The sequence below is a fragment of the Babylonia areolata genome, chromosome 5 (genome assembly GCF_041734735.1).
Source record: "Babylonia areolata isolate BAREFJ2019XMU chromosome 5, ASM4173473v1, whole genome shotgun sequence".
NCBI classification, from domain to species: Eukaryota; Metazoa; Mollusca; class Gastropoda; order Neogastropoda; family Buccinidae; genus Babylonia; species Babylonia areolata.
In genome coordinates, this window is record NC_134880.1 from 13,854,160 (window position 1) to 13,926,248 (window position 72,089).

The window sequence follows — 72,089 nt, forward strand, 5'->3', positions numbered from 1 at the left end:
GTGAAAGCAGTAGTAATGCTGGTTATGGTGATGAAAGCAGTGATGATGATGGTGATGCTGATGAAAGCAGTAGTAATGCTGGTGATGATGACAGTGATGATGATGGTGATGCTGATGAAAGCAGTGATGATGATGGTGATGATGACAGTGAAAACAGTGATAATGGATGGGTACCTGACTTGTTTGGGAATGTTAGAATGGCGGAAGAAGATTTGGGGCCTATCTTTCTGTGCCAGTCCAGACATAGTGGATACAAATTCACAGCCCGAGTGGATATTGAAGGCTGTGGGTCCATTAACCATTAACAGCTGTAAGATAATAATGCTGCAAACTAAAAGGATCTGACAGTGGCATTGTCAACGTGTAAGATGATAATGTTGCAGACCCAAAGGATCTGACTGTGGCATTGTCAATGTCAACATTCCCACCAGCGGAGCAGAGATTGGAGGAGCCTTTGGTGAGCAGCATTTTGCCTTTCAGACCTTTTTTTTTACATTTTTTAGGAGCAGGGTGTCTCCTGACCTTGATTCAGTTTTCACCACCACCTCTTGAAACATTGGTTTGAATGTGCAAGCATTGGAGAGGGTGAGGGAGGGTGTATGGAGCTGACCTTTTTTCTGTATGTTTTTAACTCCCAAAACAGTGCATGTTCTTAGAGAGGCCTCAACTCTTTCTTTCATATTTTTAACTGTGGAAACTTAATGTGTGTATGCATACATAGATGGTTTAATGATAGGTGTTCCACTTAGAAAGTGAAGTAGAAAAAAAGGCTAAGACTATGAATATGAATAGTTTTTAGATACACATATATATCAGGTATTTTCAGTATGAATTTCATAATTGCATGATGGCCAGTCATAAATTTCAGTCATTGTAACAATTCATGCCAGGACAGTTTTTCATCAGTTTTGTCCCCAATGTTAATACCAAGAGATTTTCATCCAGTTTACTGATGTCAACATTTGGTTGTTAGACTGCTGTCGGTTCAAGAAAAGTTTCTTTGTTTTTACTGCAGACTACCTTACACATGAAAAATGATATATGAGCATTCAGTTTATTTAAATCATTGGCTATGGTTAACAGTTTCTCACTGTACAGTTTGCCCCAATGTCTTTGTATGATGGTTTGTTGGTGTGCTGTGACAGGGGGAGAGAGATGTCTTTGTATGATGGTTTGTTGGTGTGCTGTGGCAGGGGGAGAGAGATGTCTTTGTATGATGGTTTGTTGGTGTGCTGTGACAGGGGGAGAGAGATGTCTTTGTATGATGGTTTGTTGGTGTGCTGTGACAGGGGAGAGAGATGTCTTTGTATTATGGTTTGTTGGTGTGCTGTGACATGACGGGGAGAGAGATGTCTTTGTATGATGGTTTGTTGGTGTGCTGTGGCAGGGGAGAGAGATGTCTTTGTATGATGGTTTGTTGGTGTGCTGTGACAGGGGGAGAGAGATGTCTTTGTATGATGGTTTGTTGGTGTGCTGTGACAGGGGAGAGAGATGTCTTTGTATGATGGTTTGTTGGTGTGCTGTGACAGGGAGAGAGAGATGTCTTTGTGTGATGGTTTGTTGGTGTGCTGTGACAGGGGAGAGAGATGTCTTTGTATGATGGTTTGTTGGTGTGCTGTGACAGGGAGAGAGAGATGTCTTTGTGTGATGGTTTGTTGGTGTGCTGTGACAGGGGGAGAGAGATGTCTTTGAATGATGGTTTGTTGGTGTGCTGTGACAGGGGGAGAGAGATGTCTTTGTATGATGGTTTGTTGGTGTGCTGTGACAGGGGGAGAGAGATGTCTTTGAATGATGGTTTGTTGGTGTGCTGTGACAGGGGGAGAGAGATGTCTTTGAATGATGGTTTGTTGGTGTGCTGTGACAGGGGGAGAGAGATGTCTTTGTATGATGGTTTGTTGGTGTGCTGTGACATGACAGGGGAGAGAGATGTCTTTGTATGATGATTTGTTGGTGTGCTGTGACATGACAGGGAGAGAGATGTCTTTGTATGATGGTTTGTTGGTGTGCTGTGACAGGGGGGAGAGAGATGTCTTTGTATGATGGTTTGTTGGTGTGCTGTGACAGGGGGGAGAGAGATGTCTTTGTATGATGGTTTGTTGGTGTGCTGTGACAGGGGGAGAGAGATGTCTTTGTATGATGGTTTGTTGGTGTGCTGTGACAGGGGGAGAGAGATGTCTTTGTATGATGGTTTGTTGGTGTGCTGTGGCAGGGGGAGAGAGATGTCTTTGTATGATGGTTTGTTGGTGTTCTGTGACAGGGGGGAGAGATGTCTTTGTATGATGGTTTGTTGGTGTGCTGTGACATGATGGGGAGAGAGATGTCTTTGTATGATGGTTTGTTGGTGTGCTGTGACATGACGGGGAGAGAGATGTCTTTGTATGATGGTTTGTTGGTGTGCTGTGACATGACGGGGAGAGAGATGTCTTTGTATGATGGTTTGTTGGTGTGCTGTGGCAGGGGAGAGAGATGTCTTTGCTGTGACATGGGGAGAGAGATGTCTTTGTATGATGGTTTGTTGGTGTGCTGTGATGGGGGAGAGAGATGTCTTTGTATGATGGTTTGTTGGTGTGCTGTTACAGGGAGAGAGATGTCTTTGTATGATGGTTTGTTGGTGTGCTGTGACAGGGAGAGAGATGTCTTTGTATGATGGTTTGTTGGTGTGCTGTGACAGGGGGAGAGAGATGTCTTTGAATGATGGTTTGTTGGTGTGCTGTGACAGGGAGAGAGATGTCTTTGTATGATGGTTTGTTGGTGTGCTGTGACAGGGAGAGAGATGTCTTTGTATTATGGTTTGTTGGTGTGCTGTGACAGGGAGAGAGATGTCTTTGTATGATGGTTTGTTGGTGTGCTGTGGCAGGGGGAGAGAGATGTCTTTGTATGATGGTTTGTTGGTGTGCTGTGGCAGGGGGAGAGAGATGTCTTTGAATGATGGTTTGTTGGTGTGCTGTGACAGGGGGAGAGATGTCTTTGTATGATGGTTTATTGGTGTGCTGTGACAGGGAGAGAGATGTCTTTGTATGATGGTTTATTGGTGTGCTGTGATAGGGAGAGAGATGTCTTTGAATGATGGTTTGTTGGTGTGCTGCGACAGGGGGAGAGAGATGTCTTTGTATGATGGTTTGTTGGTGTGCTGCGACAGGGGGAGAGAGATGTCTTTGTATGATGGTTTGTTGGTGTGCTGTGACAGGGGAGAGAGATGTCTTGGTATGATGGTTTGTTGGTGTGCTGCGACAGGGGGAGAGAGATGTCTTTGTATGATGGTTTGTTGGTGTTCTGTGACAGGGGAGAGAGATGTCTTTGTATGATGGTTTGTTGGTGTTCTGTGACAGGGGGAGAGAGATGTCTTTGTATGATGGTTTGTTGGTGTGGTGTGACAGGGGAGAGAGATGTCTTTGTGTGATGGTTTGTTGGTGTGGTGTGACAGGGGAGAGAGATGTCTTTGTGTGATGGTTTGTTGGTGTGTTGTGGCAGGGGAGAGAGATGTCTTTGTATGATGGTTTGTTGGTGTGCTGTGCCAGGGGGAGAGAAGCACACTGGAGGGGGCAGAGAGTCTGGCAGCGATGCATGGAAACAGTACATGCGTCGTTCCACATGGTCAGTTGTCATATTATAATTATTATTTATTTATTTATGTAAGCTTATCTATTATTTATTCCCTCGTTGTTGTTGTTGTTTTTTTTGTTTTTGTTTTCTCAAGGCCTGACTAAGTGCGTTGGGTTACGCTGCTGGTCAGGCATCTGCTTGGCAGATGTGGTGTAGCGTATATGGTTTTGTCCGAACACATTGACGCCTCCTTGAGCTACTGAAAACTGAAACAGAAAAAAAACCAGTTGTCACATCTTCATGTTCTTGTGGTTGATGGCAAATGATAGATTCATAAAGATACACAGTAATATTATCACGTGCACACATTTCTTATAAATGCATATATATGTATGTATATTTATATATATGTGTCATAAATATTACTATGCAAAAAAATACACACAAAAAACAGTCTTATTAAATGGTAGATTAGTTGCATAATCCAATCCCTCTGTCATGCCTTTCTGTTGAGTAGCTAAATCCAGGACTCTGTATTTTACTGCCACTGTAAAGATAGGTAGATGTGGTCTTGACTTGCAGCAATTTGATTGTGGTACGAAAAGTTCTGGTTTGTTTTGTCTTCAAAACATTGCATGCTGGGTAACATAAAAGATGTAAATGCACTCATGCTCCTTGTATGCAAATCACACAGTGACAGTTTTTCAGTGATTCATCCTGTTGGAATAGTTCTGAATGTGCATAAAGTTTTGGTGCTTGTTTCAGTCATCATCACAACACAGGGGTTATATCAAATGTAAATTTACCTAACCTGGGAGGTAGGGGGGGTAACAAGATTGATCGTGAAAGGAGGAACTGGGAAGAGGGTTTAGAAAGAAATGAGGGGATGTGAGTGCCCATGTTTATTTCCTGAATCTGTACAGTTTAAAACTTTGTTTTCATAGTGTTACTTGAAGGCTTTTACAACATTTTCTCTTTGTAAAATTGCAGTACAAGTAGAACAAAAGCAGTTGATAATGTGACATGAACATGAGAAAGGCTGAGGATGTTTGTCTCATTTACTTCTGCAGCACCATCAACTTCAGCAAGGAGCTGCCCCTGGCTCAAGGAATCAAGTTTGAGTAACAGAACAGACAATCAGAAAGGAGACTGACGGACAGACAACTCAACGTTGTGTATTACAGTCATGGATATCAATTATTGAACAGCGTACAGGTGTTGTTGATGATGGTGATGATGATGATGATGATGATCATGTATTCATGATTTACCCAAAGGCTGGATCTGAAAACGTGTATGCAGTTTGTGTGGAATATTTACTGGTGTGGTGCCATGATGCAGGGAATTAAAATTGTCAAGAAGTTTCTTTTGAAACAAAATGTTATGTTTGCTTGGCAGGCTGCTCAGCAAGTTGATGTCAAGAGCTGAGTATTTGCTCAACAGGGCAGTTACAACTCATGCCCTCTTTGAACAATGTTGAATTGAGTAAATTTCTTTAAATTGATGATGTTTAACATGCACGTTGATTCCAATGCATTTCTTCCTAATTGCAAATTTTAAAACATTTTGTTATTTACGTTTTGTGATTATTAGGAACAGGTTTCTTTTAAAGAAGTAGAAAAAGAAAAAGATGTTTGTGATTTTTTGCCAGTGAAGAAATTAGGACGCTAGAAAATTAAAGATAGTGAGTTTGGGGATCGTGTATATTCCTGAGTGATTTTGACTACATTCAACAGGTGAATGAAACAATATTTTTCACAGAATGGGGGCATTATTGCTGAGTGAAATCAAATAAAATGTGTTTATCCAGTCTTACATATGCTAGCATATCGATTGTGTTTACAATTGGTTGTGTTTTGTTGTTGTTTTTTCTGGAGAAGCGGGTTTCAGTTTTAGTGTTATGTTAAAAAGATGTATAAGGTTTGATTGAGGAACATTTTGCATTTTGAAAAGGGTGAGTGGGTTGTTGGGGCTTAAAAAACAAGAAAAAACCAACAAACAAAAACAAACAAACATAGCTGACAGATTTATGTGAAGACTTTATGAGTGAACAAATTATTATCATAGTAATTAGGATGAAACAGGTTGCCTTCCATTTATTTCTACCAGTGTTTCTGAATGTATTTACAGCTTCAAGTTTTCAAGGATACGCAAGATGCTACCAAGTCAATGTTTTCCCATATGGTTGTGAAATAACCAAAATTATTTCCCCAGATGTTTGTGTCACAACCAGAATTACAGTGCACTGAAAGAACTTTTTGCGGCTGGTATATTACATATGTTTGCTGTCAGTTTTGAAGTTTAAAATTGAAATTAATTTTCCTTTCTTTGCTTAAAAACTTCTGAAAGCGTAAACTGGTCTGCTGCATTTGGATAGAAGGAGGTAGCTCAAATATAAATGGGCATAAATGGCTTCAAGGTCATGAGCAATGAAAATTTCCTAAACTTGTAGAGTTTATGAAAATGATTGTAAATCCTATGTTTTGCAAGTTACAGGAGAAAATGATTGTAAATCCATTTTTTTAAGTTAAGAAAAGCCATCAGTCCCTTTACCTCAGTGTTTGTGTCAGTGCAGAATGTCTCTGCATTGCAATCGTCAAGAGTATAAGAAAGTATTTAAACTATGGGCAAGTTGATTTTATGACGCGTCCTGAGAATGTATTGAGAGAATTCACATGAATGTCAAGATATGAACAATTACACATTTGTATTTAAACTGCAAGCACAACTGTATTTTGAAGAAATAAAGCTAATATTTTCTTCTCTATTGTCTATGTACTTTCTGTTTCTAATAGAAAAAGACCAAGCTGTCTTATAATTAAAGACTGCAATCTCTGCAATATGATAACAGGTTGAATCAGCTGTTGACATCTGACTTTTCTTAAACATCAGTGAATAAAAATCATGCACAAAAATGGTGGTTTTACACTCCATGTGATGGCCTAAAACTGTTTACATCAGTCAGGAAGGTGGTATTCTGTGCTTTCTCATAGTAGTCTACAGTCTGCAGCAATTCTTTTTTCCATGCTCTTTTAGAGTTCTAGCCAACTCCAACAAAGCTTAGCATGTACATGAACTGCTAACGCTCCAAGAGTTCTGACCAATCCATCTGACCTTGTCTCACAGTCAAGGTCATAGCAGTCCTGGTTTGGTTTGCTTGTGACAAGTGTATACGTACCTGTATCTTTCTACTTTTTTTTTTTTTTTTTTTTAATCAACCACTTTCAATCCTGTGAACATTGTTGCTTCTAAAGCAGAATGGATGTCATGACACTTAAGTATGTTTTCATTTGTGAACAATTTCCAATGATTCTGACAATCCATTAACTTTATTCATGACATGTTCGTTGAAGTACTTCATAATGATATGACAGTGCACGGATGTTCAGTGCTGGCACTTTAGTTGGCCCAGCGAAAGTTCATGAACCCAGGAAAGTAGGGCATGGATATAAATAAACGTGGCTGACAAACAGGCCGTGCCAGCGGCACTCGCTGTACGCTTGTTCAGCGGTAAATCTGCTTTGTTTCTTTCGCGCATCATCTTCCCGGATGGATTGGAAATAACGACAAAAGAAGTGGGTTTCTACAAAGAATGCAAAATGAGCTTTCCATTGACTCCAAACACAATATATTTTCTTACATAGCAATTGTTGCGGCAACGGTTGAAACATGCATGAAGAAAGAGAAGAGAAGGTCAAGCAGAAACATGATCGCAAAAATCGTAAAATTTAAATCCCTCTCTAAGAAAACATACGCTTATTACAATGAAATCGTAAAAATCACCAAAACATTTAGCATGCCTGCATGCAGATCAGCCCACCCTTTTGAGTTGTAGATTTTTTCTTGTCAGCACAACAAGTGTTTAAATGAACACACTGTAGCATGGTGAGTGCAAGCAGCAGGGGCATGTAGAGCAGGGTGAGTGTAATCGCTGCAGGAAATGTGTGGATGCTATGGAAGCGTGAGAAAAGTGGGGCAGGGGCTGCGGGGCCAAGTGAAACAAAGAAGGCAGTGTCCAGGTTTGGCACGCGGGGCCAGAAATACCGCGCGCGGTGAATGCGCCGGCCAATGCAGAGTGTGGTGGGAAAGTCTGGCATTAAAAAAAGTTTGACCCCAGACGCTAGACGCTGCTCGGAAACTAAAGAGGTGGATTTTGTGCTCGGCTGAGCAGCCGTGAGTGGCTTGCAAGAAAAATGTCAACAAAATCAATGTTACAGAAGAGAGTGAAAGGCAGACTAGACTAAAGGGAGGCAACAAACATTTACATTTGAGTTCAGTCTCATTCTCCCGCAATCTTCTGTAAACAAAACAGACAAGGTATTGCCCCTGAGCCTATATAATTTAACAACAACAAAAAAAGATTCACAAATTGTTCTGCTCAATAAGCAATTAGTATACACACGCACATACATACACAAATGCAGGCATCCGATTTTGTATCTGGGGAATGCGGACTTCTGTTCTTCAATGTTTCTGTGGGTCCACGAACTGAACAGTCAACACACACATCACCTCTGGTCTTGTGCCGCACACACAAATTTCGTGGTTCCTTCAGACGTGTCTTAGTCTTAGACACGTGTTGTCTCAAGGATGCACCAGCCTCGTCAGACCACAGCCAGGTCTGTCCCGCTCCAGTCTCCCCGGACTGGGCAACTACCACGTCTCCTCGGACAGTGGGTTGATCCCATCTCCTCGGACTGGGCTGTCTCTACGTCTGTCCCGGAACACTGGGACGGTGTATTAAGACCCGTAAGATATGCTCTCCATATAATTTCCACATTCCCCTTTCACCTAATTCATCCTTTTCCATTTATGCCCCTACCTATATTAGTTCAAATAATTATTTTGGAATATCCATGTACTCTCCAATTATCAAATACTGATTTCCCATCAAGGCCATGCTGCTTACATGACACAAAAAGAGGAAAACATTCATTCATTATCCATGCAGTGGGACAAACAAGGGGAACGGAATATCTTATAATGATTCCCAGGTTATTATGTAAAACGTGGCCATGTTTCTCAACATTTAGAATTATAAAGATAGCATAATTCTATACTACCTTTGCTCTTCATGCTAGCGATTGTATGTACAGAGAAAATACTGTCCCTCGGTCAATTTGCTGTGTAGCCAAGTTTACACAATATATTGCAAAGCATAGTTCCACCAAAATATGCACAACAAATATGAACTACATTTATGGTACATAAAAAAGAAATTACACAAAAAGACTAACCAAATCTTTAAACTCTTATGAAAAATAACTAATATGTAATTACCTGTAGCCAGAACCACACAGCACCAACAGCGAGACCTTTTTCTTCCAAGCCTCTGCTACAGACTGTGTGCCACTAGCCAGTTAAACAGGGCAGAGAAAAATATACTCGCTGACCAGTACAAAAAACGTGCTAATATACAGAAGCGCTTGAATTCCCCAGCACGAGGAAATCAGATTGTGGCACTCTGTAACAATCAAATACCACAACTACCGGTTCTCACAGATTTCTATGTGTTCTGAATTAACCTACTTTGTCTTTCAAGGACCCACAGACCTAAGAAAAAGCTCCATGTGGCTGTTCATATCGTATGAACAACAGATGCACAAGAGTTTCTCCATTATTTAATTTCTCACCTCTGATAATATATAATGCAAATTTAGGACTCAGTTATCCCTGTAAGATTTACAATGATTTTATAATTTTGGAGATAATTTCTTCCTATTGTGTCAAATTCAGGACTACGCCACCATGTTTTCATAAATGTATTAGGCTAGATTTTTTCTTTTTTTATACTGTGGAACCAAATCCAAATGAACACTTTATCCATTATAGAAGATGTGCGCAAGGCACTGAAGATAGCAAACTGGTTCACTGGTATGATACACACCATGTACGATCAAGGTCTGATACATTGAAAGATTTTTTTTTTTATCCGTTTGTATTGTTGTGGACCAAAGGGCTGACCTATTTGAAGCAGCACACTAATTTCTTTCTTTCTTCTAGCACACCCTGTCTTTGGTTTCCTTTTGTGCCCCGCCCTGTTGGGAGTACCACGCTTCAATGTCCTCAATGTCTGTGGGAAGTTGCCTGCCCCTGGTCTCGGGCAGAAAGTGCACACAGATGACAACCAGCACACACAGGGAGCCACTGATGATGCTTGGAGCCCACATGGCAATCACAGCCTGCACACCAAACACAGTGCGGTCGGGCTCAACAGGCTTCAAATTCAGGTTCCACAAGGAGCTCTTACATTGCTCAGGTGACCTGGCTGTCCTCGAAGCATTACACACATCATCAACAAAATATAAGCAGATTCAAAGTGCACATATGCAAACAAATGAAAATTTACATACTTCTATCAACAAACTTGATAGTAAGATAACATTGGATTGAAGCAAACTAACAATATAAAACATTCATTTGAAACAAACTAAAAGCACTGGATTGAAATGAACTCTGCAGTGTCAAGCTCTGGACTGAAACATGCTTTGCAATATAGAGCTCTGTACTGAAACTGCAATGAAAAGCACTGGACTGAAACAACTTAAACAAACTGCAGTGTAAAGCTCTGGACTGACAAAAACTGCAAATGTAAAGCTCTGAAACAAACTTTGCAATGTAAAGCTCTGAACTGACAAACAGCAAAGTAAAGCTCTGGACTGAAACAAACTTTGCAATGTAAAGCTCTGAACTGACACATACTTTGCAATGTAAAGCTCTGAACTGACACAAACTGCAGTGTAAAGCTCTGAACTGACAGAAACTGCAGTGTAAAGCTATGGACTGACACAAACTTTGCAATGTAAAGCTCTGAACTGACACAAACTGCAGTGTAAAGCTCTGAACTGACACAAACAGCTATGTAAAGCTCTGGACTGACACAAACTTTGCAATGTAAAGCTCTGAACTGAAGCAAACTGCAATGTAAAGCTGTGAACTGAAGCAAACTGCAATGTAAAGCTCTGGACTGACACAAACTGCAATGTAAAGCTCTGAACTGACACAAACAGCAATTTAAAGGTCTGAACTGACACAAACAGCAATGTAAAGCTCTGAACTGACACAAAGTTTGCAACGTAAAGCTCTGAACTGACACAAACTTTGCAATGTAAAACTCTGGACTGACACGAACTTTGCAATGTAAAGCTCTGAACTGAAACAAAATGCAATGTAAAACTCTGGACTGAAACAAACTTTGCAATGTAAAGCTCTGAACTGAAACAAAATGCAATGTAAATCTCTGGACTGAAAAAAACTTTGCAATGTAAAGCTCTGGACTGACACAAACTACAGTGCAAAGCTCTGAACTGAAACAAACTTTGCAATGTAAACCTCTGGACTGACACAAACTACAGTGTAAAGCTCTGAACTGAAACAAACTGCAATGTAAAGCTCTGGACTGACACAAACTGCAATGTAAAGCTCTGAACTGAAACAAACTGCAATGTAAAGCTCTGTGCTGAAACAAACTGCAATGTAAAGCTCTGAACTGAAACAAACTGCAATGTAAAGCTCTGGACTGACACAAACTGCAATGTAAAACTCTGAACTGACACAAACTGCAATGTAAAGCTCTGTGCTGAAACAAATTGCAATGTAAAGCTCTGAACTGAAACAAACTGCAATGTAAAGCTCTGAACTGAAACAAACTGCAATGTAAAGCTCTGGATTGAAGCAAATTTTGCAGTCTAAAAAAAAAGCACTGAATTGAAACAAACTTCACAACATAAAGCACTGGACTGAAAAAAAAACTCCACAATCACAAAATAAAGCACTGGATTGAAGCAAACTTCACAATATAAGGCACTGGATTGAAACAAACTTCACAAGTGCAAAATAAAGCATTGGATTGAACCAAACTTCACAAGTGCAAAATAAAGCACTGGATTGAAACAAACTTCACAAGTGCAAAATAATGCACTGGATTGAAACAAACTTCACAATATAATGCACTGGATTGAAACAAACGTCACAATCGCAAAATAAAGCACTGTATTGAAACAAACGTCACAAGTGCAAAATAAAGCACTGGATTGATTTAAAAAAAATATAAATCAACGGACTGAAACAAACTTCACAAAATAAATGCTGGATTGATACAAACTTTGCAATACAAAACAGTGGACTGAAACATATTTTAAAATCTGACTTAGAACAAAAATGCAACATTAAAATGAAATGAGAACAATAAAAACAAAGATAAACTTTAAACAGGGTTTACTCAATGCAGTTGTTTCTATTGTTGCATATTTTGGAGGGGATGCATTATCGCTATCAGAAACAATCTGCATTGAACAAAGAACAATCCTACACAGGTTTTATAACACATCACAAAGTTCTTATTTTCTTGTCCCGAACAGTTTTTGAGATGACAACACACGCATATGGCTCAAATAATCTTAAGAGTCGAGTGTGCAGTATGTTATTGATGGACGGGTAGTGGACTTTTAACGTAGTTAAAGATCCGCAGTACATGTAGGAGATAATCATGTCTCATGCTTGCATGTGTGCATAAACAAGGTACACAGATTTTTTGCGTGTTTATTCATGAACCCATTCATTCATAACAAAAACATGTCAGTGAACGACTAGTACTTGAAAGGTAATTTCCACATGATGGAGTCTCCCGTCGGACCGACGGATGAGTAGGCAGGCAGGCTTATCTGTCAGTGTGTGTCCTCATATGGGAGAAGAGGCCGATTCTGGATGCACAGCACTTCCCACAGGTGTTGCAAGGGAAAAGGTCTCCGGAAGTTGAGCCCTGCTTCCTTCGCTCACGCTTCTCCTTTATGGCCAGCGTTCTCTTGTTTTCAAACGTCTTTATGCCACTACAGCACAGCGTCAATGTCCACATACACAATACATAAACATACACTGTAAACTACCTTGTAAGAGCCCACCCCCTCTTTGCACAAATTTTATCCTCAAGTTGGGGATGGGAGTTGACTATGTACTTGTACCCTGTACCATTTCTTTACTAAGTTTCCCAATAAAGTACTGTTTGGGCGTTAACTACATGCGCGAGAAGTCTCTCGTTAAACTGGTTATGTTAATCAACAGGCAACAGTTTAAATGTATAATGAATGTGTTTCTGTACTTGTCTTCTCTCCATCTCCATTTGTTCATCATTCTTTCTTTCTGTTGCCCCTCCCCCCTCTCTCTCAAGTACACACGCAAGTGAGCGCACACTCATTTGGCTGTATTCAAGAGAGAGAGAGAGAGAGAACATGGAGTGTGAACAGAACGCTAGCTATTTGAACAAGACAATGCACCTCGGAGTAACGCCATACTCTCACTTGGTCGTTATTACCATTACATGCAAGCAATCAGTTCTTTATATCTGTACTGGTTTGTAAAGCAACATGAACCCAAAGAGCAAACTGATTAACTAGATCATGATATTTCTTTCTCAAAGTGGAGGATGGGCGTTTACATGGTATTTTACCCAATGCACAGGCACGAAAAGGGAGGTGAGCGTGTATAGATTCTGGGTTTTTACAAGGTAGTTTACTGTATATTTTAACTCACTCAGTACGGCCAGTCCTCTCTTCTCCTCTACACAGACCCCTCGGATGTCCAGTGGGTGTCTGAATGACCCAACCTTTAGCTTCCGTCGTCAGAATTGTGGTTTTCTTTGTCAATATTCACCTCTTCAGTACAAGAGCCTACCGCTTGCAATATTTTGATGATGATAATTGGGGTGAAACGCTGTTAACGTCGTCTCTTTCGCCGTTCGTATGGAGAGAGTTAATGCCTGACCACAGTACTGGGTATATGCAAAGGTCTGGCATCAGCGCCTCTTTTTTTTTTTTCTTTTCTTTTTTTTCAAAACGTGGTGTAGCACATAGGGATTATTCCGCACGCTATGACACTTTGAAACAGTCATACAACACATGCACACATCCACATACTCACCAAATTCTTCATAAAAGGTGCAATCATTCCACCAATACGACCAACAGTTGATCCAGTACCCAAAGCCTGGTTTCTAAAAAAACAAAACAAACAAGACAACAACTCTTTTTACACCATCATGTATTCTCCATGAAAATAAAGAAAACTGTGTGCTTGTGAAAGACTGTTACAGTTGTTTACAATGGATAAAAATATTTTTTCCTTTGTCATGTCAGTTTAAAAAAACAACAACAAAAAACGAGAAAAGTTCAACACAAAGATGGCACCTCACCAGCTACTGTGGTGAAGTGGTTAGCGCTGTATTGATGACAGGGAGGCTAGGAGTTTGAGTTCCATCACATGCAGTGCATGAAATTATTTTTGTGGGATTTTGTGGCCTGTGGCTAGCCCTTACTCAGAGGTGTGTGTGCTACGTTCAAATGGAAAGGCTGGGACAATACAATCATGGGTCATCCACTTCAAGGATGCATCTTTCACAAGGTTGCTCAAAGTTCCTGACCAACACAACAGGTGTCTGTATCTCTTGGGCCTGGTTGACGTTGGCGAAAATGAAGTCTGGAGTACAGCCAGAGCCTTACCACTTAAGCCCCTCCAAAGCAGCAACGTCGGCCATCTTCATTAATCATCAACTACTGCCCCAAATTCTGTGCTTTTTCATGCTCTGCTTTCATGGTGACCTCGGTTTTAATTCCCTCCACTTCTCGGTGAGGCCCTGTCAAGGATTTCGGTGTTGGCAGATTCATGGGGGACTGTAACTGGAGGAAAGTGGTGGTGGTCTTCATGTCGAACATGGCCTAACAGGCAGTGAACTGTGTACACTGAATGGCGGTCTTCATGTCGAACATGACCTAACAGGCAGTGAACTGTGTACACTGAATGGCGGTCTTCATGTCGAACATGACCTAACAGGCAGTGAACTGTGTACACTGAATGGCGGTCTTCATGTCGAACATGACATAACAGGCAGTGAACTGTGTACACTGAATGGCGGTCTTCATGTCGAACATGACCTAACAGACAGTGAACTGTGTACACTGAATGGCGGTCTTCATGTCGAACATGACCTAACAGACGGTGAACTGTGTACACTGAATGGCGGTCTTCATGTCGAACATGACCTAACAGACAGTGAACTGTGTACACTGAATGGCGGTCTTCATGTCGAACATGACCTAACACTGTGTACACTGAACCATAACTGGCACCTTGGAACACCCGCAGCAGTAACTCAGCAGAGGTGCAGGATCTTCTCTGATGTGTGGTCCAATGGCGATCTTGCATTTACCTTTGGACTTCTGCCACTTGGACTGTGGCAGACGAACTGAACCTGGGTGTGGCTGCAAGGAGAGCTTGGAATCAGCAGGGAGTGGGAGCAATGCCACTGGAGCAGTGAGAGATGAGAAAAAAAGGAAACAAGAGAGGCAAGGCCTTCCAAGACTCACTTGTGATAAATTAAGTCCCCTAGCATTAGTTACAGAGTAATTTCCCTTCTTTACTATCTGCACCAAAAATGTTTGCAAAATAAATAAAATTTCCATGCTTAGCAAAAGAAGTTCCTGTTTAAACAAAAAATGATAATAATGACTCCTCTTGTTGTTGTGTCAGAATAAGAGGTGAAAGTGCCAAGTTTAGAGAATACAAAAAATATAAATATAACAGTAAATGCAGTTTGCATATAATTAGGCTTATTTTTTATTTTTTCATGTCCATCCCAGAGGTGCAATATTGTTTTAAACAAGATGACTGGAAAGAACTGAATTTTTCCTATTTTTATGCCAAATTTGGTGTCAACTGACAAAGTATTTGCAGAGAAAATGTCAATGTTAAAGTTTACCACGGACACACAGACACACGGACACACACAGACACACACAGACAACCGAACGCCGGGTTAAAACATACTCACTTTGTTTACACAAGTGAGTCAAAAAAGGAGAAAAAAGCACCTTATGTTGGTGGGGAAGTATTCCGGAGTGTAGAAGAAGAGACTGGAAAAGGCCCCTGATCCTCCCAACATGCCCGCCATGGCAAACACAGCCGACATTCGTGCCAGTATTGCATCATCTGAAATCAATCACACACTACCACAGTGTCAGTTTAATCAACCAAAGCATAATACACTGTAAGGCACTTTTAAAGGCAGTTTATCACACAAGCACAAAAATCCAAGACTTCATAAACTCAATTAATACAGCTGCCGTCCACCTGGGATGGCTGGGGTTGGTGAGAGTTATACACAGAAAAAGTAACTTTGAAAGAAACACTCTTAAAACTTTTAATTTCACCACAGTATCAGTATCAGTAGCTCAAGGAGGCGTCACTGTGTTCGGACAAATCCATATAAGCTACACCACATCTGCCAAGCAGATGCCTGACCAGCAGCGTAACCCAACGCGCTTAGTCAGGCCTTGAGAAACCACAACAAACTCAAAAGACCAAACCGCGATGAAGCTTCCATTTTTAAAATATTGTATTCGTCTTTTCTTACTTTACATCCTCATCTACTATTGACAGACTAAATTTTCACCCCTCATACCACCAAAAAAAACCCAACAAAAACAAGGAAAAACAAAGTGTCTGGTGGATACTTTCTATAAAAAAAAAAAAAAAAAAAAAAAAGAAAAAAAAGAAAAAAAAAGAGACAGACAACAACAACAAATCCTCATCAGTTGATGACAACGACTTGAAAATTGTCCACAAGGTTACATGCACTTAGTAGTAATCATTGAAAAGGTGTACTGGTTCAATTAGTGTAAGAAATTAAAAAAAAAAGAAAAAAGATAACAAATCGCAGGGTGTTCTTGACTGCAAAGATACACAAGTAATCTGTCAACACAAGACAATACAAATTCAAAATGCCATAACCCCATTCTGACCTCCACATCAAACCTTCAAACACCATTCACCAAACCAAAAGGAGAAGAAAAAAAATCCAGACAAAATAATACCATGCCAAATCACATCACACCTGCACGTAGGTGTGGTGTACTGAATCTCAGTGTAGGTGTACTAATCTGTGTCCATGCAACCCATCCAAGAAACCAAGAATTATCATTCAGTCATCATTACTGACTGCCTTGACTTCTTCTTCTTCTGCGTTCGTGGGCTGCAACTCCCACATTCACTCGTATATACGCGAGTGGGTTTTTACGTGTATGACCGTTTTTAACCCGCCATGTAGGCAGCCATACTCCGCTTTCGGGGGTGTGAATGCTGGGTATATTCGTGTTTCCATAACCCACCGAACGCTGACATGGATTACAGGATCTTTAACGTGCGTATTTGATCTTCTGCTTGCGTATACACACGAAGGTGGTTCAGGCACTGGCAGATCTGCACATATGTTGACCTGGGAGATCGTAAAAAATCTCCACCCTTTACTCACCACGCGCCGTCACCATGATTCGAACCCGGGACCCTCAGATTGAAAGTCCAACGCTTTAACCATTCGGCTATTGCGCCCGTCTACTGCCTTGACAAATGCTGTGATTGACAGCAAGGGAATCTGTTGTTATACCCCATACCCCATTTCTGTTCTCACTCTATTACGCGTTCTCAAAACACTTGGGTCACGTGACCATTTCCCGCCGGCGAATGAACCAATGAACAATCAATCAATAAACTCAACATTCAGTTGTTCTGTCACCAGATCTACCACCGCTGTTCCATAATTATATTAAAAAGAAGTTTTTCCACAAATCGGAACCTATCATTGTTGGCAATAAGGGAATCTAAACAAACTTTTACCACACAAGGATCTACCAGTTGGCTATTCAGCCATCTTGTACATATATTAAACAATCTAACAAAATATACGTTTCTGAATATCTCTGGCTGTGATCGGAAGCAATCTGAGTGTAATAAAATCATGGGCTACTTCCCTCTAAGCAGTTTGCTTTTGAAAAAAAAAAAAAAAAAAAAATGCTGAAGTGGCTGCGATGTCATCGAAATAATTGGGGAGATGCTGGTAATTTGAGTACGTTAGACATACAAGCACGCCGTCGTTCTAACAAGCCGATGGCGAGTGTCGTGTTATGACTGTCTTCACCAAAAAGTTCGCACAAAAACAATTCACAATGTAAAAACAGTTTGAAAGCTGTGAAAAGTGAAATTATTCAGTTTTGTCAGTTATTTTGCAAGTTATGGGGAATTAAGCTTTAATATTCGAAGTATTCCGTGGTGTTTACTTGCTAAAATACTTTTCATGTATTTGTGTGTTGTAGTTTCAGATAAAACAGAGTTCAAACTTAAGGTGCTCAAATTTGCTTCCACCCCCCTTATTATAATAATAATGTGTATCGAAAAAAATAGCATATTATTTGGTAAGGGCCTACACACACACACACATACACACAATCGCTTTTTAATCTCCATGCTCTACTGTCTGTGCGTGCACACACACACACACACACACACACACACACACACACACACACACACACACACACACACACACTGTCTCCTACCAGGAAACATGAGGCAGATGGCACTGGCGAAACAACCAAAGCCAGCGAGGGCAAACATGCCCTGCACTGTGTGCTTCCTGCCCAGCCTGAAACACACACACACACACACACAAACACATCAACACACACACACATATGCACACACACACACACAAACATACACACACACACACAATCACACACACACACACACACACACACGGAACACAAATGGGTTAATTGTACAGGCCTTGGCCCTTTACAAACGGAGTGCACAAATAGAGGACAGAGAGAGAGAGAGAGAGAGAGTTCACTGTCTCTTCACAGATTCAGGAGCGCACACATTTTGCACACTGCCAGCGTATTCTTATGGAAGCAAGAGAATCAGTCAGAGGCGAACAGACAGACAGACAGACAGACAGACGGACGGACAGTACCCCCGCCCACCTGTCCACGCCGAAGTAGATGAGGAATCCAGGCGGGACCTCCATCAGAGCGGCCAGGAAGTAGTTGAGGTAGGGGTCCCCGGCGTAGGACGTGGACATCAGAAACAGCGTGAACACCACGAAGGCCACAGTGAACCTGCATCAGCAACCGACACCCCACCTGTAGCCGACACCCCACCTGTGGCTGACACCTCACCTGTAGCTAACACCCGACACCCCACCTGTAGCCGACACCCCACCTGTTGCCAACACCCGACACCCCACCTGTAGCCGACACTCGACACCCCACCTGTACCCAACACCTCACCTGTAGCCGACACCCCACCTGTAGCCGACACTCGACACCCCACCTGTACCCAACACCCCACCTGTAGCTGACATCCCACCTGTAGCCGACATCCCACCTGTACCCAACACCCCACCTGTAGCCGACATCCCACCTGTACCCAACACCTCACCTGTAGCTGACATCCCACCTGTACCCAACACCTCACCTGTAGCCGACACCCCACCTGTACCCAACACCTCACCTGTAGCTGACATCCCACCTGTACCCAACACCTCACCTGTAGCTGACATCCCACCTGTACCCAACACCTCACCTGTAGCCGACACCCCACCTGTACCCAACACCTCACCTGTAGCTGACATCCCACCTGTACCCAACACCCCACCTGTAGCCGACATCCCACCTGTACCCAACACCTCACCTGTACCCGACATCCCACCTGTACCCAACACCCCACCTGTAGCCAACACCCCACCTGTAGCCGACATCCCACCTGTAGCCGACACCCCACCTGTACCCAACACCCCACCTGTAGCCGACATCCCACCTGTACCCAACACCTCACCTGTACCCGACATCCCACCTGTACCCAACACCCCACCTGTACCCAACACCCCACCTGTACCCAACACCCCACCTGTACCCGACATCCCACCTGTACCCAACACCCCACCTGTAGCCAACACCCGACACCCCACCTGTAGCCGACACTCGACACCCCACCTGTACCCAACACCCCACCTGTACCCGACACCCCACCTGTACCCAACACCCTACCTGTACCCGACACCCCACCTGTACCCAACACCCCACCTGTACCCGATACCCCACCTGTACCCAACACCCTACCTGTAGCCGACACCCCACCTGTACCCAACACTCTACCTGTAGCCGACACCCCACCTGTACCCAACACCCTACCTGTAACCGACACCCCACCTGCAGCCGACATCCCACCTGTACCCTAACACCCCACCTGTACCCGACACCCAGCACCCCACCTGTAGTCAACACTCCACCTGTACCCGACACCCCACCTGTAACCGACACCCCACCTGTACCCAACACCTCACCTGTAGCCGACACCCCACCTGTACCCGACATCCCACCTGTACCCAACACCCCACCTGTAGCCAACACGCCAACTGTAGCCGACATCCCACCTGTACCCAACACCCCACCTGTACCCAACACCCCACCTGTAGCCAACACCCCACCTGTAGCCAACACCCGACACCCCACCTGTAGCCGACACTCGACACCCCACCTATACCCAACACCCCACCTGTACCCGACACCCCACCTGTACAAAACACCCTACCTGTACCCGAACACCCCACCTGTACCCAACACCCTACCTGTAGCCGACACCCCACCTGTAGCCGACACCCCACCTGTACCCAACACCCCACCTGTAGCCGACACCCCACCTGTAGCCGACACCCCACCTGTACCCGACACCCCACCTGTACCCAACACCCCACCTGTACCCAACACCCCACCTGTACCCGACACCCCACCTGTACCCGACACCCCACCTGTACCCGTCACCCAGCACCCCACCTGTAGCCAACACTCCACCTGTACCCGACATCCCACCTGTACCCAACACCCCACCTGTACCCAAACCCACCTGTACCCGACACCCCACCTGTGGCCGACACCCCACCTGTACCCGACACCCCACCTGTACCCGACACCCCACCTGTACCCAATACCACCTGTAGCTGACACCCCACCTGTAGCCGACACCCCACCTGTACCCGACACCCCACCTGTACCCAACACCCCACCTGTACCCAACACCTCACCTGTACCCAACACCCCACCTGTAGCCGACACCCCACCTGTAGCCGACACCCCACCTGTACCCGACACCCCACCTGTAGCCGACACCCCACCTGTACCCAACACCCCACCTGTAGCCGACACCCCACTTGTAGCCGACACCCCACCTGTACCGACACCCCACCTGTACCTGACACCCCACCTGTAGCTGACACCCCACCTGTAGCCGACATCCCACCTGTAGCCGACACCCCACCTGTACCCGACACCCCACCTGTACCCGACACCCCACCTGTAGCCGACACCCCACCTGTACCCGACACCCCACCTGTACCCGACATCCCACCTGTACCCGACACCCCACCTGTACCCGACACCCCACCTGTACCCGACACCCCACCTGTACCTGACACCCCACCTGTTGCTGTGTCAGTGTGTATCAGGGCCAGTTGGCCTTTGGGAATCATCCCGACGCCAAATGTGTTTAATAACCCTCTCGGCCGAGAGAGTGGGGAACCAAAATCAGAATCAGAATCAGAATCAATTTCAATGTCAGTTAAACCTGAACAAGGTTTATAAGACACGCATGCAAAATTACTTGAAACCACGCACAGAAAAGCAAAACAAAACAGATAAATATTGAACAAGAGATTGAATCACTCCTGCACGCTATGGCGTTTTTGGACAGCAGTTACTGACAAATTTCCCAAGCAGTCCCACAAGTTTGTCTTCCAGTATTAGCTGACTGGGTTTAATAATATTTGGAAAGTATTTTTGAATTTTTTGTATGAATTCTATTCCAATTTCTTTGTGTAATTCGAAGTCATCTAAGGGATGTAACTTGGGCGAGACTCCAAAAAAATCTTAATTCTAGCCCAGATAGTTGGGACAGCAGTTGCCTCCTCTGCTGTTCTGATGGTCACAGTTGAACACGAACGACTATCATACATAAAAAAAAAAGTGTGTACCAGGGGTGAACACTGACGTAGGGCTTTGTGTGTGCATAGATTCAGAGTTTTAGCCTAGTCTGTAGACGCTAAAAAAATGTGAAGAAAGGAACAAATTGCAACAGAAATTATTTTGAGTGGAATAAGTCAGAACACGCTTCCTCTCTAACATATCAAAAAAGTAGAACGATAGGAATGTCCCTCGGGTACTTAAACTCATTTTGTGACGTCATCACATACCCGGTTTCAACCTTGTTTTTTCCGAATCACCCGAATATAGTCATGTAGCATCTCGTTAGAAAGCTCTCGACATGCAGTAAACGAATTTTACAATGGAATCACAACCAGAAGCATAATCCGGTGAAAATTTATTTTTAAAAAGAAAGAAAAGAAAATACTGCCTGTGACATATTTTACCTGTCAGTCCAACGGAATGCACATCAACTTGCAAGCATGCACTTTTGATCAGAGGCTTACCTTGAGTATCTCCTGACATTTCATTGCTGAAGAGGACAACTGCCCCATCACTGGTTTTTTTTTTTTTTTTTTTTTTTTTTCCAAAGTCGAGGTCATTGTCCCAAACGTTTCTTTGCACGAAAATCATGTCATTAGACAAATCTAGGTGATGAGTTGATCGTCACAAAAACTACCAATTCACTATGAACAATGCCACCATCACCGAAAATGCAACCTCCAGGCAGTTTCAGACTATAAAGATCTCAGTGTCTAAGTGTCAGCCACAGACTATAAAGATCTCAGTGTCTAAGTGTCAGCCACAGACTATAAAGATCTCAGTGTCTAAGTGTCAGCCATAGACTATAAAGATCTCAGTGTCTAAGTGTCAACCACAGACTATAAAGATCTCAGTGTCTAAGTGTCAGCCATAGACTATAAAGATCTCAGTGTCTAAGTGTCAGCCACAGACTATAAAGATCTCAGTGTCTAAGTGTCAGCCACAGACTATAAAGATCTCAGTGTCTAAGTGTCAGCCACAGACTATAAAGATCTCAGTGTCTAAGTGTCAGCCATAGACTATAAAGATCTCAGTGTCTAAGTGTCAGCCACAGACTATAAAGATCTCAGTGTCTAGTGTCAGTGCCTGAGTGTCTTAACGTTTCATTACCCAGGACCTTCTGCTCATATGCTATTCAGGAAAGCGTCTGCTTCTTTTCTACCTGAGCGGATCAGTTTGGCCATGCTTCGGACTAGATCCTCCCAAAGAAAACACAAAATGTTTCCGTGGATCAGAGATGTTTAACTTGATTGACTGGAGGAAGCAACGCCATCATCTTTCAAGGCCAAAGTTACGAACAAGAAACCACCCTACCCGCAACAGTGACTTCGAACATACGTGAAGTCATAGCCTCTTTACAAAAAGAAGAAGATAAATCACAACTGTGGACACATCATTTGATTTTTGTCACATCGCACTGGAAATGTAATAAGAGAATATTAAGAAATACAGATCCAAAACATATAAAGAATGGAAAGGTGCCGTTATCCGATGAGAAAGAGAAACACCCGTATTTGCTGGGGAGGATTCAGAGAAGCACTGTCTCCACCCGCCCTTGGAGCAATCCTGCACCACCGTTGGAGGCCTGCACTGTGTTCACGATGGGTGAAGGCACGCACAGGACACTTCATTAAGAATTCAAGGGACATAACTGCTCCCGAACAGAGGCAAAAGAGACCACAGGATGAAACTCGCGACAGCCTAAAAAAGAAGTATCCCCATGGGTATACCAGCCAGTATTTCAGTGACTGCAGAGCCCACCGGCAAAAGACACCACCCTCCAGCTGCTGAGCACACCCCACAGACCAAACCGCCCCTGCCCGCGTACCATGTAGGCTCACGTGTCTTGAGAAGACTCGCTTTTTTGCTGTGTAGTTTTGCCCCCATTAATCCAGAACACTGTCTTGTGTCAATGCAATGAAATATTCATATTGAGCCCAAGTTAAACACGTCAATGGCCATTAAGCATCAGTTTGAGCTTCCACGAGGTGTCAGTGCGTGAGCATCAGCTGTGAAGAAAAAAAACAAAAACAACAACAACAACAAACAAACAAGAGTAGATATCTGACCCAATTAAACGACCTACTGAAATGCCTGATTCACAATCCCAACGGGCTGGTCAGGCCTTCAGTGTCTACCCTAGGTTTGTGTAAAACATTAACATAAAGTGAAACAAATTAATGAAACACACACACACACACACACACACATGCACGCACACACGCGCGCGCGCACACACACACACACACAAAGTAAATAGATTAAACTACACAAAAGCGGAAGATAAGAAGAAGGCAAAGATAATACGGAAAGAAGTGAAGGTGGGAGGGGTGGGGGGGTAGGACAAAGACAGTGCTGTCACCAGGCAAAGAAGGGAGGTGGAGGTGGGGGGGGGTGTAGGACAAAGACAAAGAGACAAAGACAGTGCTGTCACCAGGCAAAGAAGGGAGGTGGAGGTGGGGGGGGAGGGGTAGGACAAAACCTGTGCTGTCACCAGGCAAAGAAGGGAGGTGGAGGTGGGGGGGGGAGGGGTAGGACAAAACCTGTGCTGTCACCAGGCAAAGAAGGGAGGTGGAGGTGGGGGGGGGTGTAGGACAAAGACAAAGACAGTGCTGTCACCAGGCAAAGAAGGGAGGTGGAGGTGGGGTGTGTGTGTAGGACAAAGACAAAGAGACAAAGACAGTGCTGTCACCAGGCAAAGAAGGGAGGTGGAGGTGGGGGGGGAGGGGTAGGACAAAACCTGTGCTGTCACCAGGCAAAGAAGGGAGGTGGAGGTGGGGGTGGTGGTGTAGGACAAAGACAAAGAGACAAAGACAGTGCTGTCACCAGGCAAAGAAGGGAGGTGGAGGTGGGGGGGGTGTAGGACAAAGACAAAGAGACAAAGACAGTGCTGTCACCAGGCAAAGAAGGGAGGTGGAGGTGGGGGGGGGGGTAGGACAAAGACAAAGAGACAAAGACAGTGCTGTCACCAGGCAAAGAAGGAGAGCAGGGCGTTGAAGCGTAGGGTCCTGTGTCGCCACATGTCCAGCGGGGTCAGGTGGCGCGTGCCTTCCAGGCGGAGGGTCTTATCCACACTGCTCTCCTCCTCTCCGTCTGCCCCTCTCTGCCCCTCACCCTCACCCCCTGCGCTCTTGTCCCCGGCTTCAGCGCCGTCCTGTCTGCAGCCTGCAGGGGTTACCTCCTCCTGCCCGCCACTCTCCTGGCTGGCGAACTCGGTTAACTCTTTTCCCCCGCTGTGGCCGTCGGCTGAGGCCGCTCCAACAGTCGTGTTCTCCTCGGGGCTGTCGCTGCCCCCTCCAGGCCCTCCTGCAGCTAGTTCCTCCCGTGCAGCACTGCCGTCTGTGGACCCTGTGGTGACTCCTGTCTCTTCCCGCCCGCTCCTCTGGTCGATGACAAGGCTGACCTCACTGCGCTTCACTGCAACGCGAGGCCCAGGGCACGCAACAATGTGACACAATGAAGGCAGCACTGTCAAGACAGCCAGCCATGTACTCACATGGAATTCACACTGCCCAGACACACATACATACTCATGCATATTGTCCCCCCCCACCCCCACCCCCCAATCACTCCCCTACACCCCTCCACCACAATGTGTATATTACGTTCATATATAGACACGGCTGAAGTGCTGGCCTAGTGACTGGTGACAGTGCCCACCTATGGGCAGAAAGATGAAAGGGTCGAGTTAGTATTGTATTGTATTATTCTTTTTTGTGACAACAGATTTCTCTGTGTGAAAATCGGGCTGCTCTCCCCAGGGAAAGCACGTCGCTACACTGAAAGCGCCACCCATTTTGGGGGGGTATTTTTTCCTGCCTGCAGGTGTTTTTTTTTAATTTGTTTTCCTATCGAAGTGGAATACTACAGAATTTTGCCATAGACAACTCTTTTGTTGCCGTGGGTTCTTTTACGTGCGCTTAGTGCATGTTGTACGTGGGACCTCGGTTTATCGTCTCATCCGAATGACTAGCGTCCAGACCACCATTCAAGGTCTGGTGGAGGGGGAGAAAAATACTAGCGACTGTGCCGGGATTCGAACCAGTGCGCTCAGATTCTCTCGCTTCCTAAGCGGACGCATTACCTCTAGGCCATCACTCCACGTAGTTCTGCACAGACTGATACCTTTTCTCTAATCTCCTCCTCTACATACTGAGTAATGATCTGGATGTAAGTCCTTTGGATGACGACAGATGACCAACCGAGGTCCAACGTGCAACGTGCTTCAAACACAACTCATAGCACTGAAAAAGGATTCGAATGGCAAAATTCTGAAGAAAAAGCCCACCTCGATAGATATACATAATCACACACGTGGATAAAAAACAACAACAAAACAAACCCACGAAAATGTGGTGAAACCGCAAGTTGACATATACCGGTTGACAGCAGCTTGAATTCGTCACACAGAAATGTGTAGATATGCAGATACACACAAAGTACTGATATGTTTCTTTTTAAAGAACAAGCCAAAGAGGTTATGCAATACAGTTAATAATATCAGCATGTACATCGACATTAACCTTACTTCGTAAACCTTCGGACAGGTAAAAGTTGGTATTATCAACTGGAGAAAGACTCATTAAAAATGGTGGGTTGTAAAATAAGACTTTTTTTTTTTAATAAGTGTCGGCATTTCTGACAAAAGGGGTTGTGATTGGTGGAAATGACAGCGGAGGCAAATGCATGACGTAAGAATATGAGTATGATTCAGCAGAAAAACAAAAACGGGCTGAGGTGTGAGTGCAGATCAAGTTGTGGACATCTGGTGCCAGCTGCATTGCTTGGTTCTAACTTTTTGACAGTTACACCTGACAAAATGCCTACGCTGACCGAACTACGCCATTGGTCAGTTCCATACTACACACAGTTAGCAGCGGGTTACGACCATACCAGGTTCTTCCGTCCTGGTGAGGGTCACAGGAGGTCTGGAGAAGAACGAAGGGTATGGAGTGGGGGTGAGAACAAGGCAGTAACAGCAGTAATGACAACATCAACAACAATAACCGAAAGGTCTAGAGTGGGGTGGAAAATGCAGAAGCAGTTTTTGTAACAGTTAAAACAGTAACATAAAGTTCCGAGGAGTCGGTGAAAAAAAACAAAAACGCAACCCAGTAGAAGTAACAATAATAACATGATATCCCTAACTCAATAGGACCCTTTCAAAGGTCTGCAAGACAGCAATCAAAATGTGAATACCCCCCCCCCCACTCCCCTCTCCCCCAACCCATACATTCACCCTCCGGTTTGGCTTACCGGTTTGATCTACTTTCCTGCAGGCCAGGCAAGTAGTTTTAAAGATAGTAAAGATTTCCTCTTCTTCTGCGTTCGTGGGCTGCAACTCCCACGTTCACTCATATGTACACGAGAGGGTTTTTACGTGAACGACCGTTTTTACCCCGCCATGTAGGCAGCCATACTCCGCTTTCGGGGGTGTGCATGTTGGCTATGTTCTTGTTTCCATAACCCACCGAACGCTGACATGGATTACATGATCTTTAACGTGCGTATTTGATCTTCTGCTTGCGCATACAAACGAAGGGGGTTCACTGAGGCACTAGCAGGTCTTTGGCCTCACAATCAGCACAAAGAAGACTGATGCACCAGCCAGCTCCAGGAAAGCCTTACGTTGAACCAAACATCTTCATCAACGGGCAACGACTGAACGCGGTGGACAAGTTCACATACCTGGGCAGTACACTCTCTCGCACAGTTGTCATCGACGACGAGGTGAATGCCAGACTCGCCAAAGCCAGCGCTGCCTTCGGCAGACTCCATAAGAACGTTTGGAACAGGAGAGGCATCACCCTGGAGACGAAGCTCAAAGTATACAAGGCCATAGTTCTCACCACACTGCTCTATGGATGTGAATCATGGACGGTCTACAAACGCCACGCCAAAAAGCTGAACCACTTCCACACCACCAGCCTCAGAAAACTTCTCGGCATAAAGTGGCAAGAGAAGACCCCTGACACAGAGGTGCTCACTCGTGCAAACTTGCCCAGCATCTACACCATCTTGATGCAGCTGCGCTGGGCAGGCCATGTAGTTCGCATGCCAGACCACCGGCTCCCCAAGAAACTGCTGTACGGCGAACTCCAACATGGCAAGCGCTCCCATGGAGGCCAAAAGAAGCGCGTCAAAGACACTCTGAAAGCTTCTCTGAAGGCCTTCAACATCAGCCACGACACATGGGAGCTGAATGCAATGGACAGACCAAAGTGGCGTTCAGCTGTCCACAAAGGCGCCAAATCCTGTGAGGCCAACAGAATCGCTGCAGCAGAGCAACGCAGACAGGCCAGGAAAAGCAGTGCCAGCAAGTCCCCGACAGCCGCCACCATCCCTTGTCCACACTGCGTCAGAACCTTCCGGGCGCGGACTGGCCTGACCAGTCATCTGCGCACCCACAGAGCCCAACCCACCCACCCCCAGGCTGACTAGATGGTCCTCGTCGATCCTGACGGACGAACAGCAGATCTGCACATATGTTGACCTGGGAAATCGTAGAAATCTCCACCCTTTACCCACCAGGCGCCGTCACCGAGATTCGAACCCGGGATCCTCAGATTGAAAGTCCAACGCTTTAACCACTCGGCTATTGCGCCCGTCGTAAAGAATTCAAAATCACGTTCATTTCATACTGCGTTGCAAACCTTTCTCCTCACAACAGGAATTCTCTGAATTAAATCTGGACTCCTCATACCCACCCCCTGCCCTCGTCACATTCTCTACATAACTCAGCAAAAGCGTGCTGATACAGCTGATCCTATTGCCTTGAACCCCTACCCCCTCGCCCCCGCCCCCCTTTCCACACACACATTCAGCCACAGCCGGACCCCCCCCCAACCACCGAGGCCAGTACTTGGATGAAGATCACCAAGGGAGCCGAGGACAGCTGCCGGGTCGTCCAGACTCTGCTGCTGACAGTGGTGAAGCGTGGCCAGCACCTGGCCCAGGAGTTTGTTGTTGGCACGTGCAGCTCGCTTCAGCACGCGCAGCACCTTCTTCTTGCGTCCGTTGGCTGCCAACCAGCGGACAGATTCCTCCATGAAACTGAAACATTAATAAAACACAAATAGTAAAGAGTGGTAACTCTCTCCATTCACAAGGTACACAACTTCAGGTCAGTGCTGCTTACGCTACCGATTCAACTAGCACACAGGTAAATAAAAGGTACATTGGAACAAACCCAGACACTTCCTCAAAAAGGAAGCGCCGGGCCTGTCCTTATACCGATCATTTGACATGTGCACACAGCAGCAAAGACAGAAGAAATGTGCAAACACAAATTAGCTTTTTATTCAAGACTGGCATAGCCTCTTTAATCCTGAACAAGCCGTACAGAACACATGGACAATACAGAACAAACACATGGTTGCCTCGGTGGTTTTTCAACTGGAAATGAACAAACTAGTTAATAAAACTTTAAACACGACCTTCCCGAAAGCCCTGCCGATCGCACAGCACTGGGAAACACGCGACACAAATTCACCGAAATTAACCAACACCAAAGAGCAAAAAGTCACGCTTCGTATTTAATACAAGAACCAAAGGTGAACGCTATGTCCTCTGTGCTGCTCCCCATATCTGGAACAACCTTCCACATCATATCCGTTCATCTGACTCCGTCTGCTCTTCACTAAAAACTCGTCTTTTCAAGACCTGTCTGCAAGCGCTCTCGGTTTTCTAATTACCACAACACCGCCCCATGCAGGCCTACAACTCACTTTGCATGTATAAGAAATGGGGGTGGGGGGGAGGATGGGGGGGCGTATGGTGATGAGAGAGCGGAGAGAGAAAGACAGAGTGGTTCATGTAATGTGTAACTTTTTCTCTCAAAACAGAGCGCCTTGTGTTCTTGAGAGGGATATGGCGCTATACAAATGTAGGCATACATTATTATTAATATTATTATCATTATTATATCATCATCATCATCACCAATAGCAGCAGTAGCATCAATATTATTATTATTATCATTTTTAACTCTGTGAAGCCTGAATTTTTAGGAAAAAAACTATAAGAACAAGAAACAGAAAACCGGGCATGATGACAGTCATACTGCAGGTCATCATCACGAAACGGGTCTCTGCTGCACGGTGCGGCTAATCCACCACGATTATCACCAGAGGTTTAATTAACTAAAACCCAACTGACAGGAATTAGGTCTACATGTATACAGTTATGCACAGTTTTGCACAAAAACAACAACAAAAAAACAAACAAAAAACAACAACCACCCCTCCCCCCCCCAAAAAAAAAAAAAAACCCCACCACATACACGCACAGCCAAGCTGTTTACCAATAAGCAACTCGCATTTCGTGGGTGTGAGAAAATCAGTATCAGTATGAGTAGCTCAAGGAGGCGTCACTGCGTTCGGACAAATCCATATACGCTACAGTAGAGAAGAATACTGAAAGTGCCCAATGAACATGCTTGACGAGGGAGGGAGGGAGGGAGGGAGAGAAAGAGAGACAGAGAGAGAGAGAGAGAGACAGACAGACAGACAGACAGAGACAGAGACATAAAGAGACACAAAGAGAGACAGACACAGACTGAGAGAGAGCGAGAGAGAGAGAGAGGGGGGGGGGGAATGACAGAGACAGAGAAACAGAGAGAGAGAAACAGAGAGAGAGAGAGAGAGAGAGAGAGAGAGAGTAGGACCAAACGAAGCACTCACACCACTTGAAGAAGAACCATGAGAAGCGAGAGGCTGGACAGGGAGAACTGGAGCACGCGCCACGTGTGGTGACGTAACAGATATGCAAATAAGGCCATGCCGCATCCGCCGGCGGACCACCAGAGGGCGATGATGAGGGCGCTGAGAGAGCGGTGCTGCCGGGGGAAGAGTTCAATTCCCAGAGTGGAAATACCCGCCACCACCGCCTGGGGCACACAGTCAGGGACACAGAGTGAGCGGCACACACAGTGAGGGACACAGAGTGAGCGGCACACACAGTGAGGGACACAGAGTGAGGGACACTCAGTGAGGGACATAGAGTGAGGGGTACACAGTGAGGGACACACAGTGAGGGACACACAGTGAGGGGCACACACAGTGAGGGGCACACAGTGAGGGACACACAGTGAGGGGCACACAGTGAGGGACACACAGTGAGGGGCACACAGTGAGGGGCACACACAGTGAGGGACACACACAGTGAGGGACACACACAGTGAGGGGCACACAGTGAGGGACACACAGTGAGGGACACACAGTGAGGGACACACACAGTGAGGGACACAGTGAGGGGCACACAGTGAGGGACACACACAGTGAGGGATACACACAGTGAGGGGCACACAGTGAGGGACACACACAGTGAGGGACACACAGTGAGGGACACACAGTGAGGGGCACACACAGTGAGGGGCACACAGTGAGGGGCACACACAGTGAGGGACACACAGTGAGGGACACACACAGTGAGGGACACACAGTGAGGGGCACACACAGTGAGGGACACACAGTGAGGGGCACACACAGTGAGGGACACACAGTGAGGGACACACAGTGAGGGGCACACACAGTGAGGGACACACAGTGAGGGGCACACACAGTGAGGGACACACAGTGAGGGGCACACACAGTGAGGGACACACAGTGAGGGACACACAGTGAGGGGCACACACAGTGAGGGACACACAGTGAGGGACACACACAGTGAGGGACACACAGTGAGGGACACACACAGTGAGGGGCACACACAGTGAGGGACACACAGTGAGGGACACAGTGAGGTGCACACAGTGAGGGACACACAGTGAGGGGCACACAGTGAGGGATACACACAGTGAGGGATACACACAGTGAGGGGCACACACAGTGAGGGACACACAGTGAGGGACACACAGTGAGGGATACACACAGTGAGGGATACACACAGTGAGGGGCACACACAGTGAGGGACACACAGTGAGGGACACACACAGTGAGGGGCACACAGTGAGGGACACACAGTGAGGGACACACACAGTGAGGGACACACAGTGAGGGACACACACAGTGAGGGACACACAGTGAGGGACACACAGTGAGGGACACACAGTGAGGGACACACACAGTGAGGGACACACACAGTGAGGGGCACACAGTGAGGGACACACACAGTGAGGGACACACAGTGAGGGGCACACACAGTGAGGGGCACACAGTGAGGGGCACACACATGAGGGGCACAGAGTGAGGGACACACGTTTTAAACGTAGATAAAAAAATCTTTGGTGTCCAAGTTAACACACCACTGTAAGAAAAGGAGACCGTGAAGAGTAAGGTAGAAAGGAACGAAAAAGGAAAGCGACCAAATTAAGGTGAGTGTGTGTGTGTGCGTGGGGAGGGGGCGGGGGGAGGGGAGGAAGAGGGAGGGAGAGAATCAAATGTGTTGAAAAAACAGGGAAAAGGATGTTACTCTATGGAGCAACCGACAGTAATGAATCAACAGTCCACCTCCCCTGTGCCTATTTCTTGCTCTGGGACAAAACTAGGGGGGGGGGGGGGGGGGGGGGGGGGGGAAATAATGACTTCCGACTCATTTCGTGGTAGAAAGTCACGTGCCCAATATGTAAATACATGCACCCACCTGCTGACATGCGCCGACCAGAAACTTGAAGACCACAAGAACAGGATAGGATGGGGAAGCTCCAATGGCCATGCCCCCGAGCAGCAGGCCCAGTTGTGAGACAAGCAGTACAGGTTTCCGCCCAAACCTGTCCGATTCATTGGGCAGAACGCAAGTCACGACCACATCTTCAATGTTGCAAGACTTTTAAGTTATAAACTGCTTAAGCTGTAGACTGTCAGTGTGGACAGGAAAAAAACCCATCTGGGTTGGGTTGCACGAGGTGATCTTTGCAGCGCTAAGTTTGCTTAGAGTTAAGAATGTTCCTGAGTATATAGAATTTACCGTCGAGTTAGGGACATTCTTAACGACCGCTTAGAGTTAAGAATGTTCCTAGGTTTACAGAATTTACCGTAGAGTTAGGGACATTCTTAACGACCGCTTAGAGTTAAGAATGTTCCTAAGTATATAGAATTTACCGTGGAGTTAGGAACATTCTTAACGACCGCTTAGAGTTAAGAATGTTCCAGGTATATAGAATTTACCGTAGAGTTAGGGGCATTCTTAACGACCGCTTAGAGTTAAGAATGTTCCTAAGTATATAGAATTTACCGTAGATTTAGGGACATTCTTATCGACCGCTTAGAGGTAAGAATGTTCCTAAGTATATAAAATTTACCGAAGAGTTAGAGACATTTTTAACGACCGCTTAGAGTTAAGAATGTTCCTAAGTATATGGAATTTACCGTGGAGTTAGGGACATTCTTAACGATCGCTTAGAGTTAAGAATGTTCCTAAGTCTATGGAATTTACCATAGAGTTAGGAACATTCTTAACGACCACTTAGAGTTAAGAATGTTCCTAAGTATATAGAATTTACTGTAGAGTTCGGGACATTCTTAACGACCGCTTAGAGTTAAGAATGTTCCTAAGTATATGGAATTTACCGTGGTGTTAGGGACATTTTTAACAACAAGCAAACGAAGCGCTGCGAAGTTAGCTCATGTAACCCACTCCAGGGGCAGGGATTCAAGAACGCTGCTGACTATGAGATCAGCATAATTTTAGGTTTCCATTTTGTGATAAGAAACAATCTAGTGTGCTTACCACCTAACTAGAACTGATACTGTGGTGCTTGCTACTTTATTATCGATCCTTTAAGATATTATAAAATTAATAATAATGTCGGCCAGTTACATTTCGTGTGAACAGGTACTGAACTGCACATAGAAAGGAAATGTGGTCTCTTGGTCTATGGCTTTTTATAAGCAGGAGATGGTGGTATGGTTGTAATACTTCTTAAACTGTGTCTTCCAAGTAAAATGCTAGAAGAACTATTTCCAATTATCTATGTCCTTGGAATATTATCTTTAATTCCAGAGTTGTGCACTCTGACAGAAATAACCCAGTCTGTCACAACTGTACAGTGACTGACTTGTTACAAACATCCCCACCCGTATTGCTGGTGGTAGGTCTACCCTACTGATATTTCATTTTTTTCTGTCATAGAATACAGTTTGATGCAGGTAGATATTTGCTTTCATATGTTTGTGAGCTGCTTTCTGCAGGTGTGTTGCGATACTTTTGTTTCAGAAGGAGCATCTTTGAATCACATTGTCGGCTTCTGAACTGAAAAACGGCCATATTTCCCTCCACCACTTCGCTGTGCAGTTGTGATGACTGAAAATCGTAATTTTCGTTACAGTTTTAAAAGCAAATTACGAAGTTCTTGATATCAATGAAAGCATTTTTCTCTCTTTCATTTTTTTTTTCATTGACATGTTACATTAATATCCAAAGACTTTCTTTCTTTGTGTATGTGACATATCAAGATCGAGAAATTCCTTATTTCCTGTCAGTTTCAGTTTCAAGGGAGTGTCAAAGCGTGCGAACTGATCCATGTACGCTAGACCACAACTGCTGTGAAAATAAAGAAGAAGAAAAAGAAAGAGAACAAAAAGAAGAAAAAAAGAAGAAAACATAACATAATAAACAGACGGCTGTATCCACATTTCCTCTGTGTGACTGGCGGAGTGAACGCTCTCGCCGTGTTTCACATGAACACTACTCATTCCGTCTGGAGGGGAAAACTGGAGGAAGGAGGCAGAATGGTCCGTGAGGGTGTGGGTTCCAATCCCGCTCTCGCCATTTCTCCCGAGTTTGACTGGAAAATCAAACAGCGCCAAGTCATTCGGATGAGACGATAAACTGAGGTTCTGTGTGCAGCATGCACCTGGCGCACTAAAAAAAACACAAAAACCCATGGTAACCAGAGTGTTGTCCTCTGGCCAAATTCTGGAGGAGAAATCCACTCTGATAGGTACACACACACACACACACACACACACACACATATATATATATATATATATATATACATATATGCATGCACTCGAGGCCTGAGTAAGCGCGTTGGGTTAAGCTGCTGGTCAGGCATCTGCCTAGCAGATGTGGTGTAGCGTATATGGATTTGTCCGAGCGCAGTGACGCCTCCTTGAGAAACAAACTGAAACTGAGGGGGACCCCGCCACACTGACCTGTCTGATATGATGGAGGATCCAAAGTCTTTAAACCCCTGACCCCGCCACACTGACCTGTCTGATATGATGGAGGATCCAAAGGCTCCAAACCCCTGACCCCGCCACACTGACCTGTCTGATATGATGGAGGATCCAAAGGCTCCAAACCCCTGACCCACCACGAGGATGGTCTGAGAGAGGCTGACCAGCACGTAACGGTCACACACCAAACCGAACTGCAACGAATAATGCAGAGCCACTGCCATTCACACGACGTAATTAAAACAGTACACCCATTGGTCAAGTCACTCGTCGTCGGTCTCCTGATTTTTGTTACATTTTTTATCTTAACATTTACTGATGCAATATCAAGGCATCTGTAAAACTTCGAAAGGGATGCTGCACTGAAAACTCCACAAGCAGCTGCACTGTATGAACTGACCAAGCTTTCTGACGGCAAATGTTTTCTGGTCAACCATGCTGCACGTTTTCCACGTGCTTATTGCGGTTCCTGTCGAAACAAACACAAGGAACTCCAGCAAAATGTGCAGCACGGTGGGCCACCAGCGAATGACACGCTTTACTTTGCCCGGAAGAGCAAACTCCAGCATACTGATCTACGTCTTGATGGCGCACACGCACGCGCGCGCTGATAGGGCTGCAAGAAAAGGTGCAAAATACGAATAGGGAACCATAGAACTTTATGTTCCTCTGTCTGTATTGGAGGGTTACCGATTCCTAGAACCAGCATCGTGGAGCAAAGGCAGCGAAGTATACCAACAAAATAGTAAAATCTCAAATGATACTGTAATAAATATTCATAAACTGGAAACTATCAATATATCAATTACATACAGTCATTCAGTCAGATTCATGCATTATTGAACAGGATAAAGCTGAACGCTTTTGTGACTAAATTCAGTAAAGATGTAAAATGCATATTTATTATGTGAAGAACTTATCTCTAGCAGACACGTAATATTTGAATGTTAGAGGTTGAAACACACACACACACACACACACACACACACACACACACACACATGCTTAGGCACACGTAGTGCTTTTGGGGGCAAAAAACTGAAACAAACGAACGCACAACTTAACAAACAAACATGTTCAACAAAACACCACAGTTAAACTCCATGATCCCCACCAAACTGACTATGAATATTTTACAAAGGCACATTAGCGCCGTCCGAATGCAACAACACTAACGTTTTAGTCATGGGATGTGACTGGAGCAGGGGGTGAGGGTCACAGGTGGGGGGTGGGGGGTCACAGGGGGGGGGAGAGAGGGAGGAAGTGGAAACAGCACGAGATAACAGACCTGTTCTTGACGTAAATGTCTCACAATGTCACCCACATCATTGGGGTTGCAGAAGAAATTGAAGGGGGGGGGGAGGGGGGGGGGGGGGGGGGGGGGGTGAAGAAAGAAAAAAAACCCAAACAAACAAACCCGACATAAAAGACGATTAAGGAAGAAAAACAAACAAACAAACAAACAGTTCATGTCCAGTATGTCTTGATAAATAATCAAAGCACTGGAGTTTGTTCTCGACGACTCGGAATCCTAATCCCCATTCCCCTCCCGGCCGGAACCAGCCCGGCTAGTGTGTTCAAAGCTTTCCATTTAATTCTTGGAAAAAAAACAACAAAAAAAACCCAACAACAACAGCAACAACATTCAGATGTTTAAGGGTTTCTGCACGTGCGTTGATGTTGATTCTTGAGCAAGTTCTTTCTTCGGAGACTGTCCATGGTTTCACAGTGATCTCTAGTTCTTCTGGAGCACACACACACACACACACACACACACACACACAGACAAGACACACGCAGACAGACAGACAGACACACACACACACATACATACAGAGACAAGACACAGACACACACACAGACACACAGACACACACACACACACACACACACACACTACACACACACACCATACCTCTGACATGAAAGACGCATAGATGTCCCTTTCGTACTCATAGCCGTACACACACTCAAGAGTCTGGCTGATGTCATTGCTGACGTTATTGGTGACGATGATGTTGCACTTTCCGTAACTGACATCTGACGTCGCTGTGACGCCAGGGAGGTCTGGGAGACCGGAAGTGACGTTGGGCTCGGCACATCGGTAAGGAACGTCTTGTCCTGCACGACAGTCGGCCTCGTTGGTGACGTGCATTACGTCAGGAGATACACAAATGACATGGTTTGGATAAGGAACTGTCCAAAACATCCAGAACATTGCCGTCATATTGCTATGTAAGTCACCTAAACGTTGTCCAAAAGTTCCAGAACATTCCTGTCTCATAGCTCTGTAAGTCACCTGAACGTTGTCCTACAGATCCAGAACAGTACCGTCACATAGCTCTGTAAGTCACCTAAACGTTGTCCTAAAGATCCAGAACAGTACCGTCACATAGCTCTGTAAGTCACCTAAACGTTGTCCTAAAGATCCAGAACAGAGCCGTCACATAGCTCTGTAAGTCACCTAAACGTTGTCCTAAAGATCCAGAACAGTTCCGTCACATAGCTCTGTAAGTCACCTAAACGTTATCCTAAAGATCCAGAACAGTGCCGTCACATAGCTCTGTAAGTCACCTAAACGTTGTCCTAAAGATCCAGAACAGAGCCGTCACATAGCTCTGTAAGTCACCTAAACGTTGTCCTAAAGATCCAGAACAGTGCCGTCACATAGCTCTGTAAGTCACCTAAACGTTGTCCTAAAGATCCAGAAAAATGCCGTCACATAGCTCTGTAAGTCACCTAAACGTTGTCCTAAAGATCCAGAACAGTGCCGTGACATAGCTTTTAAGTCACCTAAACGTTGTCCTAAAGATCCAGAACAGTACCGTCACATTGCTCTGTAAGTCACCTAAACGTTGTCCTAAAGATCCAGAACAGAGCCGTCACATAGTTCTGTAAGTCACCTAAACGTTATCCTAAAGATCCAGAACAGTACCGTCATATTGCTCTGTAAGTCACCTAAACGTTATCCTAAAGATCCAGAACAGTACCGTCACATTGCTCTGTAAGTTACCTAAACGTTATCCTAAAGATCCAGAACAGAGCCGTCACATAGCTCTGTAAGTCACCTAAACGTTATCCTAAAGATCCAGAAAAATGCCGTCACATAGCTCTGTAAGTCACCTAAACGTTATCCTAAAGATCCAGAACAGAGCCGTCACATAGCTCTGTAAGTCACCTAAACGTTGTCCTAAAGATCCAGAACAGTGCCGTCACATAGCTCTTAAGTCACCTAAACGTTGTCCTACAGATCCAGAACAGAGCCGTCACATAGCTCTGTAAGTCACCTAAACGTTGTCCTACAGATCCAGAACAGTACCGTCACATTGCTCTGTAAGTCACCTGAACGTTGTCCTAAAGATCCAGAACAGTACCGTCACATTGCTCTGTAAGTCACCTAAACGTTATTCTAAAGATCCAGAACAGAGCCGTCACATAGCTCTGTAAGTCACCTAAACGTTATCCTAAAGATCCAGAAAAATGCCGTCACATAGCTCTGTAAGTCACCTAAACGTTATCCTAAAGATCCAGAACAGAGCCGTCACATAGCTCTGTAAGTCACCTAAACGTTATCCTAAAAATCCAGAACAGTGCCGTCACATTGCTCTGTAAGTCACCTAAACGTTATCCTAAAGATCCAGAACAGTGCCGTCACATAGCTCTGTAAGTCACCTAAACGTTGTCCTAAAGATCCAGAACAGAGCCGTCACATAGCTCTGTAAGTCACCTAAACGTTGTCCTAAAGATCCAGAACAGAGCCGTCACATAGCTCTGTAAGTCACCTAAACGTTGTCCTAAAGATCCGGAACAGTGCCATCACATAGCTCTGTAAGTCACCTAAACGTTGTCCTAAAGATCCGGAACAGTGCCATCACATAGCTCTGTAAGTCACCTAAACGTTATCCTAAAGATCCAGAACAGAGCCGTCACATAGCTCTGTAAGTCACCTAAACGTTGTCCTAAAGATCCAGAACAGTGCCGTCACATAGCTCTGTAAGTCACCTAAACGTGAACACGTCACGTCTCTTCACTGGCTACCTGTTCCATACAGAATCAGCTACAAACTCGCTTTTATTCATCATTTTGTGCTTTTCAGCTGTTTCTGGCACTGACCCAAAATATCTTACAGATATCAACCACATAATTATATATCCCATTCCGTCAGCTCTGTTCTTTCCTGATACTCGCATGCTTCTCGTCTCAAATGTCAGAAAAAAGTCCTTTCGACAGCGTTCTTTCACTTTTTCATGGGCCAATCTGTTTGTAACAATACTCATCGCAGATCAGGCACTCTTCTTTTTGCACTTCAAATAGCTATGTCCTGAAAACACACTTAAAAAAAAGAAAAGAAAAAAAAAGAACCCTCCCTCCCCCCGCCGCACCTCTTCATTGTGTGTGTGTGTGTGTGTGTGTGTGTGTGTGTGTGTGTGTGTGTGTGTGTGTGCGCGCGTGTTCGTTCATGCGTGTGTGTGTGTGTGTTACAAAAATAGGTAAGTAGGCACACACACATACACGCACACACACACGCACACACCTACACACACACACACCTTATAAAAAGGATGTTGAAGACCTCATTCTTGAAGCATACTTCACCATCAAAACTGATCTTAATCTGCGGAAGTGAACTGTAATGTATATTCCGCCATTTTCATATTTGCTGGTTGAAATTTGATGTGTTTGACGTCCTTGTCATGTAAATCCTGTTTTGTTGTTGCTGTTGTTGTGCTGTTGTCAGTATCCTTGTTGATATATAGATAGATAGATAGATAGATAGATAGATAGATAGATATAAGAACTCTCCTTGACTTGTTAGGTAGTTCTTGGAGTGTCTCCCTCGTGGAAATTATCACCACCAACCCCTCGGCCACCTCCTCAAACGCCTCCACCCCCCACCTCCCAAACCTCTGCAATGGACCGCTGGCGAGTTCTCCGGCCGTCTTGAATCTTGCGCATGCGCATCTTTTACTCGAAATTCGAGCATTGCCAAAGGCGATCGACATTGACAAAAGCAGCAAACATGTGCTGTCTTCCATTTCTACTGTTGATAGCCTCCTCCGCTACAACCAAACTCTGGTCAATGAAGTGCCATCGTATACACACACAAAAAGAGGGGTAAAAAAAAAAAAATCGGAAAAAGAAGGCTGGTGTTTCTCACGTTCTGCCATTTCGATCGCCTTTGTTGCTCGAAATTTCAGACAACCAATCAACTTCGAGAGCACATATCATTTGACGCGCCTCTATAAGTCATGTAAGCACGGAACACTTCAGCGGTCTATTATCCAACACTTACCAATGAAGATGATGTCGAAGAGCTGGTTCTGCGCACACATGCCGCCCATGGCGACGAGCATCATCTGCCACAGCTGGAAGCGTCCCCTGGGGCCCAGGTAGTTGAGCACAGGGTCAATGTCCAGCACGCGGGTCATGATGCCACGCTGACTGCACCTCCACAGATCCCTGGCCTGCAACCTGTGTTGTCCTTCCTTCCTTCCTTCCTCCCTCAAAGATCCCTGGCCTGCAACCTATATCATCCTTCCTTCCTTCCTCCACAGATCCCTGGCCTGCAACCTATATCATCCTTCCTTCCTTTCTTCCTTCCTTCCTTCTTACCTCCACAAATCCCTGGCCTACAACCTGTATCGTCCTTCCTTCCTTCCTTCCTTCCTTCCTTCCTTCCTACCTCCACAGATCCCTGGCCTACAACCTGTATCGTCCTTCCTTCCTTCCTTCCTTCCTTTCTTCCTTCCTTCCTACCTCCACAAATCCCTGGCCTACAACCTGTATCGTCCTTCCTTCCTTCCTTTCTTTCTTCCTTCCTTCCTTCTTACCTCCACAGATCCCTGGCCTACAACCCGTATCGTCCTTCCTTCCTTCCGTCCTTCCTTCCTCCCTACCTCCACAGATCCCTGGCCTGCAACCTATATCATCCTCCCTTCCTTCCTCCATAGATCCCTGGCCTACAACCTGTATCGTCCTTCCTTCCTTCCTTCCTATCTCCACAGATCCCTGGCCTACAACCTGTATCGTCCTTCCTTCCTTCCTACCTCCACAGATCCCTGGCCTGCAACCTGTATCGTCCTTCCTTCCTTCCTTCCTACCTCCACAGATCCCTGGCCTACAACCTGTAACGTCCTTCCTTCCTTTCTTCCTACCTCCACAGATCCCTGACCTGCAACCTGTAACGTCTTTCCTTCCTTCCTTCCTTCCTTCCTTCCTACCTCCACAGATCCCTGGCCTACAACCTGTATCGTCCTTCCTTCCTTTCTTCCTTCCTTCTTACCTCCACAGATCCCTGACCTGCAACCTGTAACGTCCTTCCTTCCTTTCTTCCTTCCTTCTTACCTCCACAGATCCCTGACCTGCAACCTGTAACGTCCTTCCTTCCTTTCTTCCTTCCTTCTTACCTCCACAGATCCCTGACCTGCAACCTGTAACGTCCTTCCTTCCTTTCTTCCTTCCTTCTTACCTCCACAGATCCCTGGCCTACAACCTGTAACGTCCTTCCTTCCTTTCTTCTTTCCTTCCTTCCTACCTCCACAAACCCTTGGCCTGCAACCTGTGTTGTCTGGAACCAATGGACTGGTTGACGGTGTTCTTGTTTCGTTTGACAGAGTAAGCCCCACTTCTCAACTATCGAATCCAAACCAGAAAAAACCCAAAGATTATAAAGAAAGAAACAAACAACAACAACTTCACTAAGTTGGTGAGTCACCGAGGAACACTGTATCTGTCCTGCCAACACATTGGATGCACGTTGTTAAGTTTAATGGGCCACCTGTCACTGCCAGCAACGAACCTACCCTGTCCTCACTAAACTTCGGTCGGCGCCGAGGCCTGGCCTTCAACACTGCTTTATAATAAGTAATTGTGTGTGTGTGTGTGTGTGTGTGTGTGTGTGTGTGTGTGTGTGTGTGTGTGTGTGTGTGTGTGTGTGTGCGTGTGTGTGTGTGTGTGTGTGTGTGTGTGTGTGTGTGTGTGTGAGAGAGAGAGAGAGAGAGAGTGTATGTGTGTGTATGTGCGTGTGTGCACGCGCACGCGCACATGCGTGTACTATCATTGTGCGTAAACATCACCAAGGGTGTATTTGCAGAGAAACGAAACGAAACGAAACGAAACGAAATGTCTTATTCAAATAAAGGCAGAAGCCCCTCACTGAAGGAACGTGGCACGCATTATACAAAGAAACATAGGAATTATGTCTTACACAGCAATTGCAAAAGACCACAATATGTCGACACTCAACCTCTTCTAAGATTTGTTAGTAATCATTAACCCTTTCACCGCCAGCCAATTTAGAGTACAAAATTCCCGTGTGGTATAAACACAGAAAAGACAGTAGCTAAGAATAGCTGGGGATTCCCCCTGCGATGTATAGAAAATATGGCTTATCCTATCACCGAACATTAAGAGCAGTAGGTTCATGGATAACAGATCAATGAATGGTCACCTTTCAGTGACATGGGTCCTCTACCACGCCTGTGCATAAATGCGAGCTTGGCGTTGAAAGGGTTAAGGGAAGTCTCAGATCTAGATGACAACAACAACGTTAAGTATGAAGGCTGTGATGATACCCATGTTCATGATCAGCTATGGCCTTAAAAAATCTGTATTAAAACACATATGTAAAAATAGAAAAGACAGCAAATAAGGAGACAGGTAACAGGGGTTAAAACATCTACCAGAAAAGTTGACTCAGTCCTGAAGTGGCGACCACCCTGGAGGCGAGGGTTCGAACCTGCTGAGGACCAGGGGGAAAAAAGAAGAAAAGGCGGCAATACAAGGGCATCCAGGAGTCATGACCTGGGTGCGGCCCGGCCCCCTTACAGTGTAAGGAGTTAACGGCCGAAACACTTGACTGAGGGTGGGGGGCGTGGGGGGGAAGGGGGGGGGGGGGGGCTTCTTCTCTGAAGACCTTGTACTGTCCAGCTCTCCCTCGAGTTTCTTATCACAGGGTCATGGACAGTGGGGAAGAGAGAGAGAGAGAGAGAGAGAGAGAGAGAGAGAGAGAGAGAGAGAGAGAGAGAGAGGCTTTTTTGACGCTTAGATGTTTTACTGTCATTGACTGTATAGTCCTTGTGACAGGGGGATACAAATACAATTTCAAGAGATATAAGATCGAATGAACAAACAAAATGTAAATCAATATTCTGAACACATGCACAATTAGCGCAAACACAAAAAATCAGACCAACATGAAGCACCTGTCAGTTCGACCATCCATTATGAACTGTCTTACATACACATATTCATGCGTATGTATCACATTATCAACAAATGACATATCCTATAATAGTTGAGTTTTTTTCTGATGGTGAATAATAAGTCACAATGTACACACACACACACACACACACACACACACACACACACACACACACACACACAGAGAGAGAGAGAGAGAGAGAGAGAGAGAGAGAGAGAGAGAGAGAGAGAAAGATGAGCAAGTTATTTTCGAGGATAATTGCTAAGCACTGGCAGAGACACAAGCACGGTAACTGTCAGCAGAATACATAGGGAAAAGAAACATAAAGAACACACACACACACACGCGCGCGCGCGCTCACACACGCACGCACGCACGCATACATATACATACATACGCACGAGAGAGAGAGAGAGAGAGAGAGAGAGAGAGACAGAGAGAGAGACAGAGAGACAGAGAGCCAAAGAGAGAGAGGAGAGAGAGAGAGAGAGAGAGAGAGAGAGAGAGAGAGAGAGAGAGAGAGGAGAGCAGATATAACACCGACAGAAAAAAAAAGACCGTACGGATTGAGAGGTCATTCTCAAATCAAACTTGTGAAGTAATTCACAACAACCATTACTGTACCTTTCGCTGTGATCAAGCAAACCGTTCGTGACAATGCTGTCGGCCTTCTGTGCAAAAGCTTGAAGCCACACGTAGGTTTTCGTCTCCACTGATCCACTGCCTTTTAACTCTCTCCATACGAACGGCGAAAGAGACGACGTTAACAGCGTTTCACCCCAATTACCATCATCAAAATATTGCAAGCGGGAGGCTCTTATACTGAAGAGGTGAATGTTGACAAAGAATACCACAATTCTGACGACGGAAGCTAAAGGTTGGGTCATTCAGACACCCACTGGACATCCGAGGGGTCTGTGTAGAGGAGAAGAGAGGACTGGCCGTACTGAGTGAGTTAACTCTCTCCATACGAACGGCGAAAGAGACGACGTTAACAGCGTTTCACCCCAATTACCATCATCAAAATATTGCAAGCGGGAGGCTCTTATACTGAAGAGGTGAATGTTGACAAAGAATACCACAATTCTGACGACGGAAGCTAAAGGTTGGGTCATTCAGACACCCACTGGACATCCGAGGGGTTTGTGTAGAGGAGAAAAGAAGACTGGCCGTACTGAGTTAAACCGAATGCCACGCCGTGCAGTGGCCGAATGATATGAGCACTGCATGGATTCCTGTCCCAAGTTCCCTCCTTGTGTTTCATCCACGGTTTGGGCGCAGCTCAGTGGTGGGTAAAGAGTGGATATCTTTACAATGCCTGTGTCCGTGGAAAAGATGGAAATGTCTATCACATACTTACTTGTCCAGAATTCAATAAACAAGACAACTGGTCTTTCCAAAACTAGTTTTCACCAAACTCACATTTGTCCTTTGGAGATGTTTTGAATAGTTATTTATTATTTAAAAAAAAAATCTGAATGTTTGAATCAAAGTCCAGTTGGTATCTACATTCACTTGATCACGGTTGGTTTATTATCATTATGTTATTATGATAACTAGCATGCTTTATACTGTTATAGGGATGTTTAATTCATTGCTGACGGGCGCAGTAGCCAAGAGGTTTAAGCGTTGGACTTTCAATCTGAGGGTCCCGGGTTCGAATCACGGTAACGGCGCCTGGTGGGTAAAGGGTGGAGATTTTTCCGATCTCCCAGGTCAACACATGTGCAGACCTGCTAGTGACTGAACCCCCTTCGTTGTATACGCACGCAGAAGATCAAATACGCACGTTAAAGATCCTGTAACCCATGTCAGTGTTCGGTGGGTTATGGAGACACGAAAATACCCAGCATGCATGAACCACGACAGAGTCATCGGCAAGTTGATGTTGGTCGTGTAACGGAAAAAAGAAGAAGAAGAAGAATTGCTATAACTCATTTTATAATTCACTGTTAATCATTCCAGTCCTTTGTAGCTCTTCCTTTCCCACGACTCTGTCACTTCTGTCATCCTACCACCTTTCCCCATGTAACCCCTCCCGCATCTCCCAAGCGCACGTACACTTTTTTGTGTGGTCTGATATCACTTAACAGTGACAAGACGCAAAACTAAAGAAAGAAGAAGAAGAAAAGAGTAGAGATTTTTCCCATCTGCCAGGTCAACATAATTATGTGCCTGAACCCCTTTCGTGTGTGTGTGTACACGCATGCAGAAGATTAAATACTCACGTTTAAGATCTTCAGTGAAATTCATGTCAGCGTTCGGTCGGTTATGAAAAAAAAAAGAACCAGAACATACCCAGCATGCATGCACCGAAAACAGAGCACGGCTGCCCTCATGACGTGGTAAAGACAGTCATGCATCTTAAAAAGCCCAATCGTAGATATAGGTATACATACGATGGAGTGAAAGTTACAGCCCACGAACAGAGAAGAAGAAGAAATGTATAGCATTCTCTGATTAGAATTATTCGATCAAAGTAAACAACTTATGGGGAAATACGTGGTCTTAGCGCCGTATCGGAGGCAAGTGTCAAATAAGAAACATTGACCTGTATTTCAGGGTTTGACTGTTGCAGGCCAATACGGCAGGAAAAAAAAAAAAAAAAACTGGATAAAGAGAACATCACCATGCACAGTGAATATTCAACAAAATCAGCGGGAAGGTCGTGAGATGACGACGATGCATTCGTGACGATGCATAACATGAAGGCTACGGCTAGCGTTCTAGCTGTTAAGGTTTCACCGCGTGAAAAAACACACAAGACCTTTGACTGTGTGAGAAAGGCTTCGCAGTGTTCTGTATCTTTTTCTGTTTGTTTGTGTCGCGCCCCGACCCTCCTGGGATGGGACCTACCTTCCCACACAGAAGGAATCAGGAACTTGAAAGGGTAAATAAAGTTTTATTACACGACAAACAATTGCAAATACAAACAAATGACAATAAAGAAAACCCCCAAACAAAAAGTATACTGTCACAAAACTATGGCATACAGCCCTCATGCAATCAAAGCACACACATGCACGCGCACACACACATACACACACATACTCATGATCACACACACACACACACAAACTTGGATCCCGAGTGATGACTAATGATGAAAGTCGATTTCCCTTTTGAGAACGTGAGGGAAAGAAGGGGAGGGGACAAACACAAATCTTGTCCTCTCCCACCTACCCCTACCGCAAACGGTGAGCGGCACTGTTGTGGGGGCTGGCGGAAAAGCTGGAGAGATGAAGTTCGACACAAGATGATAAACGACGATGCTGCGACGAAGGTCGACGAGGGACGACGATGAGAAGATGGACGAACGGGTGATGTTCGGGAAGGGTCAAAGGACGCAACTGGGCTGGGAAAAGGGAAACAAGGGAAATGGGACGAAAGGGAATAGCTGGGCTGTAATGTCCACACTCAACCCAGGACGATATTGGAGTCTGGCGAAGGGACGCTGCCAGTCTGCCGTCACAGCGGACTCAGGCGGGAAAGGGAGATACCAAGAACAGGAACAGGCATGGAACAACTTGTTCCCCTGGTGGACTTGGCTAGTCAGAAAAACCCGACCTCAACACACACAGGTGTTATACACAACTGGGCAATACATATTGCCACACCCAGAACATCCACATGGATGTTACTCTTGAGAGCTCTACCGCGCGTCTGCCTTCCAAAAACCAGTTTTAAAAATTCAACTGATGCTGCCCTGAGTACAGCTTAATGGAAAAATAAAAACCCAGCACGTGAAAACCCAAGAAATGACACTATATGAAACTCAAGCACACATAAACAACAGGCGTTCGAAGTTTATACATTATACAAATCCATCCCCACACAGGCACACGAAATAGGAAAAGGATCAAAAGGTAAAAAATGTAATCCATCTAGCTCGCGACAGTTTGTGAAATGTCAGTAGTGGACAAGGGTGTGTGACAGGCTATTCAATGTTTTACAATGTTGATGTCAGCTTGTGTGGTGGTGGGGGTAGCGTGTGAATGTGTGTGTGTGTGTGTGTGTGTGTGTGTCTGTGCATGCATGCGTACGTGCGTGCGTGCGTACAGTGTGTGTGTGTGTGTGTGTGTGTATCGGTGCCGTGTGTGTATGCGCGCATGTGTATGTGTGTGTGTGTGTGTATGTACACCTGTATAAGTGTGAGGATGGTGTGTGTGGATATGTATGCGTGTATGTGTGCACGCATCTGTATATGTATGTGATCAGTGGAAAAAAATGTATTTGTGTGTCGACCTGTGTATCATTATGTGTGGTGTCTGTCACTGCGTGTGTGCATCAGTACATGCGTTTGTGGATGCGGGCGCACGTATGTGTTTGTATGCCCGTGTACATGTGTGGATGGTGTGTGCATGTGTGTGTGTGTGTGTGTGTGTGTGTGTGTGTGTGTGAGCACATGCGCGTTTACTTGTTTGCGCGCGCGTCTGTATATGTATGTAAGCAACTGGTAAAATGTGTGCACACATCTATGCGTTTGCCTGTGTGTCTGTGTATGTGTGGTGTCTGTCAAAGCGCACGCGCGCGTGTGCGTGTGTGCGTGCGTGTGAGTGTGATCAAAAACAATGGCGATAGTGAAATGAACCGACATCCAAATGACAAAGGCGGCAGGCGCGTTTGAACAAAACATTACACTACATGCAGGTAAAGCAGACGAATCTGCGGAACGTCAGCAATAGATCCCTGATCTAAACAACGTGTACCAACTGCAGCAATGAAGTGTAGCCACATAATCGACTGACGTAATCACGCAAAAAAACAAAACAAAACGTATTGACGTCAAGTATGAAACTTTTTCTTCAGTGACGAATTCTTCAGCTTCAGTAACGAATAATATGTGCGTCGCTCCTTGGCGTTTGCTGTGTGTGTGTGTGTGTGTGTGAGATGTTTCGCGGTCAGCAAAATCGTTGTTTTTCTTTACTCGGCTGAAATGCTATAGTCTGAGGGCTCGACGTAGAAACCAGGACCAATCGTAGATTTAGGCACTAGCAGGTCGATGTCCAAATTAGAGACAAGCAGCGCTTTGAACATCAGTAATTATTTCATGCAAGTGATGCAAATCAGTCTTTGGTACTTCAGCTATAATTCCCAGATCTAAATATCAAACTAAAACTGCAGCCATGGAGGGTATTGCCGCATTTTTGCCGACGTAATTTTATTATTGCCGCATTTTTACCGACGTAATTTCAGAAACAGACTCCAAGTCAATTGCTACAAAATTTTTGTCACAACTAAGTGATTGTTTTGATAAGTGACAATGTTTGCAGACTGAGGGTTGATGCAGAGATGGCGCGCGCGTGTGTGCGTTTGTGTGTGCGTGTGTTTGTCAATGCGTGTGTGTGTGAGCTCCCATGCCTGAGAGCGAGTAACTGTCAATTTGTGCGTGCGCGCGTGTGTGTGTGTGCGCGCGCGGGCTCGTGAGTGCCCACGTCAGTGTATGATCCATGTGTGTGAGGGTGCATCTGTATAACGTTTATGTATATGAGTCCGATGGTAAAATGGGTGTGGGTATGTGCACGCGTGTGCGTGAGTATGTGTGTGCACGTGTGCATTTTTTCTACCAAACAGTTATAACATTGTCATACGTAGGTTTCAGCGTGCATAGTATGTACACACACACACACACACACACACACACACACACACACGGCCGAGGGCACGAACTTATAAATTCTATTTATGTCCATGGACTGTAGATACGTTTTTGTTCCGGAAAAAAGGAGTATTTGTTCCCGAACACGTTTTTGTTCCTGAACAAAGGAGTAAATCGTGTTTTGCAAGTGTCTTTCTTCTTCTTCTTTTTTTTTTTTTTCAGAAAGCGCACTCTTAATTCCTCGATTTCATCACTGAACTGAAAACAACATATCTCACTGTCAGATCTACTTTACGTACAATCTTTGGCATCAGGGTTCGTTGGATCAACAGAGAACAGAGGAGAAACCGGCCTTTTATTATCGAGACGGATAAGTGAGGAAGTGAAGAACGTGACAGTTGTGTGTGTGTGTGTGTGTGTTTTCATGCGGTGGCAGCGTGGTATCGGGTCATACTAAAATGCGAAAAGACGCGAAAAGACACGAAAAGACACGAAAAGACGCGAAAAGACACGAAAATACACCGGAAAAGAATGTGAAAAGACATGAAAAGTCCTGAAATATCTAGTCTGTCTTTTCGCATTTTCAAATTCTTTTCGGATGTCTTTTCGCGTTTTCACATTTTTTTCATATGTCTTTTCGTGTCTTTTCGTGTCTTTTCGCGTCTTTTCGTGTCTTTTCGCGTCTTTTCGCGTCTTTTCGAGTTTTAGTGACACCAAGGGGTCATACTAAAATGCGAAAAGACGCGAAAAGACACGCGAAAAGACACGAAAAGACGGGCGAAGACACGAAAAGACGCGAAAAGACACCGGAAAAGAATGTGAAAAGACATGAAAAGTCCTGGAATATCTAGTCGCGACCTTGAGTGATAAATTTCCCCGAGAAAGGAAGGGTTGTCAGGTCTAGGACTCAGTATTCTTGTAATGTTTCGTCAAAAAGATTTTATCAATATCATGCTGTCACAAAATATGTCTGGTGAACGCACTTTTCATCGCTAAATCGCCAGGGAGCGAGGCAATGTGTTTATCTCCCGTAGTTTTGAAGACATCGTTGCACGCGCAAGTAAACGACACACTGGGTTTGACAGATCTGTATTAGAGTTCTTCTCTGATACTTCTTTCTAGTTCGAGTTTCGTCACATACAAAATGACATCACTGAACAAAAACCTGACAGAGAAATCAAAAGGAGCGACAAGACAACATAAATTTATGCATGCCGGAAACTACCAAAACACTTTCTCCATGCCGCAAACTACCAGAACAAAATTTCTCCATGCCGGAAATTACCCAAAGTCAAGATCTTCTGTGCCGGATTTCCGCCGTATGCCGGACGACTTGCACCCCTCTGTGTGTGTGTGTGTGTGTGTGTGTGTGTGTGTGTGTGTGTGTCTACATGCTTGCATAAATGTATTTGTGTACCAGCAAATCACAAAAACAATGCAAATCATCAAAACCATCATGAAGATTTGAAAGACATACATGAAACACACTCCAATCATATTCATAACATTATGTATTCAGAATTGAATCATTCTGATCTCAGAAGAACATGAGCACCATTGTGAGGGAAACACTTCAAATCAACTGCTTGCACAAAAATGATCAGTTCAATTTCAGGTTATATCACAGTCTACATCACATCCCCACACAACCACCACAGCTGCTGAGTAATTTTCTTATCATTTATGTGATTTAAATTTTCTGAGTTACACTGCTCTCTCCCACACACTCACATGCACCTTCAGTATGTCATTACCTCCCATTTCCTGTATTAAGTCGTATGTCATCACACACTCCTACACTGCAAAGCTGTGGGACAGTAATGAACGTACAATAACCTCTTCAGTCACACAGGCTAGTTCTGACCAAGCAGCACAAGTAAATCGATTCATCTGGTACTGATGAGGCCATCATGGCACTGCCTTAACTAGCAGTACGGAGGAAGTGGAGGAGGCGGCGGGTTGGCATTGTTGAGAGGGCCCAGAGTGTTAGCGAATCGATTGCGATCGCGCCTTAATTTTAGCGCGATCGCCCAATCGAGGTACATAATTATGTGACCTGGTTGGAGACATAATTTGACAAAAAACAATAACGCCAGAGCATCGACAGACAGACAGAAAATATGAAAAAACTTAGCCGTATGGAGAGCACAGGAACGGGAGTCATGATGGCTGCTGGAAAAAGAGGGCGCTAGCCAGGGGGACAAAGGGGAGGTTACCTATTTCCGGGAGGTTATTGGCCGTAGTACTTTCGTTTTCTCCGCATAGGCGGATAGTAGTTTGCACAGGACAGGAATGTCAGACCCCTGCTGGAGTCTGCACTAGTTGGGTCACAGTTAAGTATGTGTAATTAAAATCGATTCATCTGGTACTGATGAGGCCATCATGGCACTGCCTTAACTAGTAGTACTGAACCAGTAATTTTCAACCACTTATTTGTTGTAGTGATTTCCAGAACCAATCAGATAAAAGAGCACAAGGACAGAGTGACAGAACCGACTTGACAAACAGACAAAAACAACTTGGATTATGATCGAATATCTGGAAATGTCACTTCTCTCACGAAACAGCATCCGGTGTTGACAGTCATTCTACACCAATCAATACAGAGGACTTGAGCTTTTCAAGAATTTTAGCTGACGTCGCTTATTAGATGTGTACACCATAGACGTATTCAAAATAACTTTTTCTTTTAAATTCAGGTGGTGAACTGTATCACATTATCGGCAGGAAATTATGGTTTTTTCCACAAAACTTAGAGAATTTCTGTCACTGAGTGATTACAGGCATGATCATTCTTCAACCCATTCAACAATTCCTTTGCTATTTCTGGCATTTACCAAGTCTCTGTGCAAAATATTCTCTCAGGACAAAAGCCTGACGACTGGTTCAGTGTTGTAAAATACAAATCCCCTAGGTGGTGGTGCATCTGTTCAAATCTTCACTGCTCCAGATTCGACGGGTGAATGCAGCTACCATCATGCCATAGTAGCTGGGGTGATGGTTGACGAATAACGACGCCGCCCACTCTGCTGTGCCCTTTGCTGCCGATGACAGCATCCCATGAAGCATCACAAAACCTGTGTAACAATACAAAGATATATATATATATATATACACACACACATATGCATATATTTCCATTACATTATCCATATATTTTCCATATTTTCTTATTTCCATGAGCTTGGATCCTTGTGGCAGATTATGGGTATAGATGTTAAAACTTTTTTTTTTTATTTCATCATTCTATCTAACGTAAAAGAGAAAAAGGCTATCAAGATTTCAAAGTAGAAATAGTTATAGTTATGTTCTATGGCTTGCTAACTGAAATATATAAGGGTTACTACACACAGTCATTTTGTCTTACAAGAGGCTTGCAATGAAATTTGAGAAAGAAAATTTGTATGATCCACGTTTACAAAATATCAACATTTCTCTAGCTGGCATCTATGGCGTAGCTGCTATTAACGCTCACTACCATGCATGGATGGGTTTTGTTCAATTGACATTAATACATAAAATGTTTGGCAGGTATTCTCATTAGGCCAATAATCTCATCTGTTTCAAAACTTTGTGAGTGTCAAAAAAGCACACTGTCTTTTTATTCATCTTTATTTCATGTCTGTTACCACAATTCTGATTTCATGCTAGTTTCTAAGGCAGTCCAAAAGTTTTGTATCACATTGCCAGAATAAGTGAAGGACTGCCTCTTTTTCTGTTAAATGAAAGCAGCATTTTTCATCAATGGTGAATCTCATCTTCAAAAGTGCTTCGTTTGTGACAATAATTCTTTAGACTATCCTAATCTAAAACCATTGGAGCTTTACTTCTCTATCTTACAAAATCTTAGAAAAACAGCACACAAATTTAGGTTTGTTATCACCCAGTTAATCATTCCATCTACTTCAACATTTAGATATAATCCATTCATCATATGCCCCAGTGTCATCCACTAGGTGCTGCTGAAAGTCAAACCCTGGACATTCTGATTGGACGTCCAAAGACTGATGTATAAACTGCCTGGCCAAGGTGTTTGTCACTGGACGGACCACAGCAGTAAGAAGACACCCACCACAAAAACTGACTGTGGATGTGCTCACTTCTTCTGCGTTCACTCGTATGCACACGAGTGGGCTTTTACGTGTATGACCGTTTTTACCCCGCCATGTAGGCAGCCATACTCCGTTTTCGGGGGTGTGCATGCTGGGTATGTTCTTGCTTCCATAACCCACCGAACGCTGACATGGATTACAGGATCTTTAACATGCGTATTTGATCTTCTGCTTGCATATACACACGAAGGGGGTTCAGGCACTAGCAGGTCTGCACATATGATGACCTGGGAGATCGTAAAAATCTCCACCCTTTACCCACCAGGCGCCGTCACCGTGATTTGAACCCGGGACCCTCAGATTGACAGTCCAACGCTTTAACCACTCGGCTATTGCGCCCGTCATGTGCTCACTTCAAGGGAGGCGCCCTTTCCACATGCTTGACACCTTGCCATGCACATTTCATTTATCACTGTGCCAAACAAAACCCTGAGTAAAGACAACCACCAATGTGACGTTTGTTCTTTTATTTATTTTCTTTTTCCTTTCATTTATTTACTTGTTTTATACAGTGCATGTGACATTTTTGTTTGTTTCTTCTCTGTATGAAGACAGTGTTGTGTTGTTTCCATGATTTGCAGTTTAGGTGGTGCACAGTGGCAAATATTGTTGATTTCAGATGTTGGTTTTGTATGTCCGTCTGTATGTATTAAATGTTAAACTCGAATAAAATATTTATTAACCCCCCCCCCCTCCCCCTGAGTTTTTCTGTGGGTTTCCATGGATGTCAGCTAAAGACATGAACTGGTTTCTTGTTGTCCTGTCAAATTCATTGTATTTGCATTGTGATATTTAAAAAAAACCCAAACTGTTTAGCTTTTTCACCGCCAAGTTTCTGTGTGAAAAACACCGCACAGAGTCTGATACTTTAGACTCAACACTCACAGTCACACTGCACAGTTTGGTTTGCATCAAAACAACACAGTGAACTTGATCACTTCAAACTGGGTCAAGGGGGGGTTGGGGAGGGGGGGGGGGGTAAGTTTAGTCAACTTCTACTGCATGGAAAACATGGCTGCAGCTGTTAATTTTTTCTTTTTTTACAATGTGAAAAGAAGTCCCTTTAACATGACCCCTTGAGTCGCCCATGTCAGTGAACTGTCTAGTCAACACAAGTTGCCTCCAGCGGTGAAAAAGGTAAACCACACAGGGCCTGCAGAAAAAGAAGCAAGTCAAAGCAAACCTGTGTAGCCGCAGGACAGAGCACGGTCCACATAATGAGCAGCGGTGACCACCAACGTGTCTGTGTCCAGGGTTTGAACCCACTGGCCACAAGCCTGCCACACCAGCATAGTGCACAAGTGGTGGAGAGGTCATGAATATCAAGCAATAATAACAGTATTTGTTATTTTGTTTATCAAAAACTAAACACTACTGATAAGAAAAAAGCTTTTTAACTTTTTTTTCTGATTTTTCAACAATATGTGCACACATGAATATATATATATATCTATATATATATATATCTATATATATATATACATACATATATATGTGTGTGTGCACCTGCGTGTGTGCCTGTGTGCATGTGTGTGTGTGTCCATGAACTAATTTGTGTGCTGTTTATATGAGTGTATACATTTGTGTATAAAGGTAAGGAAGCGTACATGCCTTGATGGATGTTATCATGTACTGCTACAAGTTCATCTCATAAAGGCATTGTGAGTGCATGCAAATACCTTTTCAGTGAGTAAACATGCAATGAAGAAACTACACATGTATTGGTACAAGCTATGAACAAAATAATGAAGACAGCAACAAGAAAATGGCACACTGAGGCCCATTGTGTACCTGATCAAAAGGTTGTAACACGTTAGAGCAGCTGTGTACCTGATTGAAAGGTGCTGATGTGCTGGAGCAGCACTTTGGTGTGTACCAGACTGAAAGGTTCTGACGTTTTAAAGAGCAACTGTAGGGTGTGTACCTGATCAAAAGGTTCAGATGTGTTAGAGTAGCCGTAGGGTGTGTACCTGATCAAAAGGTTCCAACATGTTAAAGGGTAGTTACAGGGTGTGTACCTGATGAAAAGGCTCTGATGTGTTAGAACAGCCAAAGGCGTGTATCTGATCAAAAGGTTCTGATGCATTAGAGTAGCCATGAGTCATGTATCTGATCGAAAGGTTCTGACAAGTCTGAGTTGCTGTAGGGTGTGTACCTGATCGAAAGGTTCTGATGCGTTAATCAAGAGTAGCCATAGGACATGTATCTGATGGAAAATTTTCATTTATTTAGAAGTTGCAGGGTGTGTACCTGATCAAAAAGCTCTGATCAGTTTGAGTAAGTCATATGGCATGTACCTGATCGAAAGGTTCTGATGCGTTAGAGTAGCCATAGGGTGTCTACCTGATTGAAAGATTCTGACATGTTCGAGTAGATGTAGGGTGTGTACCAGATCAAATGGGTCTCATGCCTTAGAGTAGCCATAGGGTGTGTACCTGACAGAAAGGTTCTGACGTGTTGAGAGTAGCCGTAGGGTGTGTACCTGATTGAAAGGTCCTGATGTGTTCTGATGCATTGGAGTAGCTGTAGGGTGTGTACCTGATAGAAAGGTTCTGATGTGTTAAGAGTAGCCATAGGGTGTGTACCTGATCAAAAGGTTCTGATGCGTTAGAGTAGCCGTAGGGTCCAGTGGCCTGATGGGTGTGGGCCAAGTCTCCACTGATGACTACCACCACTCTCCGTGATCCATCATCCAGCAGATGGAACAGCCTGTGACCTGGGGATAAATTATCATACATTTGTTGACTGTCATCTTTTCACAAAATAATAGATTTGCTGACTGTCGTCTTTCCACTTACTCTCTTGTTCAGCTTTATCCCTCATTTTTCTGTACTTTCACGTCACAGCTGAACGTGGGTGTGTTTAAATCACTGTAAAGAATAGGCAATAAATGATTGTGAGGAACTGTCAAAACAGGCCTGTAAGTGTGAACTTTGGGCTCTGCAAAGTCTTCCTGTTAAACCACTATTGGCTGTTCTTTTTTGTTCTCTTTGTAAGCACTCGCTAGATGACAGTCTCCTTTAACTGCAGAATCTGTTTTTGGCAGTGGCACTTATATATCTGAGGGGGTGTTGTGGCGATATTGGTTAGGTGTTGGATTTCTGATGATTCAAGGCCTCAGTGGTGTGTCCTTGAGAAAGACTCGTTACTCTCAGTTTCCTTCGTCCACCCAGGTGTAAACTGTTACCTGACAACCCTGACCAGTTGGGGAAGGTTATAATGGCAGAAGGAGAGGACTGCACTCGCACTTCCTATGCTGAGCTCAAGACACAGGGAATATATATATATATATATATATATATATATATATATATATATATATATACACACATATATATATATATATATATATATATATATATATATTGCTGCCCCATCATCTGCACCATTTCAGTGGCATTACTCCCACACTGCTCATCTAGATTCTTCCATACACGGCCACACCCGGGTTCGTCCATCACAGTTCCAGCATCGGCAGTCCGCGAGGAACCATCAATGTTAGGTCGCCAGGAGGCCACACACTAGAGGAGACCCTGCACTGCTGCTGAGTCACTTCGGTGGTGTTTAGTGGTGCCTGTTCTGATTTAATGTACTTAGGACACCACCTACTAAGCCCCCTACTAATGACAATAATGGCTTAGTCGTGGAGCCAGACTGAGTGAGCGTCCCTCCCAGAGTGGAGACCGCCACCACGTCCCTCAAACAACAGGCCCCCATGAATCTGCCGACACTGAAGACAATGACAGGACTCACCCCAAGCACGAAAGTGGAGGGGTATCAAAACTGAGGTCACCATGAGAGCAGGGCATGAAAGGCCACAGACACTGAGACTGTTTTGTTTATACTGATGATGATGAAGGAGGAAACACAGGGAATATAAATCCACTGCTCCTATGGCCATAAACAGCTATAATAATGACCAAATATATAATTATACAGAATATTAAAATGACATAATCTGTCTTTGTACATGTCACAAAATTTCAGAGAAGAGGAAAACAAAAAAAGATCTTGCAAACTGATAACAAGCTGAACAGAGTTTTAAGCAGGTATGTATCAAATCAGAAATAATTCCTGCACCATCTGACAGGCTTCCCAGGACTAACCAGTGCACTGGGTCTGTGTGTAGTCACTCTTCTACTTCTTCCTTCATGGGCTGCAACTCCCACGTTCACTCGTGTGTACACAAGTGGGCTTGTACATGTATGACTGTTTTAACCCCGCCATGTAGGCAGCCATACTCCGTTTTTGGGGTGTGTGTGGTCACTAAGTGACTAAGTCAGGCACCTGCTCTTCCCTCAACCAACCCCACCTTTTATTTTTAAACAAATGTGGTGTATACAACGTATACATGTACCTATGTAACAATGCAGCACGACTTGTCCTAGGAAAATAGAAATCTGATCATGTCACACCACTTTTGCTTCAGTTACACTCGCTTCCTATAGAGTCCCAAATTCACTATAAACTAGCGACACTTGCCTTCCAACATTTTGATGAGTCTCTTCCCTCGTATCTAGCCACTGTGCTGGAAACGTATGAACCATGCAGAACGCTAAGATCCAGTTCTGAAAGGTTACTTAAAGTCCAAAGAACTAATACAAAATGTGCAGGGAAAAGGTCTTTTAAGGCTCAAGTACCCCAAGTTTGGAATTCTTTGCCATCGTCCCTCAGAAATGCTCCTGATCTCCAGACCTTTAAGTCAGAACTGAAAACACACCTTTTCCGCAAACATTTCTGTACTCAGCACAATGGATGGTCCAAAGTCTGTTTGACTACATGGAGTTTTATGCTGGAGATATTTTAATACTTATGTAATCCTGTTTTAGTGCAGTTGATATATTTAATGTGTCTGGGAACGCGCGTGCAGTGCATGTGTGTGAGTATGTGTGTGTGCGCACGCGCATGTGCACGCGTGTGCGAGTGTATGTGCGCGTGCAAGCGTGTGAGTGTGTATTTATGAAATGTGTGTTTTATGGAATGTATTTATCTTTAATCTAAGCATTATTTACTTGATATTTTTTATTGTTTGGTAGATCATGCTTTTTGATTCGTTCTGTGAACGAATTGGATTGAGCTATTGTAATGTTTTATGTTATGTCTATATCTTGCTCGATGATGTAAGGCACTTTGAGTAGCATTAGTACTGGACATCGTGCCATAGAAAAATTATGAATTATTATTATCATTACGGATCAACCTGCCTATTTCAATGCCTCCTTGAAGCCAAAACTAAATTCTGCTTACAACTTCATTACTTAAACCATTATCAAAAAGATATGTGTAATCAATAACAAATAGCACATACACAAAGAGAAAAGTGTCATATTATCACCTGACATTAATCCATTCAGGACCCTTGTGGCCTGAGGATGTCTGGAAAAATGAGTTAGAAAATGGGAAGCACAACAAAAACACAACTAGGAATGAGGAAATGGCCTACAAGTCCTTCATGTGACCCATCCTGGAGTATGCCAGCAGCATCTGGGATCCACACACCGAGCAGAACCGTTTGAAGCGGTGCAGTGCAGGGCAGCCCGTTTCATGATGAAGCGCTACCACAACACCTCTAGCTCCACTGCCATGCTTGAAGAACTGAAGTGGCCCAGCCTCCAGGACAGATGACATACAGCACGCCTATCCATGCTGTACAAGATCCACAACGACCTGGTCAGCACAGAAGGCATTAAAGCCAGTGCCCTGCATCTCCACGCCGACGCCGCGGCCATGATCAGCAGTTCACCATTCCACAGCGCAGAATGCAGTACAGACAGCAGGTGTTCCTCCCCAGTACCATCAAGGACTGTAACGAGCTACCCCAGGATTTTGAGGATTCAGGGGATACATTATTTTCTAATATTCTAGTATAAAAACTATATGAGATACAGATGCAAAGTAAAATTAATGTTTTTTTGACTGAAAATGAATGTGGATTCCGAATCTGTGGTTTTGTCCCATTCATTTAAAAAAAAAATAATAGATATAACTATTCACCCATTTCAAAGTGATGTCAATAGTTTTTGTGCATCAAAATTATATTGCTACCTCCAAAGAATAATGTCCAAAATGAAAACAAACAAAATACAACTGGAAATAGCATAATTGTTATAGTGAGATTATACCTGTAGAAGAAAATAAAACAGGTTACATGTTTATGATAACAATCAAAACGCTTGTAAACATGTAAGTGAATAACTATTCCAACAATGACAAAAGAAGGTTCTGTCAAGACAAAACGTCAATCATTATTATTACCATACATAATCATCTGCACAGTCTGCATAGTTGAGCAAATCTGTTGACTGGGACCACTGTCTTAGCTGGACAAAGTTTCCAATGCTCTGTTTACATATGAAACAAACCCGCTTTTTAGGCATGCTCCATCAAGTCCAGTTAGTGAAACATTACTGAAAAGAAATTGGACCACCACCTGATGTATGCTCATTAGTATGTTTATAATCCAGACACATTAAACAAACCATTCAAATTTTGTTTTTGCTCATTGAACCAGACTCTGATGAAGAAAAAATCTGAATAGATGCAGGATGTCAGTGGATGTCTTACAGGCATTATGGCAACATTTTGTGTTGGACATCAGCTGATCTCTTATTGGCACTGAACGGTTTAAGACTGGAACAAAGTCTACCAAACACAAATCAAAATAAAGACAGAAGACTGGTGAATGAAAGTAACTTGCGACTTTCAGTTTCAGTTTGAAGGAAGTGTCATATTGTGTGGACGTGTAATAACTCATTGACTATTGATAATGTTCCACATGTGAATTACTAACCCAATTTGAGCAGCTCAGGGAATCATGCTGACATCTTCTGTGTAGCGCCGACTTGGCTGAGAAATGATGACAACTTTGGTGTTGTTCAGGCCAGAAATGAAATGCAGTGGTATCACTTCTCCCCATCTGAAACAAACACAAAAACAAAACACTGCTTTGAAGACTCTACGAGTCGAAGTACTCAACTTCTCCTCTCCCAGGTGGGTTCATAATTTTTTCCTCTTGTTTTTTGTATTCTGTTTTGAAAGAATCCAGGCAGTCAAATCCTTTTTATACACTGCATTCTTCTTTAATTCTGAATGAACTATCTAAACACAAACCACTGAAATCTTGTTAAATCACAACATATATATATATATATATATATATATATATATATATATATATATATATCAATCAATTGCAACTTTTTTTTCCTCTTACTTCTAAGCTTACTGAGATTACAACTGGTGGAGCTTCTTTAACTTCCACGTCATTAATACTGTAGTTACTTGGCTGAAAAATCTGTCTGTCTGTCTGTCTGTCTGTGGTCTGTCTATCTGTCTGTCAATCTATCAACTTAATTATGCACTAAAAGAAATGTAAATTCAATCAACTCTCATGAAAATGACACACTTCACCATTACATTCATCCAACCATTTTTCCAGCCAAGTGATGCCTCAGTCCTTTATAAAGGTTTCATAACAAAAAAAGAAAGCTGCAGGAAAAATGAAAAAAAAAGTAAGTGAATATCTTGATCGGTTCTAAACATATATTCTTTCTTTCTTTCTTTCTTTTTTTTAAACTGTGGTTCTTCTTCTTTCCATGTACATATACATGTATAGTGTTCGCGAGTGCATACATGTGTGTGTGTGTGTGTGTGTGTGTGTGTGTGTGTGTGTGTGTGTGTGTGTGTGTGCGTGCGTGCGTGCGTGTGTGCATGCATGCGCATGTGTGGGTTCAAGAGTCAAATGTTCTTAAGTTCCCTCTCAAAAATTGACACTGAAGAATTTTTTGTTTATTTTATTTTATTTTTATCTTTTCAAATGCTGATACACGTTTCCAGTCAGAATCATATAGAAATCTGTCATTTCCTTTTGTATGCTGAGGTTACTTGACTCAAAACAGAATGTCAGTAATTGACAATTTTAATGATTTTTTTTTTCTAGTTTAATTTTCTGTTCAATAATGTTCTATAGGTTTCGGACCAAAGGGCACTCACAGAAAGAAAAAGTGTTCATTGAAATCAATTTGGTCTGAGCAGTATGAGCATCTAATTAAGATCAAATTACACAAATATGATTTAAAATAAAACAAAGCATATAATCTATGCATTCAAGCACTCATATTTCAAAGGCAGAGATAAGTCATTTATAGTACAGTAAAAATGACCAAGCACTCCTGTAAAACATTATCAACAATAAAATATTTGTTTGCAATGGATAATCCATTAAAAACTTTTTTCTTTTTAATAACTATATCATCCGGTCATTGATTGATAAAAGCACACAGTATCAAAACACACATCCTCAATAAATTATCCTGGTTTTAAATATATATAATAATTATATATAATACACATCGTAAAGCAAGGATAATGACATTTAACATTTTTAAGTATGAGAAAGGGTGGGAATGCATACAAAATCTAACTGTTCCAAGCCATTGATTCTTAACCATAGCATTTCCCACCAGATTGCATTCAGATTAATAAAAAGGTATTTGTATCAAAACAAACCCAGAAACATATATCTGCACACAGCAATGACAGCACAAAAAATGTATTCAAAACATATTTGACAGAGTGCATGTTAATTGAAGGGTACGTGTACAGACTCAAAATTTATTTATTGGGATCCCTATGCATGTTGATACCAGGATGCACTTTGCATCAATGACTTTCTGTACCTGTGTTTCATATTAAGACCATAATCTAATGTACATATTTGCTAAGTTACTTGTGGTGAACATCATAGATTTTGTATTTAATGAAGCAATATCTTCATTTCACTGCACTTTGTCAAGTATGGTTCTGATTTAATGGTATATATATATGCATACACTTAAGTCTTAAGTATGGTATCAGTGCAGCTTAATCAATAAGAACCTGTCCTTTCTCATAAATTCACGTTCACCGTTCAATTATATTAAAAAAAAACATGTACTATTTTTGTCACAGTATCACTTTGTCAATCCAGTGACAATGTTGATAAGAGAATGATTATAAAAATCACACACACACACACACAAAAACACACCAACCAAACACATATAACATTATCTCATGTCTCTTCATTGTCTTAACTACTTGACATGTTTCATTGCTCAGGATTATAAACTGACAGGAGGCATAAGTGACTGAGGGGGTGTGGCTGAGAGCAGACATTTTGTATATATATAATAATAATAATAATATATATATATATATATATATATAGTCACGCCAAAACATCTAAAGATAGTTACTTATATGTAATCTGTGCATGTGTGTGTGTGTGTGTGTGTGTGTGTGTGTGTGTGTGTGTGTGCGTGCATGCATGTATTTTGATTTGCACAGAGTTCTTTAAATTATAGTTTAAAGCTGGAGTGACTTATCATTCTAAATACATAATTGACAATAGCAGACATGTTACTCTGATACTGGCTTTAGAGAACATGCTGTCAAACAGTTTTTCATTATGTGCTCTTGAAGAAATCTACTTGAAATTCATGGGGTACAAGCTTTTTTTTTTTTTTTTTTTAATAGAAAAAATACTAATAGTGATCAATGTGGATGAAATTTGGTTCAAGTCGATTTTTACTATGATATTCAACTTAGACGAAAACTTTTAAAGCATTTCACTGCACGAGGTAATGCATTATTTTCTGTTTCATAAACACCTTAAGGGGAAGGGCTCTGAGCTTTGTCCCGGGGGTCCAAAGGCAGCCAACCCTGACACGTTGTTCTCCAACCCCAGGCTGTCCACGATCTCACTGCTCAGCTGAGTGTCGAACTTGACACTCACGTTGTAGCAGCAAGGGGGGCACTGGCAATTGTCCGTGTCGGCGTACCCCTTGCCTACAGGGTTGAGGTAGAAAAGGAAATTTCTCAGGTCAGCCACTCCGTGTGGGGTGCTTAGAAAAATAAGGTCAGGCTTCAGTTGTTGTATCTGTTGGCCCACTTTGATACAGGCGTTGTGAATTTCCCATCCTTCCTCTTTCGCTGTGGAGTTTGTCGTGTTAAAATGCCTTGGGTCGAGTGCTATGCCTCCATGAGGCATAACAAAGCTGGCGACGATCTTCCCAGACACAGAAGGGAAGTGAATCACATACACCAAAGCACTGAAAGCAAAAACACATTTCAAACAGGCCATCTTGCCTCGCTGATGCTAACAGATCACGAGACTAACCTCCCTTGCGAGCACCTTAACTTCCGTTGCGTAGAACGCTATGTTGTTGTGCTTGTGCCGTTTCATTTTAAATTCATCTGTTTCGTTTGAAATTCACGCCTGTTTTCGTTTTTTCTAACCATTTTCTTTTATATTTCTTTGATAATAATAAGCTTTCAAAAGATATTAAATGGCAACATCAGACGTAAGGGACAGTCAGGTGTCTTGTGAAAGGAAAATAAAATCAGCTGGAAAATCAACTTCAGACACGGAGAGAACTGGAAACATGGCAGACGGAGATGAGAGAAAAGGCGGAAAAGAAGGCGAGGCACAGGCTGTCGAATTCAACCTGTCTGACCCAGAACAACTGGCCCGGCAGCTAGACAGAGTGGATCTCACCGAGGAAGAGTCTGATGAACTGCTTCGTGAAGCGTATAAAGTCAACAAGAAATTGAAAATGGTAAGACAAAAAGCAGCAGCAGCGTAAGAAAAATCATCTTTCACATGGATAGACTCATACGCATGTTTGCATGTGGGCAGGTGCACACACAGCACAGACGTGCATTTACTTTTATTCATACATATTCATGTATGCACAGCACATTATGCTGCCATAGTATCAGTGCATATCGCCAGTGCATATCGCCAGTGCATATCATCACATCTGTTATTAGCAACCACGTCGTAGAATGGTCACCAAAGTTGCCATTAAGGGGGAAACACGGGTTTCAGGGGATGGGGTTTGATATGGGAGTGTTAACAGGTTGTCTGTTAACTTTTTTAATGTATGCCAGATAGTGTGTGGCATACAGTAAAACTGCGAATAGACAACCTAATTGAGATACTGGAACATTTCATTGATTAAAATTCTTTTCATTCTTTTATTTTTTTCCACATAAAGTGAGTTACTTTACAGACAAGAGTGCTGTGGATATGTTTGTTGTACTACTCCATTGATATTTTGTTAGCTATCTGTCTCTGTCACTTTTTTTTTTTCAAGGCCTGACTAAGCGCGTTGGGTTACGCTGCTGGTCAGGCATCTGCTTGGCAGATGTGGTGTAGCGTATATGGATTTGTCCAAACGCAGTGACGCCTCCTTGAGCTACTGAAACTGAAACTGTTGAAAACTTAACATTTCCTTTTTTCATATCTAGCCAACCATTATCATAATTGTGTGTTACTGCCACCATCAACATCACCAAATTTAGTTCCTAAGTTGATGCTTGTTTATGTTATTCTTGAGATTAATATGATAATTAACAAGATCATGTTCACAACTCCAGACATGCATGTTCACAGTGAATAAGACAGGCCTATTAATTGATACAAGAGATATCTACAGCCCAAATGAAGTCTTTCAGAAACATATCATTGCATCTGTAACTCTTTGACATTAATAGCAATGATATAAATTAAAAATGCTTGCAGGATGTGACTGATTTGATTGATGTTAGCTGTGATATTGAACTGACACTGTTCATAATTAATCATTTGTAGGGCCTTGGGGAAGGGGCGGAAGAGGACTGTCTGTTTATATTTTTTCCATTATTTCCTCAGTGGGGATTTGATATTCATTTGAGATGACTTGCCTCATGATTCACCAATTGTGTTTTTCAAATAGAAATCACCTAAAAGTTAAATTCCTTATTAATCTTACAACAACAAAAAAGTCACTTTACTGTTTTATCCAAACGATACCTGAACACTTTCATCTTATCCAAAAGCTGTTTTCCGACAGATGCTGAAACAAAAGCAAGATAAGATGGCAGACTCAATAAGAAGACACAGTGCCAGCTCAACACAGTCACAGAAGGGAGGTTCCAGCATCCTTCCCCCAATCAATGCTAAAGGAAGTAGTGCTGCTCCACTGAGGTCCCATAGATCATATGGACAAAGCCCTAGAAGGACCGGAGGAAACGGCAATGTGAGTCTTTTTTGTTTGCTTGTTTTGTTTCGATTATAATCTCCTCTCCCAGAGGAAAGCTCCAGTGCAGTCTACATGGAACATAAAGTAAACAAGTGTTGTAGAGTGACTTGATCAGCAAAGGATGAGAGTAACAGGAATCAATAAAACTGTGGAGGTACAGACAAATAGTCAATTTAGAATGAGAGGAAGAGCCTTTGAGTGTGCGCACACAGACACACACACACACACACACACACACACACTTGAGCTCTCATGCACACACACATGCATGCATGTGCACGCGTGTACGCGCATGCGCGCACACACACACACACAGATATGTGTTTGATTTTGCTTTAGCAGTGAGTGCGTGTAACATGTTTTGTTAGATTTCTATTTCATGTATACTTTGTATAAATCGTTTATTTGTCACAAGTATTATTACAATATTAGTCTTTGTTTTTTTTACTGATGTTGTGTCTCATAAATATTGAGATATATTCATTAGCATTTGTCATTTAGGTGAGACACCTAGGTCCCATATGTAGCACACACTTGGTGCACTGAAGAAGAACCCATGGCGACAAAAGAGTTGTCCTTTGATAAAATTCTGTGTGAGAATTCTACTCAACACACAAAAAATGCTTGCATTCAAGGTCTAACTAGCATGTTTGGTTGTGCTGCTGTCAGGCATTAGCCCAGTAAATGTTGAACATAACGTTTAACAGTGGAGTGATGGCCTTGAGGTAACGCGTCCACCTAGGAAACAAGAGAATCTGTGCGTATTGGTTTGAATCACAGCTCAGCCGCTGATATTTTCTCCCCCTCCTTGAGTGGCAATCTGGATGCTAGTCATTTGAATGAAACAATAAACCGAGGTCCCATGTGCAGCATGCACTTAGCACATGTAAAAAGAACCCACAGCAACAAAAGGGTTGTTCCTGGCAAAATTCTGTAGAAAAATCCACTTTGATAGGGGAAACAAAAAAACTGCATGCAGGAAAAAACACAAAAAAATGGGTGGCGCTGTAGTGTAGCAATGCGCTCTCCCTGGAGAGAGCAGCCCGAATTTCACACAGAGAAATCTGTTGTGACCAAATTTCTCCAGTTGGAGATGATAAAGTTTTTCTTATCTTATCTTATCTTATAAAAACAAATACAAATACAAATATGTCTGAATGGAGGAATACCTCCTTGAGGAACTGAAGCTGAAACTTGTTACTGATTGCTGTACAATGTACAGCACAAGCAGCTCTGATTAATTAATATAAATACTCCATAATTATTATCATTATCATCATCATCATTTTAGAAACACAAGCCTATTGTAAAGTGAAAAAAAAGAAAGAATAAATACATCCGCTCTAACTTAGAAGCACACAAAGTCTTATAAGAAGCTAATATATAATGTGTATGAAGGGGAGATAATCATAGTTGTCTACTGACTTTTCAGGCAGCTAGCAAGTCAAAGAGTGCAAAGACCAAACCACCACCACAGAGACCAGGATGGGACGACAGATTTGCCTTCTCTTAAAGTGTAATCCACTGATAACAAATCCTTGTTTCGCATTCACCTGAGTGAAATGAAAGTGCAAGAGTAATGGCACTCTCACCTGTCAAGTATTAAAACTTTGTGTGTGTGTGTGAGACTGTGTGTGTGTGTAGGGGTGGTGGGGGGTGGGGGGGGGGAGGGATGGGGTGTGTGTGTGTGTGTTTGTGGGTGTGTTTGAGACTATAAGAGTGGTGCACAGGTGTAAGTTTATTCTGACTTTTATTTGTCACTTAAGGCGCAGTGCACAAAATGTGATAATAGGACAGTCTTAGCAGTAGTAGTAATTTGGTGAAGTGGTAGCTAACTGAGTGACTAATGGTGTGATGTGAGTGTGTGTGTGTGTGTGTGAGAGAGAGATTATTTATTCTTGTATGGTCTTTGGCCTCATATCTCCATTAACACTACACTATCCATTGAACCCCCCTGCGCCCCCCCCCCCCCCCCCCGACCCCCCACCCAACCCCCCTCAGTTTCCCCTCCAGCCTTGAATTTGATGACAGAAAACATAACATGAGAAAGGGCCTTGACATTATTTTGGTTTGATGCTATTCCTTTCATGCAAACTCTTTAAAAAATTAATAAAAAATGAAAGCAGATTAAAAAAACAACAGAATTACCCACTTTTTCTACATTGTATATTCTGTTCGATGCTTTTTGTGGGATTATGAAGAGAGAGAAATTTTGTATGTCTAACGAGAGGGTGATGTGATGTTGACAGAGGTTTTTAATTGCTCCTGATCATGCATGGTACTGTTTTTATTCATTGAAAGAATATGCGGTGGAAATATACATGATGAATACAAGGGTTAACATGTAGATATTCACATTGAAGTATTTGAGGTGGTACTTTATGATATTGTCACCCAGTCATACCAAAGGATAAGCTAGTTTCCTTGTATCCAGTGCGGGTGGAGGGTGCAGTTGTCTGATTGGAGCAGATCTTATTCACATAGTTTCTGTTTCGCCTATTCTTTGATTGTGCCACCACCCTCACTGGCCTCTTGGGAGTTTGGCTCTGTCCTGTTTCTTCTATTCAGCACCTATCTATCTATCTATCTCACACATACACAATCACACACACAGAGAATCCAGTGAAAAAAAGTAGAAAATCAGGCTTTTTTATTCAGTGACTCATGCATGCATGTGTGTACATGTGTGCACACACATGCGTGCGCAGGCACACACACACACACACACACACACACACACACACACACACACACACACACACACACACACACACACACAGCAACTGAGAACATATGCGAACTGGGAATAGGCAAATCTGGATCACCCATTTATAGATTGGAGAACAGGCAGTAGGCGCGTCAAGAAAAGGTAGGTGAGGAATAAGTGGATTGGGATGACACTGTTGAACTGCAGTGTGTGACTAGTGCAAGGCAGGAAGTGTAGGGTACTTGTATTACCCCGACATTACTTACACTCACTGGTAATGCAATATTAGCACAATATAAAATTTGTACCAATCCAATATTTGGGATAGTTTCTGTTCTGGTTTTTTTTTATGCTCATTTTCAGTCTCTCCCCTAAAAGTGTCTGTTTTGTTTTTTGATTGTTACCAATGTAATTGTTTTTGTTTTGAAGTATCAAAACATCACTCATGAAAAATGAGAATGGAAAAGTGTGTAACTTATTAGTGTTGATCTCACTGGCTGCCTTAAAATTATAAGGTATTAACAAAAAAGGAGTGACATATGAACAGTTTAGTGATACTACTTTCCATTCATAGCCTGCACTGGCTGCCTTTGAATTATAAGGTATTACAAAAAAGGAGTGACCTATGAACAGTTTAGTGATGCTACTTTCCATTCATAGCCTGCCATGTGACAGTGACTTGGAACTGAAGGGATCCATCCCGTGTTCTTTGTACCACCTTCATGTGCTTGGATGGTGTAGATGATGCACGAGTGCTTGCTTTTATGTGTATTGCATTCTTTGACAATGAAGCACATGGGAAATTTATCAGTATTTTAAATCTTAAATCAAGTAAAGATAAAACATAAGGGCTGACTTTTGTGATTTGTTGCATGTATGATGGTGAATCTTTGTAACCATCTGTGTGCATGCATGCTTTGTGTGCGTGTGTGTGTGTGCATGTGCATGTGTGTGTGTGTGTGTGTGTGTGTGTGTGTGTGTGTGAAGTTATTCAATCGTCCCAAACTATCAAATACAAAAGAAAAAAACAAAAACAACAACAACACTACGTCTCCTTAAATACACATAATAGTTAACATGATCAGTCAAGAACTGTTATCCTATTTAAAACTGCCCATCACCCCACCAGGGGCATGAGCCATCAACATCAGTCTGTCGGAGTTTTCTGTCTTGGGCCATTCTTAAAAGCTGCCCCCAATTGCGGGAATATGTCATCTGCTTTTTGTCACGCTCAGGTGTTTGGTGGTCAGCAATGTTTCCATTTCACATGTGAATTCAGGGTATTTTTGAAATGTATCTCCAGTTCACCTGTCATGTTCTCCTGACTTCCTCCTCTGTTGGTTGTTGGTGTGTTTCCCGCCACAAGTGAGCGTTGCTCATTTGGTGGGTTAAGCAAACAAGAACATACCCAGCATGCACACGCCGGAAAAAGGAGTGTGGGTGCCGACATGGATAAATGTAAAAAACAACAACAACAACAAGAAGCATACACGTAAAATGTTACATGTCTGCCTGAGTGTGTAAATGTGCGTACCTGAAATCTGATCGAATGAACACAGGAAACGAATGATGAGCGCTCAATGGCAGCCATCAGTCGGCTCAAACCAGGTAGGCAACCTGTTGTGCAAATGATCCTGAGTTTGTAAAGCGCTTAGAGCTTGGTCTTCGACTGAGGATAGACGTTATATAGTATCCATATCATTCATCATTCATTCGTTGCTGATGGTGTCTGGCAAGGAGATCTGGAAGATACTTGTTCCAAGCTAGGAATGTCTATCTTTTCTTCATTTTTGTCTTTGTTGTTTTCCATCTCTTGCTCTGTCTAGTAGGAACAGTGGTGGTCAGAGAGGAGGGTGTAGTGACTATCTGAACTGAGGAGACCCTTGTTCTAAGGGAGCACTGCCCAGTCCACTGTGTGACTGCAGTGATGAGTTGGGATGTCCACAAACTTGGACAAGACAAAGGCGTTCAGGAGGTCAAGGAGTGTGGCTGTGGAGGGAAGGGAAGACTGGTTGAGGTGAAAATTGACGTCCCCGACAATCACGTGTCCCTTGAGGCTGTTGCAATAAGCAAGGTCTGACAGTTCTTTAGAATAAAAGTGTCTTTCTCATTGTTCTTGTTTTTTTCTGTTACTGGGGGCAGATGGTATAAGAGTGTGGGAAGACTGTTGGTTTGCTGGGGGAGGGTGATCACCACGTGAACCAGTTCAAAGGAAGAGTGCTGGAACGTATCTCTGACACAACAGAGATATGACCGGAGACAGACACTCTCTCACAATGATGGCGATGCCACCCCACGTGAAGGACGAGGAAAAGAAAGAGTGCAGTATCCTGGCGGTGCCGGACCTTTGGACGTGGTTTCATCATCCTGAGGGCGCAGCCATGATTCGGTGATACATGAGTTGGATGTAGCTGTACACTGTACACGATGAAAGCCGGGCTTCATGGCAGTGATTTTTTTCTTCTTCTTAGCATCTGACCGTGCATTGAATGCACGATAGTCAGGGATGAGTTTTTTTTTGGTTTTTTGTTTTGTTGTTGTTGTTGTTGTTTTCACAGTCAGTATGATGTGTATGGTTGTCGGAAGACTTGAAATGGATTTGACTGACTTTCAGTCGAGGGGAGACAACCCCATGAACCATGCGTTGCTTGCACCTGTGCATGCTTCCATGACCTGTGTTGAGTTCCTGATGCCAAGAGGTTACGATTGTGAGCTGCACGTCAGTGCAAGACTGACGATGGCTGTTTACCTTTTTACTAAGTGCGGCAGAATTTTCATTCCATGATAATTTGTTGTCAACAAGAATTACTCCAAGGTTCTTGTATGTATTGACCTATCCAATAATATCTCCCTTGGCGACAATTTGATTGATAATAGGTTTCTTCTTCCTGTAATCAATAAAAAGTTCTTTTGTTTCTGTATCATTTAGTTCCAAGAAGTTGTCGTCGAACCAAGTCGATTTCCCCAGTGTTCGTACTCAGTGACGTTGTCAGTTAAAAGTCCTGCCAGAGCCGAACCATCTGCGAACTTGAGTGGACAAGATGCTGTGCCACTTCTGCAGTCAGCTGTGTACAAAGTAAAATGGAAAGAGTGATAGCACTAAACCCTGGGGTGAACCATTAACAATGTATAAAACACTGGAAAACGTGTCAACGTTTTACAAGTTCGGGTCTATTAGTGAGGCCGTCTAACATCCATTAAACAGAGAATTAACTTTAATCTGTATAGGTTTCTTAGCTAAAATGTGGGGCTGAATAATATTAACAGCTCTTGAGAAGTAAAACAACAACAATAAAAAAATCCCAGCATCAAATGGATGTATGTACCAACTAAGCCATCTAAATGATGATACACCTTATTCCAAACAAACAACAAAGTGTCATCCACATTTCTGTTTCGCCTGTAAGCAAAGTGTAGACGGTCTAAAAACTCTTCACACATCCCTGCAAATGAATTAAAACTATTCTCTCAAATACCTTCATTATAGCAGATGTTAGCGTCACAGGACGGTCAATCATGCATTTGACTGATATTTTCTTTGGAACAAGAACAACACATGATGATTTCCAAATGGAGGGTATTTCACATCGGGTCAGAGGTTGATTAAAAATGATAGTTATAATTTTGTAAAGTTGTTCCGCACGGTGTCCGAGAGTGTTAATTTCAGTAGCATCCAGACTTGCTGCCTTGTTCGTTTTTTAAAACCTTTTCAGTCATTTAAGAACGTCATTTCCAGACACAACTATTATCGCTCCCTGATCTCAGGGGATCTTGGCGAGGAGATGTGTCACCTTTTTTCTGTTGTCACTGAAAACGTGACAGTCAAAGTGTGCCTAAAAAAGTTTGTCTGAGCACATCGTTACTGATTCCGTTTTCTCTTTCTTGCTTTAAGACCACTCATCACATTCAGCCCTTCCCAAACTCCTTCCGTGTTGTCACCAGTTAATTTATCCTTTATTTTGTGTTTACAGTCTGTTCTATCATTATTTCTGTTTTCACTTTCTTTTATACCTTCTTTAATTTACTCATCCTTATCTAAGAGAGCAGTTAAAAATTTCAACATTTCGCGGGATGCGTTAACAACGTGTCGGCTGCCGAGTATGTGATGTCCTGTGTATCTGAATCAGAACAGCCATTGTTTAACACCACCGACGTGCCTCAGCAGCAATGCAGGGTCTCCTCTGGTGTGTAGTCTCCTGGCGACCTGTCCCGGGACTGCTGCAGACGAACCTGGGTGTAGCTGTGTTGGGGACTCGAAATGAGCAACGTGGGAATAATGAAAATGCCGTGGACGATGGGATATTATATATATATATATATATATATATATATATATATATATATATATATATATATATATATATATATGCTTTGGCATCAGTGGTCACCTCAATACCCAGACTGACAGTTTCCTCATGGACAGACAGGACCCAGCCATTTCTTCTTCTTCTGCGTTGCCCAGGTCATGCTGTCAGATGGTCAATCCGGCCTGCAGCGCGAAGTCCGCTGTCCTCCGCAGTGCAGCAGGTGGTCCCCAGAGATGCTCTTGGAGGTCCACCGCACAGGGCCAGGTTTCCCTCCTCAGTGTACCAAAAGTTGGGCAGAACTGTAGCAAGTGCTCTGGTGTTTGTAAACCTGTGCCGCGTGGGTATTTATCAATCGGGGGCATTCTCAGTCTGTGGAGGTGTGAAAGGAGCCTACAATGTCCAGTTCTCAGTGGGAAGAGGACTACTTGCTGTGCTCTGTTTAAAGTCCAGAGAGCATCCTCCTCCGATCCAGCTTGGTGTTTGTTTCTCCACTGCTCTCTGAACTGGCTCTTCAGGATTGTTCGTGCTTCTCTATGAGATAGGGTGCACAGTCTGTTCCTTTTTGCTGACCACCTTTGAGAGCATG

The 72,089-nt window shown here is 43.6% G+C and overlaps 4 protein-coding genes across 7 annotated transcripts in view; 2 read left to right on the forward strand and 2 right to left on the reverse strand.

Annotated features, from left to right (window-relative positions):
- The window catches only part of LOC143281954 (alpha-aminoadipic semialdehyde dehydrogenase-like), a 31,529-nt gene extending 26,171 nt beyond the window's left edge, over positions 1-5,358 (forward strand). The window contains exons 17-19 of the mRNA XM_076587279.1: positions 384-457; positions 3,519-3,594; positions 4,614-5,358. Coding sequence (XP_076443394.1) covers positions 384-457; positions 3,519-3,594; positions 4,614-4,668 — 205 coding nt within the window. The 3' untranslated portion in view covers positions 4,669-5,358. The remainder of the gene's footprint in view (positions 1-383; positions 458-3,518; positions 3,595-4,613) is intronic.
- A 2,491-nt stretch (positions 5,359-7,849) lies between these two features.
- LOC143281955 (organic anion transporter 3-like) lies at positions 7,850-46,545 on the reverse strand. 4 transcript variants are annotated; one of them, XM_076587281.1, is made up of 14 exons: positions 43,338-44,712; positions 41,043-41,140; positions 39,801-40,032; positions 36,423-36,628; positions 34,598-34,701; positions 31,968-32,094; positions 30,068-30,273; positions 28,249-28,439; positions 24,356-24,803; positions 18,351-18,485; positions 17,925-18,010; positions 15,405-15,522; positions 13,459-13,531; positions 7,850-9,725 (listed from the first exon to the last, which is right to left on the reverse strand). In XM_076587281.1, exons 3-14 carry the CDS (start codon positions 39,934-39,936, stop codon positions 9,543-9,545), a joined length of 2,013 nt encoding a protein of 670 aa, XP_076443396.1. In that variant the 5' UTR covers positions 39,937-40,032; positions 41,043-41,140; positions 43,338-44,712; the 3' UTR covers positions 7,850-9,542. The 4 variants fall into 4 exon arrangements, with proteins under 4 accessions (XP_076443396.1, XP_076443399.1, XP_076443395.1 ...); XM_076587284.1 differs by lacking the exons at positions 41,043-41,140; positions 43,338-44,712 and adding an exon at positions 45,897-46,545; XM_076587280.1 differs by lacking the exon at positions 41,043-41,140.
- A 3,260-nt stretch (positions 46,546-49,805) lies between these two features.
- LOC143281957 (protein TTE1956-like) lies at positions 49,806-62,547 on the reverse strand. Its single transcript, XM_076587286.1, is given in 6 exon segments — positions 49,806-51,389; positions 53,608-53,701; positions 55,010-55,133; positions 55,957-55,962; positions 59,215-59,340; positions 62,075-62,547. Coding segments are annotated over 6 exon segments (990 nt in total). The 3' UTR covers positions 49,806-51,222.
- A 205-nt stretch (positions 62,548-62,752) lies between these two features.
- On the forward strand, positions 62,753-66,594 carry LOC143281956 (uncharacterized). Its single transcript, XM_076587285.1, has 3 exons — positions 62,753-63,022; positions 64,301-64,486; positions 65,922-66,594. The coding sequence occupies exons 1-3, from the start codon at positions 62,753-62,755 to the stop codon at positions 66,000-66,002; spliced, it is 537 nt and encodes a 178-aa protein (XP_076443400.1). The 3' UTR covers positions 66,003-66,594.
- Positions 66,595-72,089: the final 5,495 nt, after the last annotated feature.

Excerpts from the sequence above, each read along its gene's own strand:
- LOC143281955 (XM_076587284.1), bottom strand. The coding sequence starts at position 39,936 with ATGACCCGCGTGCTGGACATTGACCCTGTGCTCAACTACCTGGGCCCC. Across the intron at positions 24,804-28,248 it reads CCTTGGTGATCTTCATCCAA|TGAAGCGCAGTGAGGTCAGC; the intron begins GTACTGGCCTCG and ends CTCGCGTTGCAG. Across the intron at positions 9,726-13,458 it reads CACCTTTTATGAAGAATTTG|GCTGTGATTGCCATGTGGGC; the intron begins GTGAGTATGTGG and ends TTTGGTGTGCAG.
- LOC143281956 (XM_076587285.1), top strand. The coding sequence starts at position 62,753 with ATGGCAACATCAGACGTAAGGGACAGTCAGGTGTCTTGTGAAAGGAAA. Across the intron at positions 63,023-64,300 it reads TCAACAAGAAATTGAAAATG|ATGCTGAAACAAAAGCAAGA; the intron begins GTAAGACAAAAA and ends GTTTTCCGACAG. Across the intron at positions 64,487-65,921 it reads GGACCGGAGGAAACGGCAAT|GCAGCTAGCAAGTCAAAGAG; the intron begins GTGAGTCTTTTT and ends CTGACTTTTCAG.